Raw genomic sequence first — 62,924 nt, forward strand, 5'->3', positions numbered from 1 at the left:
ACTCAAGACTTTTGCACAATACTATTCATAAGTCTTAGTTACTAGCAACCACTTATATTAATGATGTTATTTTTTCAAGAACATATGGCCTTATTCTGGGTTTTAACTTAGATGTACTGTACTGTACTTAGTCATGATATTCACAGTGAAGACTTACAGGATTCTTATTACTTGCTTTTTCTTTTTTTAACAGAGTTTTAAAACTTTTTGTACAGCATTTTTTAAGCATAAAAAAAGTTTTCAACTCTATTGAGTGTTTGATAAACTTGTCACTGAGTGTGTTTCCACGAGTATAGTGTTTGACATATTCTTGTTTCTGCATTTACATGTAAGTAGTGTTGTCAGCGTTAATCTCGTTAATACAACGTTAACATCATAACCGCTTTAACGCGGCAAATCCCCGTTAGCGAGTTAACGTGGATCGGCCGGGCGCCAACGCATTAGCGCGTTAATGCGTTAGCGCCCGGGCCGATCCACGTTAACTCGCTAACGGGGATTTGCCGCGTTTTGGCGTTTTCACTGAGACACAGAAGATATTACTGACAAACAAAATTAGATATTTAAAACACTCTATATTCACCTTAAGTTTGATTCCAGCCATCCAGATCACCACAGCGTTTCCTGTGATGCCGAGCACAACGGTCACTGTGTAGAGGACAAAGTTGATGTTTCTAATGATGATGTCATCATTGTCCTTAGTGGACAGAGATGCATTGGAAGACATTACGTTGCTGGAAAAAAGAGAATTGAAAAGAAAATTCAAAATATTAATAACCACGTAACTCCTGATCTGACACTGAGCACAAAATCATAGGATTTCCTCATATGTCATTCTATAGTATCATACTTCCTGACTAACAAACAAACAAACAGATAATTGACTGAAGCCTAACAGAAGAGGTAAATCTGAGAGTGCAAGTCATCTTAATAGATTATTATCTTAGAAATAATTTCAGGCAAGGCCAAATCAGTTTATATAAGCAAAAGTTTTCATGAACTTATTTTGCCAAAATCTGTAAGCTAATGCTCCTAATCTCAAGGGATACATTAGCCTGGTGATACTGTTATAATAAGATACTTTTTATTCCTGAACTCTGGAAGAGTAGCTGTGCATGATAACGCAGACCTGTATCTACAGGTCTGAGCCGTGTGGGATACCGGAGCACAACACAAAAAAGAAAAAGAAAAAAAGGAAAGTAAAAATGCCCACACTCCCTGCTGCCAAGGAAAAACGAACGCTGCCACAGGATTACGGTTTACAACAAGCAGGTTTTTATTAAACTCAAAAGGTAGCAAGTGTCAGGGTGGGCATAGCAAAAACAACAAACAAAACACTCTAGAAATGAAACAGAACTGCCTTACCTATAATGAGAATCCCCAAATGTACTAAAAGAAAACGACTTCCTACCCCTACAGCTACCAGATCAACAACAACAAAAAGGTCTATTTAAGCTATTTACAATATATACAACGCAGCCAAGCTCTTCTCAGCCTAGAAACACGTTCACACAGCGCACCGGAAGGCCCAGGGCTAAATGCACAGCTCATTGGAAGCAGGAACTAGGACCGGTCTGGACAGGTCCTCATTCATAGCCAGCCTGACTCAGTCTTCCACCAGCCTCCACCTGGAACTTACATGTTTATCTATTTTTATTTTTACATTTAACTACTGTTGTGCATGGTTGAATTATATTTTAAGGCATCTGAGGAATAGTTAAGTTTAAACAGTGGCAAAGGTCAATGCAATATAACTATGCAAAAAACAAAAAAACCCACACAATTCAACAACATTAGGCAAATACCATCAGCAAAGTCTAAAACTCCAGAAATGGTACCAGGTGGTGTTTATGGTGAGATTTATTCCTCAGACCTAAACCTTTGAAGATATTTGACTTCTGCTTTGACAACAACTTACCAAGGGTTAACAACGTAAGTATTCCAGTTTATATATCTATAATTAGGTAAACAGTAGTCTAGTCGCTGCTATGGAGATTATATTTGGTTAAAAAAGTGTTAAAAAGGTTACGTCATTGGCCTGATCCATTAAATCTAAAAATCAATTCAGAACTTTAGAAATCCACATGAAGATGCTCCTCCGATTGGTAGCACCGCCCATTATTGTTGTTATTGTTTAACATAAACTATAGGATGTAACCATTAAAACCCGTTACAAGAGATTAAAATTATACTTCTCATGTTAAGCAAATAATGTTCCAACCATGCCCTATCATTAGTCGTGCAAAAAGAATCTATAGTGCAAATGAAAAGAAGACAACAACAACTCCTCAAAGGAAAAAGCTGTTCTGCACAAAGGTGGTTTCTTCAGTTTAGAGAAGCAAAGCTGCTGCAGTGAAAGGGGAAATAAACATGGCATGACAGTGACCATAGAATGTTCTTCAACCACATATAGAAACAAAGGGAGAAAAAAAAGTTTGCATCCATGTCTGTCCACAGACAAAAACAAATATAATTTAAACTGAAGACTTTGAAGGAATTTAGTATCTGTGTCACAAAAGGTCACAACTGCTCTTTCTGTTCTTAAGAAATTTGGGTTTTTGCAGAACATTTTGACGTCACAGTAAAGTTGACATCTGTCTTGAAGTTTATAAAATGTTACCATTCCAATTTCATAAATTGGCTGTGTGCAGGTGGAACACTGGATTTCGACCTAAAATGCAGCTATATTCGCTGAATGGGAAAAAAGGTGGTACAAAACTAAACTGGAAAATTAATAACTAATAATGCGAAAAGACACATCAGGAAACACAGCCAAGAGGGAGGACGCGACACAGAACTGAGGGAGACCCGGACATAAATACACTCAAGGAAACGAGGGATGTGGGAGCACACGGGGAACCCAGCTGACACAGATAATGGTAACAAGACAGAGCAGGAGCAAACACAACGTGACGTACACTGACGGGAGACTATCAAAGTAAAACAGGAAGACAGAGACGCAGACACGAGGGGGAGAGAGAACACGGGGAGAGCACAGACCTGACGGGCTGGGGAAACACAAGGAGGGGAAACAAGGCATAAGAACTCACAATAAAATAAACAGACACACAGAGGGAGACAGAGGGCAAAGATGAAAGGGGGAATCTAATAAACTAAACTAAATAGAACAACCTAGGAACCATACAGAATAAAAAAAAAACTGAGAACGCTGGGTCAAGATGATCTAGGACCATAACGATTCCATCATTTTCTCATTTTAATTTCTGTGAAAGAGTATGATAATTCTCATTTCACCTTTGAGGTGACTTAGTTCACTTATTGCCTTCCTGACATCAAACCAATTTGAACCTAAATTGAAGGCACACTAACACAAAAGCACAATCCCTTTGGTGTATCAGTCATCAGTTGTTATTGAACATGACAAGTTAATAGAGGCAAAAATCTATAATTTATATATAGCACTACACTCAGGTACTCAGGGGTAAAATGCCTGAAAATCATCTGGTGAAGCATTTTGGGTGCAGTTCTAGCAACATCTAGCTGCACTACAGAAGAGAAGGGAGCCTAATAGGCAGACATTTTCTAATGCAACATTTCCATTAGCAAAACAAAAATCAACAAAGAGACAAAATGTGTCACAAAGCATGCAATTAAAACCTAATTACAGATACACAGGAGGCAGATGGAGAGAACAAAAGGTGAGCCATTTATTCACACTGATGTACAAAACGTCAAAATCAGGCAAAGGCACACAGACGTACACAACCTGAAACACATAAGGGAAGTTACTGCTTTCTTCAGCATTACATTTATTTGTACTAAATTGCATGCCACAAGTATTAGTAAATCACCCATGCATAATACATTCAGCTTTGATCCTTGTCAAAGGGAAACTCTTGCAAACACATATGCCATGATGCCAGAATTAAAGGTACTTCAGGTATCTGTATGCCATAAAAAGAAAAAAACCCCATCAAACTCTTTTCTTCCTGGGCACTAGGGGAACAATCAGGAAATTTCAGTATGTGTTCGAAAAAAGGAAAATGTTGCAGTGGTATAGTGATACAGCTTTTCAGGAGTGGAGATATGAATATTACTTTCATTTTTAATGCACTAAAGGATAAAAATGCAATGGTAAAGTGCAAACAGCATCCAGTACAGAAACAACCACATTATACTGCTAACACAACCTCAGCTCTTTGCAAGGATCTTTACATACAGCATACTAACGCAAAGCTAGCCAAGAACCAAGAGTGATGATAACACAGTGATGAGCAGTCAGGCTGCAGCCTCCGTGTAGGTTCTTGTTTTTAAAGTGTGAAAATTGTGAAAATCACTTTTAAGTGTCTTTAGGCCAGCTGTCATCTTTACTTTGTGTTGTCTGCTTTGTGCTCATATGTAAACACTAAAAGAAAGATCCTATTTGTGTCCTCATTAGTATAAGTATTTGTGTTGGTGTGCGTGACTGTAGCTTCATGTTCATATTGTTAACTTATGAGACACTGATTTTCATGTCATTTTATTGAGTAATGAGAACGTAATGTAATTAATTATTTTCTCTGGTGAGTAATTAAGTAACATACTGGAACATACAAAGTTACTTTTAAGAAGATTAATGCAGTACATTACATTACATTGCCATTTATTACTGAAAACATAATCAAGGTCATTAAAAAGGAGGTAGGAAAAGGAGATAGGAGGGACTTTAGGAAAGCACCCTTCATTGTGAAACTAGCTGGAGCTCATTTGCATTTAAAGGTGCAGACAATAAAAGAATGAATTTGAAACAGAGAAAAAACTATACAGACACGTTGGAATTAAACTGTGTGATCCTCTGAGAAAAGACACATTCTGAACCTCCATTAATATGGTAAAAGTAGTTTAAAATGGCCTTATTTAAGTTGGTGTTTAAGTGTTGGACACAGTCACCACAAAGAAATGACTCCGCATTAACTGCGCTCTTCTTTCATTATACAGTCAAATTATATAAAGAAAGAAATTGAACATTTTTGATACTTACTATTTGTATCTCTGCTTAATATTTTCTATACTGGGCATAGTTCACGTACATTAGACTGAAATACTGTTTTGTACCACAATTGTGCAAGTGATGCCACACAGTCATCCTCTTTCCCTCAAATACGTGCATGTTGTACAAGATAACGATAATATCCAAAAAGCAAATTTATAAAAACCATAGTAATACGCGTCTCTTGTTAAAGTCACAGTATTTACGATGAAATGTATTAATGAAATTTTCAAAAACATCAAAATTCTTTTGTAGCATCTAATGCATGATCAGATCTTTTTTTGTTAGGTTTTTTTTAGCCTAACTTAGTTGTGCATTTTATCAACACAATCTCTGTAATATGACTTCAGTGAACACTACCAAACTCTATAACCAGCTTATACACTTACATCAATAAGAAAAACTTATGAGGAAAAATCAGTGAGAATCATGCTACCAATATTACATTGAGTATTATGTAAAATTATTGTTAAACAGATCAGCAATCCTGAAAGACACAAACTGTGTAAAATGTACACAACTGTAACTCTTTTAGTCATAAGTGGGAGATATTAAGTAACAATCTTATTTGAGGAACCAAAACTACAAAAAAGTTCAGATTTCTTACTTGCAGAGTTTGAACGCAGCTGATGAGGACTGCTTTAGTCTTAGTAGTCAGAGGCAGAAGTGAAAATGTATCTACTGATGTTTATCTTCGTTACTGTTACATTTGATTATTTAGTTTGTGTCATGTCTGTCTATCTCTCAATCACACACACACACACACGCACACACACACACACACACGCACACACGCACACACACACTCACAGACTTCCTGTCTTTCTTCATGCCATGTGTCTGGCTTTGTCTTTTCTGCATATAGTTGTTGCTCTTTTTCTCACACAGTCACACTAATGTTGCCTCGCTGTTTGTCAAACACCCACATACAGATAAATATAGACAGAAGATGAAAATGTTAATCATACTTCAGACTGGTTGCTTTTCTCCTCAGGCTTGTCTGCCAATCAGATTCATCATGAAGGAGCATTATGTCCCAAGCAGAAGCCTCATGTGAAGTGGTACATGTTCGAGCAGTCTCACCACTTTTCGGCTTTTGCTGATTTCCACCAAAAAAAACTGAGTAGCTCAAATTTTGAGTAGAACTGATGTAGAGTGCACTGCAATGTCTTTTTCTGCCATAAACGGGTCATTTGTGGCTCATAATGGGCATCTACTGCCCTTGGGTTGTCCTCGGCTCAAAGATGGTCCCTATGTGAATGGCAAACAAGTATATGGGAATCCCGAGTATTCAACACAAATGTAACAATACTTCAGTGGTGGTTAAAAGTATGTTGCTGAGAAGAAGGGTTTTAGTAAATGACCACAAGAGGGCGAAAACAATCTCTAACTAAATGAAAACATTTAATAAAATCAGCAAGCTTTTCTCAGACCTTGATAGGCAACTGTTCAGCGTTACCCAGAGTAATGCTGGCATATTTTTAACCTGTTCCTTTAGCTCCCTCTACTGAACTACACATGAAACCCAGATTAGTTGTTTTATGCCCCTGATGCCTAGTGTTTCTGATTTGAAACGCATTTTTTTTGTGAGTTTTTGAGACTTTTTCATCATCAGTGTAACCCCCCCCAAGAGAAAAACAAAACAAAACAAAAGAACTAAATTAGTGCACATTACATTTGAAAGCAATTAAAAAAAAATGATGCAGCAAAAACAAAATTAACATGAAATATGGACATTAAAATTTAGTAAACTTTTCAAACACATGGTTCAATAAACGCTCTCTCTCTCTTTTTTTTAAAAAGAATTTTATGGCAATTATTTCATAGTTCAGACTTTAAGGGGCTAAATTTCTTCAGTTCAGTTTAATTCAATTTGAATCAAATCACCATCAATTCAATCACCACCAAATCACAACAACGGTTGCCTCAAGGGGCTGTATATTGTAAGGTAGACCCTACAATAGTACAACTGTGAAAACCCCCAACAATCAAGTGACCCCCTGATTTCTAGAATCGATTCGATTCCGATTCACAAGGTCCTGCTTGATTCGATTTGAATCGCAGAAATTTTGCCTCAGACAGTCAGAAATATTACAATTCTGATCATTTATCAGCATATATCCATATTTTTATATCTATAAAAAGAAAGCTGACACTTGTGAGACTTCATCAGAGGTGTAAGCATCACAGCAGATGCCTTTGTGTCAAAGTAACTGAGCATAAAACACAGAAAAACATGAAGGAGATTTTTCCTGGCCTGGATTTTTACAACATTTAAAAATTTAAAATATTCTGCAGTAGAACAAAACCTGAAGAAAACCATGAATCAACATATAAACATTACCTGATGCTGAAGCAGAGAAAAGTTACAGAGGTTTAATTAGAGTGACAACTAAGCATTTTGCAATTTGTCATGATTTAAAAAGTTTAAATTTCTTCAGTATTGAACAACAGAAATGAGAATTTGTTGTCGGAAGTCAGTTAAATTTAAAAAGTCACTTAATAAAGAAAAAAAAAAACAGCGGCAGACAGCGCTGTACATAATGGTAGACTGGTGGGGAAGTGTTGAGTGCTTGACTTCTTCCTTCCAGTGGCGCTGTCACTTGAACTGTGTCCCAAAACATAGGCTGCATCCTTCGGAGGACCCGGCCTTCGCGGTCTATGTGGACCGGGTCCTCCAAAGACCGAAAAGGCCGGAGATTCGAGGCTGTGAAATGGGACGGTCTAGCCTTCAGATTTGCGTCACCGCTGTGTTGGTGGAGTTTAATAAACTCAGCCATCTGCTCCTCGCTATCTAAAATATAACAGGACACTGCCGTAAATGTTTGGTATCATTCTTTTCAGCACAACCTCACATCTGAATTTACAGTTATGTTGTCATATTGAGATACTGTCTTAACACAACTGATCTAAAATCAGACAAAAAACATAAAATCCAAGTAGTTATATTTTTTACTGTAACAACCACAAACATATTTATTGAATCATATTTCATAACTTTAAATGCAAATATAAATTGTCAATTTTAAAATCATATGCACAAGTTTTAAGATAAGATAAGATAAGATAAGATAAGATAAGATAAGATAAGATAACCTTTATTAGTCCCACACGTGGGAAATTTGTTTTGTCACAGCAGGAAGTGGACAGTGCAAACAACAAAGTTATTTTACCCATTTTTTAATAACCATTTCAAACTATTAACATGGCAATCAGGTGTTCTGCATTCAATACGATGCCACACAAATTATTTGTGCCACTCCAAAAATAATTTCTGTCCACTATAAAGGAGAACATCACAGCCTGATACCTGCACGTCTGACAGCAGCAGGTGTGTCACTCCTGTTTTCTTCAAGCACCTTAAAGAAGTCCAGATGCTTTTGCTTTTCAACCTCCTTTGACTACGATGACCTAGATGACTGAGAACCTTCACAGACATACTCCTCCTGTTTTCATTCAGCAGTCACCTCATTGTTCTGGCACACAACACAAAACTATCCACAACACTACACACTAACTACACAAAATAACACATTAACTACACACCCCAAACACGCTAAACGTCACAAATCTCTCACATCTCAAAACTCTCTCTCTTTTTCTGCTCTCTCTCTCTCTCTCTCTCTCTCTCTCTCTCTCTCTCCATCACTCCTAAAACGTCCACCTCTTCCTAAACAACCAAATGTCATGTTGCCATATAATTTTTTGATTGGTTGACATGGTGCATTCCTCCACCAACACAAACGGGCTGTTTTTTGTTTGGTCATAAGCAGAGAGTCTTTGCTAGCGTTGTCCTTAGACGGTAAACGTGACGAAACTATTCAGAAAAAAACACAGGAATATATTGTTTATCATGACTCTGGTTTCACGTGGCCTATCAACACAATTTAAAAACTGGTATATATCACCTTGTTGCTTTGTCATCTTAAAGTAGTCATGTGATTGGATTACCACTTTATTCTTCCTCAGTGAAACAACAGCACTCATGTGATTGTTTTGCCACCTAGCTCCAGGTGTTGTGCCAAAAAGTGATGTCTACCAGAGGGTAATTGCCGCCCACGGGAGCATGCACAGCTGCTTAAAGCTGTAGCGCCCAGATTACTTACAGCTACTTCTGTGCAACTGATATAAGATGCGGCAAGCTGAAGACAGCTTCAACCGTCTGTTTGTTGAAAAATAGTAATGCCACCGCACTGCGTTTTCTTGTTAGTAACGGTAACGGCGTTGTAACGATAGGAATTGTAATTAGTTAGATTACTCGTTACTGAAAAAAGTAACGCTGTTATTCTCATCACTGCTGGCTACTGGCTGTAGCTCAGGCGGTAGAGCAGGTCATCTACTGATCGGAAGGTTGGTGGTTCGATTCCTAGCTTCCCCCAGTCTGCATGCCAAATATCCTTGGGCAAGATATTAACCCCAAATTGCTCTCCGATGCATCCATCGGAGTATGAATGTGTGTGAATGTTACTTAGAAAGCACCTAGAACAATGTGCTTGTGCGAATGGGTGTGAATGGGTGAATGCACAAGTTGTGTAAAGCGCTTTGAGTGCTCAGAAGAGTAGAAAAGCGCTATATAAGAACCAGTCCATTTACCATTTACCATTTCTAGGAATATGGACAAATTTATTAAACCCCCCAAAATATGACTATCCAGAGTTGGGACCAGGAAGCACAGTTGCAGTCTTACACACCTCTCTGCAGCTTCTCTCCTACTGGAAGCAGATCAAGGATTATTGGTTAATGATTAACCAATAATCCTTGATCTGCTTTCTCTATTAGTTTTTTTTTTTTTTTTTTTTTTTGTGCCTGTCGCGTTTGGATCTTTAGCCGTCAGAATTGTTGTCTGAAGGCCAAGAAAGATGCCAAGCGGATTTACTTTACCAAGTGGATCATCATGGCCTTGCCATATTGGTCCATTTGATTGACCTTTATTATAATTATGTATTTATTTTATTTTATTTTCGGTTGTTACAGATGGGACAGATATGACTGGGGGATAGGACAGGGAGAAAGAATGAAAGAAAGAGAGGGAGAGAAAGAAAAATAGAGGGGAGATGAGAAAAAAAAGAAAACACACAAAACACCTGGATCAACTGTATGGAGATAAAAAAAAACAGAAGAGAAAACAAACAGGAAAGAGCAACATAACAAATACAACACCATCACAATAAACTAGCTAACAGTAGATGCTAAATATTACATGTTATTGTGCAGCACACAAGATCGGCAGCGCCCAATGTGCTTTGAGATAGCAGCCAAGAAATGTGTAGTTTGTGTCTGTGAACACCGGTGTGTACACCTGTGTGCACACCTGTGTGGATCAGCATGCTTGTATTCAAAAGGTTTCTCCATGTAACAATCTGCTAGGGAGTGTGGGGAGCCATAGCCCCGTCCCCCAGGGCATAAAGCAGGTATGGAGGAGATCCAGGCCCCAGACATTCAGAGGCCCCAGAGTACGAGGAGCCAAGGAGGACCACCACAGGGGCAACCATGCCACCCTCCTGGGAAGAGCTGAGGAAAGCCCCAAACGAGAGGTCACCCAGCAGCCACGGAGCAGAGGCCAGAGGGGGTTGCAGTGACGTGCCCTCGGGCTCTGCCGGCCTGAGGCCTGAGGGCACCCCACCCCCCAGAAGGGGCCCGGTCGGGCCACAGGTGCCAGGCCCTGCTAATCGGCCACCAGGAGTGAGCTGGTGAGCGCCCAGCCCCAGACACCAAGAACCACCAACATACCAACGTCTGAGGGCATCAGCCACCGGCAGGGAGTGTGGTGAGGGGAGATAGGCCTCCATACCTCGGAGAGCCTGAAATGTTCCCAGAGAACTATTAGGTTTAAACCATGAATAATTCTTAACTCTAGGATTCATACTTCTCCAAATGTCTGTAAAATTATTATCACTAGCAAAGTTCTCAATAATATTATTTTGGTTGCCTCCTTCCTAAGCGAGGAGGCCATCTGTCCATCCATTCATCTGCTGTCATGTTCCAACCTCCCCCTATGTAATCTATGGGGTACATAACTTTAAACTCTAAAATAACATTTGTTAAATTTTCCAATAGACTTTTATTTTGAAGCTCATTATTATGTCTATAAAGATTTGTGACAATTAGAAATATACCTTCACTCTTCAAAACTACAGTTTACCAATGGGCCCCTCTGTCAGCTTTGTAAGTTATAATCTCCCCTGGGAATTTATTAAAACAAATCACCACACCTCCAGATCTGTTAGAACCATGGCTGAATCTGGTCTCCCCACTGATTAGCCCAAAAGGTCAGCATCCACCGTGTGAGTTTCTTGTAGAAACAGACAGTGACATTTTTTCCCCTTGCAAAATAAAAAAAAAGTGCCTTTCTCTTAACAATTTCCTTCAAACCCCAAACGTTTAATGAACCAAATTAAATTTTTGAGTGAACCATAACAAGTAAGAGAGCATACTATAAGAATAAATAAATAAATAATAATAAAAAGTATGAGTTTAAATCATAACACTTGTCACCCACTCAATGAGTAATAACCTGTAACTTTCAGTAGAGCTCTGTTGCCCCATTAATAATATTACACTGTATATAGTCTTACATGAAGTCTTTCATTCCATCCTTCGTCTATCCATGAGGACCCCGGAAAAAGGCCCGTTTTCCAGCCCATCTTGCTTGTTCAATTTGGGGCCACAGCCGCCTCCTCTTCTCACTGCTCCCGTGGCAGTACCTCAGCGAAGTGGAAACCGCCGTCCTTACAGACCGCCAAACCTTTGCTTTGACGCTCTTCCTTTACGTCTCAGAGCAAGCAATGATGACATTTCTGACCTTGTTCTCAATCTTCTTCTCAACTCTATGCACCATATCTACAGATTCCTCAACCTTTGATATCATATCAGGTGCGATCTTGCCAAGGATTCCAATAACCAATAATAATAATAATAATAATGTGACATCTTCATCTTTTAACTTTCTTTTTTGCAGGCTTCTTTTAGGTGTAGGAACCAAGTCGTTGCCATGTTCCCTTTTGCTCACCACTGCTACGTCCATTGCTGCGTAGTCATGTTCCATTCCCTGTTTGCCATCTTTCTTTTCACCACATGGCGATGTTGGTTTCTTGTTTTTTGAGGTCGACTTTGAGTTTAGCAGGTTTAACTATACTTGGGGCATTCTTTTCACTATTCTCGAGTGGAAACAATTAAGAACACAATCTAAATTCTGGGATAAATTTATCAAGCTCCTAATTCGTGCGACTGCTCAACTTGCCATCGTGCACCACCCCCAAAAGTCTCAATAAATGCACACGTTTTGGTGGGTATAGCGGCTTCCACGAGTGTGATGCTTATTTTGAGCAACAAAAGATAATAAAATATAATTTTATTTCTATATTTCAAGATCACAATAATCTTCCAATTTAGAACTACAAGTTAAAGAAAAAAAAACTAACACAAATAAAAATAAACTTCAGTTAAATACTTATAATTTTTCCCAAGCCACGCGGAGCTGTTATGAATTGTGTGTTAAAATTGAAATGGTTAAGATCCTTAAGAACAAACATTCCTTTTGATATGTTAATCTCAATGTGATGATTGATAAAATGGGTGGAAGAGAATTTTAAGTTGTGACTTTGATTGCAGTTCATTACCTGTTAAAAATCAGTGTACATGGATGACTGAAGATCCAGAGGGATTTGGGCTGTAGCTGATTTTATGGATGAGAAAGGGGTCTTATTAAAACAGACGTTCTGTGAGAAGTTTGACGTAAGATGCACTGCTAAGAGTTATAAAACACTAACAAAAGCCATCCCAGTCCCTTTGAGATCAATGATTAAATTTCTCCTAGATTGGGACAGCTCTGCATAGCTGGAGACCTTGACTTGTGACAGCAGGTTTACAAACAAAGCGATCAGAAATATTTTGATAAACGAAATCTGTCCCAACCCAGTTAAAAGAAATTATACTCTAAAAGAATTTGAGGCCATCGAGGTTAAGATTTAGCCAACTAATGAATTCCTAAGACTTGTTTTTTCTTTCATTCTTTTGTTATTCCTCTTGCTTTTTTAAATCTCTCTTTTTCTGTTGTTGTAATGCTCAGCCGTATACATTTATATGCATGGATAACTAATATGGTCTCATATTTTTATATTATTGTTGACAAATAAAGTTAATTTAAAAAGAAAAAATGTGCTAACAAGGAGGAGGCAGAGTTTATGACCTATACTGCAGCCAGACACCAGGGGGCGTCAGAGACGTTTTGGCTTCATTTTTGGGGAGCTGTCAGGTCGTCCATGTTTTCTGCAGTCGTTGGTTGTAACAGGACGTGATACTATACTGCAGAGAGAGCCAACACCAAGTGAGAGCACCCAAGAGCACCTGGCTGCAGCCACCCAAAGGAGGAACTGATGCAAATATCCACAAAGTATATACAAACTCACCATCTTTGTTTGTTTATTCATTCAGTACATATTTGATATCCAGTAATTAAGTTGTAGGCAAAGACATTTTCATAATTATTTGATGCAAACAACTACAGCAGTTTCCTGATGAAAATTATTATAAAGGGTTCATTTCTATATGAAAATTGTCTCTAGATGACACCATGGAAAATAATGTATCTATGTTCACAGTATGTTGTTATTTATTGGATCGTCGTCAACCACATCTAGTGGTTGGCAGAATTAGATCTCAGATCTTATCGTCCTACTGATATAAATATAATGCTATAGAAAGAAAAAAAAAACCCTCCTCAACAGAGTAAAACCTGCTATTTCCTGTCAGGCTGCTGATCATTAGCTTGTTTGCTTTTAATAAAACATATTTACAGCCTCGTATTTAAAAAAACGTTGTGTTTACTTAAGCCATTTTTAATGATCATAATAACTGCAAAAAAAGTGGATTTGTTTCCCCTGTAACTCACTCATCTAAACTACACTGACACTTACATTTAGGGGCGTGCCAAATGACAGGCAGATGCTGACATGTTGTGACCACTGAGTCATTTTTCTCAGTTATCTGGATTTCTAAACCATGTTTATGATTTTGTTACTTTTTGACATTAACCTGTCCAGTTAGATTTGATATGTCAGTCCATGGGTAGTTTGGCCAAGAGTATCATGACATACGCTTTTCAAAACATTTAAAGGAACACTTTCAAAACATCTCAACGGTATCAACTCTTATATTCTTCGGGAACTCCCTGCATACTCTCGCACGATGAGGGGCCTTGTTCACTGGGAGGAATCCAGGACCTACTGCATCTGTGTAGGGTCTGCCAGGGTCCATGGATTTCAGCCCGATACCTAATGACAGTCAGGGTGTTGCTGCCTACCCTGTGGAGTGCTGTGCATTCCTCTATGGATATGCCTCCCCAAACCATCATTGACCCACCACCAAACCAATCATACTGAATGTTCTCCATAGCTTCTCCAACCCTTTCATGTCTGTTGTATCTGCTCAGGGTAAACCTGCTTTCATCCATGAAAAGGACAGGGAGCCAGTTGGTGAACCCATCAATTCTGGTATCAACCCCAGGTCTACCATTAGTGACACAGACACTAGCTAAGTGAAAACTAGTAAAAAACTGTCAGAAAAAGATTAAGAAGTGAAAAGTGTCAGTGGCCCCCACCTGCAAAATCATTCCAGTTTTGGAAGTTGTCTAATTGATGCCACTGTAGTGCACCTGCTGTTAATTTTATTATCACTAAAGCAGCTGGAACTGATTAACAATCACTTCTGCTACTTAACTGAACAGATCAATATCCCTAAACTGACCCGATGCTAGCTATGATTAAAGTTTTCCTTTAATTTTTGAGTAGTGAAGACTGCATATACTATGTACTATATATAATATATCATGATGAAATACATCTTGATTTACTGTAGGGATGTCAGAATTTATTAATGTCACCCTTGGCTAACTAAAAGCACAGATGAGGAAGGTTAGGTGGAACCTCACATGCCTGTTTTGTTGAGCTTGAATAAATACTATCAAATACTAGCGTCACGATCACTGGCAGAAACCACACCCACTCTCTCTTTTTTGCCCCCACAACATTAATGTGTTCCAACTTACAACTTAAATCCTAAGAGTGATCAGTGGACTGAGTAGTCTGGCCTTCCATTTCATCTGCCAAAGCTCTTCTATAAACTCTTGTCACACTCTGTTTAAATCCCTCATTCATTTTTAGACCCATGCAAAAATACAACAGTGGGTTCATACAGCTGTTAAAGTAGGCAACACCCTTTGCTACAGGGTACCAGATTTTCACCACTGCTTTTTCATTGTCCACCATCTTCACCAGTAAGAGGCAGTGGTATGGCGCCCAGCACAGGAAAAAGGCAATGACCAAACATGCTATGATACGCAAGGGGCGGGACTTCCCTGACAGGCGGGTGCGTCGGATGCCTACTCCAGCCAGGATGTAACAGACGAGAATCACTATGAAGGGTAATATGAAGCCGCACAGGAAGTGGATGGAGTAGAGAGCTACTTTGGTGCTATTGTACCCCTCTGGATTCTCTATTGGGTCCACAGAACACCAACTCAAGTTTTTTTTTGTCCATGTACATTTGACAATTAATGACATAGGGAATGCTGAAAAGAATCGCCACGATCCAGACGCAGACTGCCACCACCCTCGCTGCCCACATGGTGCGTCGCCGCTTTGTGAAGACGGGCTGCCAGATGCAGAGCACTCGATCCAGACTGATCACAGCCAGCAGGAAGACAGAGCAGAACTTGTTGGTGTATTTGAAGAAGCCATAGAACTTGCAGACGAAGAGGCCAAAAGGCCAGTGGTCAAAGAAGAGCATCTGAGCGAGGGAGAAAACCCATGTGCAGCAGAAGATCAGGTCTGCTATCGCCAGGTTCACCAGCCACACGTTGGTGACTGTCAGCTAAGCAGGACGAAAATAAAACAAGATGGATAAAAAAGAGGAAGAAAGTGAAAGACATTAATTAGGTGGTAAATTTCATTGTAAGCAAACCTGTTATATTGTCAAATATATACAAAATACGAATTGTGATTGAGCGTTATTGAAATGCTACTCTAAAGAGAAAATTAAGTTCAGTTATGGCCGTTGAATAAAAAAAATAAAAAAATAATAAGGATTTGAAGGTCTTTAAAGTCCTATAATGACTTCCAGGTGACGATACAGAGAACAGATGATGAATGTGATGGGTAATCTTGCTGCAGGCCCTGCTGTTAAGTAATCCAATGATTTCTTTTTTTTTTTTTTGCAGCTTTTTTGTTTTTCTCTTTGAAGGCTGTTTTGTCTGCTGTTGTATAGTTTCCATATCAAGATCTTATCCAGTATAATCGAATGTTTGCTACTGAGGAGTGCTTAAAAGTCTTAGTTTTGGAAAAGGGCAGACTTTTCTTAGTGATCTGAGAAAGTAAAGTCTCAGTTGAATCTTTTTTTACTAGTGCCACTCAGTTAACAGTCTATTTAAGATCATCACTGACACATTTCGGAACCTAAAGCTATAAACTCCCATCACTTCCTCTCCTGCTACTTTTAGTGTCTGGGGCTTCCTCTGATGATGTCTGAAATCTATGATAAGCTTTTTGTCTTCTTGATATTTAGTGTTAGATGAAGTCAGTTGTGCACTTTATCCCTATAGGCAGTCTTGTTATCTGCTGATTTAACTATACTTGTGAGGTAATCAGAAGTACATGAATAAGTCTGGAGGTAGTATAATATTGTATATTTAACACAGACTTTAAGCAATCATGGCCATTCAATTGGCTGATAACATTCTATCAGTTTCCATTCATCAATCTTGTAACTAATTAATTTACTTTCCCAAAGCTATTATCAAATCTATCTATACCATCCAAGAAGTCTGTCAAGAGTTGGATTTCCTTGTCTGCTGAAAAGTTTAGAATTTTTTTTTTTTATTTTAAGCTCAGTGACATTTGATAAACATTCAAGCCTTACAAGTTATGTACCCATTGATTTTAGATTTTTTAACCGATTGTGGCTTTCCTGGGTAGATGTTGTGAAAGTATATTTCCTGTTCAAAGAAGCTGCCTTTTAGGGTGTTATAAAATATTGTACAGAAACATTTCAAACTCAGAAGGTATTTGAAACTGATTATGCAATATATCTACCTTAAGTTTGAATCCAGCCACCCAGATCACCACAGAGTTCCCCGTGATGCCGAGTACAACGGTCAGTGTGTACAGGATGCTGCTGAATTTTTTCATCATGGCATCAATATCCACCACAGTTGCCTGGGCCTCCTCAGAAGGCTTGAGTCCCAGGGTGAGCAGAGAGGCATTGGGAAACATTTTTTGTCTGGGAAAGAGAGAACAGAAGAATTTTACGCTATCATGTAACTCCTAACCTAACAGACGGTGATTAAGAAAATGTAAGATTATATCACATGTTGCTCTACGTTATCATACTCCCTAACACTATTTTAAAATGAAATTGTCTAAAACCTAAAAGAAGGGGAAAACTGCAGGTAAACAAAGCAGAAGATTCTTTTTACAGAGATCATTTTAGGGAATCCCAAATACAATTTGTGCAATCAGAAGTTGTTATGAATTTATGTTGTTAAAGTCAGAATAGGATTTTTGCCTCACATCAGCTGCCTTCATGTTGTGCATTTGGGTCCTCCTCACAAAGTTCAGCATAAAACATGGATAAGTGTGAAATGTTTCTTCTTCACCCATTTTTTGTTCAGTCAGTGTGTTTATGCACCACTTTGCATTTAATTATTTATTATTTTTCATCTCTGTCTCTCTCATAGTGTTTTTTTTGTCCTACAATCCTTCCCTCAATCCCAGTTTGTCAGAACTGACTCCCGTCCATGAGCTTGGTGGTGCTGAGGTTTCTCCCTGTTAAAAGGGAGTTTTTTTCTTTCCATTTTTTTTTCTCTGTATTATTGTAGGTTCATCACCTTACATATTAGGTCCCTTGTTGACAGTTGTTGTCATTTGGCAGTAATCAACTTAGGACTTAGCAGCTCACTGTGCACCTGGATATTGGACTTCCCGAGCAACAGACCCAGAACGTCAGGATGGGAGAGCACACTTCTTCCACCTTCTTTCTGAACATCCCACAGGGGTGTGTCCTCAGCCCTTTTTCATGCTCACTTTTCACCCATGACTGTTGTGTAATCCGCACTAGTAACACTATTATAATGTTTGCTGACAACACCACCATCATAGGGCTGATCGACAACATGAATGATTCAGCCTACAGAGAGGAGATTCAGCATCTGAAGCAATGGTGTGAAGACAACAACCTGCAACTGAACACAGCCAAGATCAAGGAGATGGTAAATGACATCAGGAGAACAAAGCAATGGGAGCACTCCACTCTCTACATCGATGGAGAGGAAGTAGAAAGCGTAGAAAGCTTTAGTTCCTTGGCCTTCACATCTCGACCAGCCTTACCTGGTCCACAAACATTTCTCACAAGGTAGGAAAAGCACAATAAAGGATGTACTCCCTCAGGAAGCTGCATCAAGCCCAATTACCCCAGAAACTGCTAATTAACTTCTACAGCTCCATCATTGAGAGCCTTCTAGCCTACTGGTGCAATTGGCATTTCACCAACACCCCTCAGAGACATCTTTACTGGCAGACTTCAGCAGGAAGCCAGTATTATCATCAAAGACCCCTCAATTAGCTTTTTTACAACTATTTTTTCAAGAATTCTTTTAGATAAAAGGAAGGTTGGAGATTGGTTTATAAAGACAGATGGGCCAACTAATGGCTTTTTACATATCGGTTTAATTACTGATACATTGAATGCCTTTGGTGCATAGCTCATTAATAGAGATAGATTTCTCATATCTATGATCAAAACATTAATGGTAGGACCTTCTTGAACAGTCTTTTAGAAATGGGGTCTTATAGACACATTGATGGCTTGGAGGAAATAAATATTGAACTTAACTAAACTCTGATTTTTCAGAGTGAGCATGTAAATAGTATTGAAAATAGCTGTACAAAATGATATGTCTGTGAGATGGTTAAACTATATATAATTTTTTCTCCAGTGAGTGTTTTGTGATGGGAATCATGAAGTTATTAATAGTTACAGTTGAGCTCTGATGGCTCAGCAGAGCTTTGACTCTGTGTCAGCCTGGCTAGAGTGTTGAAAAGAAACCTAAGGTTGTTCTTATTTCCTTTAATTGATGATGAGTAATACAGTATATCCTGTTAGAGAGGGCTTTTTAAATAGTCTTTTTCCAGGTTAAATTACATTCTTCTAAATTAGTGACACATCATTTCCTTTCCAGCTTATCTGTTTATCTGAGACTGTCCTTTTTTAGAGGAGACACACTATCCAGGATAGTGATGACACGAGTCAACATTATTAATAAGATAATAGACCTTTGTGGGTAAGCTTAGGTACCTGTGCTATATTATAGGGGAATATGTCATTGAAGAGTTTTTATTTTATTGTTAAATGTTCAGTTTCTATGCCATACATTAGAACAAGATCCCAAGTGTGATTATAGGGGTGCGGACTTATTTATATTTACATATTTATTTTCTTGTCTGGAAATGTCAAACAAATCATATAAATATGCACTTATATGCTAATAACCCATTGCATTTGCTCATTATCAATGTGGGTGTAAGTTCTTTCAAAGAAGGCTCGTTGAAATTCTCCCTTCTTTCCTTCTAGCACAGAAAGCTACAACTAAGAAATCCCTTCTAATAATCTTTTAGATACTGACCTCTCTCTGCACCAGTGCAGTGTGGATTCAAATGACTACGCTGCTAAGCATTAGTAGTGTGCGGACTGATAGTAAAATATCGACTTCTCCAATGCCAGATGTTTTATGAATCAATTCACATTTCAAATATATCTATATTTTAGTAATTTGGGTCCAAAAAGGTTGATTCTGTTCATCTGGACGCAGAGTTTTCAGTGGGAGAAACGTTTCGTCACTCATCGAAGTGACTTCTTCAGTCTCAGATGACTGCAGGTTTCCTCAACCTTATAAACAGTACATTTGCACAATAATTGAAACCAGCCCACTATATGAACAATGGGCTGTGAGATCAGTTCCTTGATCATTAATCCTTGGGGTGGACCAATTTTTGGCAGAGCGTGTTTTGGGGTTTAAAAGCCACACAGACACAGTTTTAGGAAAAAATTGGTCCACCCCACAAATCGGGTCCCCCGACACAAACAGAATCATATAGTGTACGCTGTTAAGTGCCCGGAGGATGGCCATGGTTTATATATATCGACAAAACCAAACAACCTGTGGCAAAGCGTATGGCACAACACAGAAGAGCTAATTCATCAGGCCAGGACTCCGCAGTCTACTTACACCTACTACACCTTGTTATGTTATAGTTTTAACAAGCGCACGAGAATTCGAGCAAACAGTTTTTACTTAGTCATTAGATGGTATTGTGTGTAAAATTTTGAGGTGCATTTTTTTTAATTCAATCTATTTTGGAATAAGGCTGAAAAATGACAAAATGTGGAACAAATGAAGTGCCATCAATACTTACCGGATGCATGGTACTAGTCTACATTTCTACAGAGTAATCAAATTGCTGCTATGCAGATGATATTCATTATACATGTCTAACACTTGAAAAGTGATAATAATGTCAAGCCGTTGACCAGAAATGTTATAGCTCTGATCCTAATCCATTTGTTCCTGTTGATGTAGAAATCAATTCAGGATTATTTTTCAAACACTTACTTACATAAAAATGTAATTAACCATTCATGGCGAGGTATTGAGATTAGTTTTTTGGTTTTATTACTATTATTAATTTTAAGATGTACACACCTTGTCTCAATATGAAAATGATAACATTCTTCGTGTTACTCCCCATATAATATAACATATAACATGATATGATTTTAAGCACCACACACACATACTTGGAAGTGATTTCGAGATAAAAAAGCTCTGGCTGTGATATTTTAAAGGAGTAAATAATTGTTTAACGATTTTTTTGCTAATTATGAAAAAAGAGTCTATAATGAAAATTAAAAGATCATTACTTCATGATCACATCAAAATGAACTGTGGTGGTAGAAACCTTCACAAAGCTAAAGAAGTTAGAAGTTAGTTAGTGTTCAGGGCGGTGTTATGTCATAAATTGAAAACTGAAGTCTTACCAGTAGAAAGAAATACAGTAGCACTTCAAAAGAAAAGATCCCCAATGACTGAGAAAAAAGGTTTTTTCTGCTGTTGAGAGACGTAAGGCTACTGGAGTCAAATTGCAAATAAACGTGGGAGTGCAGGGACAGTACAGTTTCTTTAGCCACACACAGTAAAAAGAAGAAAACCCCACCACCTTGTGGTTGCATGTCCAACCACTCAAAATAAAGTTTACATCTATGTCCATACAGACATCACTAATATAGATTTAAATATTTACTTTGAAGGAAAAAGGCCCCAAAAAAAGTCTTCCTCTCCGAAGCTCTTAATACAGTTTCTTCCTCCATCTCCATCACCGTGTGACTCATGGATGCATGTTTGTCAGAGATATCTGAGGAAATGGCAAACAACATTAAATTTGTAACCTCCATCCCATGGTGAGCATGTATGAAATGTCCCGAGTGCCAAAATGAGTTAATTAAATAATTAATTAAATGTGTCGTTAATTAAATAAAATTGTAATTAATTAATAATCAAATATATCTATCATTATTTAAATGTCAATTCATTTCATTTAAAACATTTTAGAAGTTATTTCTATTTCCAGTTTTAATTAGTTGACACATTTAACTAATTACTTAATTAAATCTGTGTTTTGTTTTTATTTTAAAATTTACTGCTACTGTCACAAACACACACTCACACACACAGGCATACAAACTACCATTTAGGGTTTTTTTTAGTAGTCAGTGTGTCTGATGATTTTTGGACTAGATATGACAGATCAAAGCTCAAGTATGTTTGGTAAGTATAGATATGGTAGTGATGGCCTTGAAGCTTTCCATCCAACTGGTTAAAAACAGGTTCATTTCCAAAAGCTTCATGTGTACACAGACCCCCCCTGCTGGTCAAAATCTTTCAACTACTTCTTACAGCTTCTTGGTTTTCTTACAACAGTGTCATCATGGGAATAATCATGATGATGTTTGTGTTTGTGGGAGTATTGCAATTTCAATTTCCTGTGTATGACTAGTCTTTGACAACAAAGCTGGTGTTGACTTTGACCAAAACTACAGTAACATGTTTCATTATTTACAGGAATATTACGTATAATAGCTCAAAGTGTTGCCACACAGGAGGAAATGCTTCTCCTTTCAGCAGGCTCCATGAAAACAACCTCCTCATGTCACTGGGAAAACTCCAACATGAACACTAACATGCAGTTTTGGGGGGTAATCCATGGTGCTTATGAATATTCGTGAATCACATCAACACTCAAACCACATTCTGAAACAGCGAGGCTTCACACATCACGACCGATGTCACTCATCCTTAAAGAACCTAGCTATGATATGTACTTGATAAAGGATTTCCTGGATTAAATCCTGGCACAGTGCATCACATCACTAGTGAATAGTCTTTTTCCTTAGAATTTACTATTGTTCTTTTTGCAACAATTTTAGAATGTTCTCATGTCTGATTTGAAAGTTTGCATTTACATTGGCTGTTCTTGTTTGTCCTCCTTCACCCCGTGCAAAGTATAAATGGTTCATTTTCCTTCTACCAACTTTTTCCTTGTTACTGGCTATTTTATAAAAATCAATCAATCAATCAATCATTCAAAGACAATACCAAAGTGCTGTACATAGTACTTTCGAAAATACTTCGTCTTGTCTCCTGAAATGTTGAGTCCTGATCTTCAGTGTTCCAAGAATCGGCCTGTCTGTGTAACGTTTTACACATTTGAATACTACTTATGTACTCTTTAAAATAAATAGATAAATAAATAGACCAATCAGGTTTAACATTATGTATGATACTGCATGATGCTGTGTTGGTGCCAGTTCTGATGTTCATTCCCATTGTTGGTGCTTTCAGTTGCATGGGTCACTATGGGCATCTTGACAGGTCTGTGGCTATGCACTGCCCCATTCACAACAAACTGCGGAGTCTTTGCTCCCCATGTACATGACCCTTGGCCACCCATGACCCTATCATCACTGTCCCTTCTGTTTCTTCCACGTTTGATAGATACTGAACATTGCAGACCAGAACATCCCACAAGAGCTGTGCTTTTGAAGATGTTCTGACCTCGCTGTCTGTCCATCACATTTTGGCCCTTGTTATACACGGGTGCCATGATGAAGAGATAATCATGGTGTGGTGATATTAACCAGAGCCTGCTATGTGCTGTGGCCTGAAGACAGAGCTGTCTTTCTGATGTTGGGTGGGTCCAGCCTTACAGAGTGTCCGGGAGGATAATTGCCAAAACAGATCTCAATGGAAGTTATCTGCTTACTATAAGGGGTAGATAATGTGTGTCACTGCTCGGCCTGGCGTCAGACTGTGTGTTCTGTCTGCTTTGAAAGACTGTGAAGGTTTAAAAAATAATAATATTCAAATAGATGGAGCACCAGAAAAACAAAAGTAATGGAAATTAATTTAAAATCATTTATTTAAAAATACATTTGTATTATAGTTGTAATACAAATAATCTAGTTTAAATTGAATTGATTGCACTGCTATAAGCTGCATTTCATTGTGTACAGAACAGTCTTGTATATGTAATCCAGCGGCCCCAAACTCCCGGGCCACGGACGGGTATCGGTCCATGAGTCGTTTGGTACCAGGCCGTGAGAGTTGAGGCTCGGCTGTGAAATTTATGGTTTTCAGAGTTTTTATTGGTTTTTGACATTATTTTTTCTTTTAAACGGTTTTAGCGTTAACTCTGTGTCCCTGGGTCTTATCCCATGTGTTATAAATAAATCTACTTTTTTTGGTACTGGTTTTATTTTGTTGTATTTATCTGCGACACCTCAAATGCCGGTCCGTAAAAATATTGTTGGACATAATGACAGACATGTCTGCAAAAAAGGGTTGGGGACCGCTGATATAATCTATATTTAATGTACCCAAATGAAATATCACCCATTAAAAGTCCAAAATGTTTGTAAGTAGTTAATGAGTTTACACATTCAGTTCTAATGTGATGTGTATCTTTGCAAAAAAACAACAAAAAACTTGCATATTTAAGAGACATTCACCATTAAAATGATATTTCCACATATAAAATAACTAGATTTAGCTTTTCTCTTTTTTTCAAATCATTGAGAAAATCATTATTTCAGTTACAGTACATTATAGTGTATATAAAATCAAGTACAAACTGGTGATTTAATCTATTTCACATAAAATAATTGTATTTAATAGGTATAAGTGTTAAATGTTGTTATTTACTAAACCATTAACATTACTTTAAAAACAATATCACTCCTTTAATGCAATACTACTGTACTACATTTGAATTAAAAATATTTGCCTATAAAAACACTTTGAATTTTAAAATTTTACTAAATACACACACACACACACACACACACACACACACACACACACACACACACACACACACACACAGACAGACAGACAGACAGACAGACAGACAGACGGAAATAAGTTATAGAATGATGAGATTTAGCTTGGCACTGTTCAGTGAAAGTGCTCTGATGCTAAATGGCTTTTAAAGAGTCACAGAAACAAAATAAAATGACAATTAAAAGCCTCTAGCTTTTAAAACAAGAGAAACCTGGAGCAATCCCCCTGGAGCTGCAGACACTCTAGAAGAAGGGTCACAAAACAGTGTTTCACTCCAGTGTGCCAAATATATATTTTCTTCACTGAGCACAGAATGAAAGAAAACACCTTTTCACAGTCATACCTACTAATTCTTGCTTCACATAAACTGCAATGAAAAGCTACAGATTACAAGTTACATTAAAATAACGACTTTGCTATTGCCATTTCACTGCTATACTAATGGTTTATATAAAGATATGCATTTTTCTTAGCTTTAGGATCATTGGGGGAAAACTTAAACTTTAGCTACACCCACTTATTCCTGCCACTAAAACAGTGTCGTGTTTCAAACCAGAGCTTTAATCCAAAGAGCGATCAGTGGACTGAGTCATCTGACCATCCATTTCATCTGTCAGAGCTCTTTTATAAACTCTCATTACACTCTGCCTGAAACCCTCTCTCGCTTTTAGACCCAAGCAGAAGTACAATAGCGGGTTCACACAGCTGTTAAAGTAAGCAACACCTTTTGCTACAGGGTACCAGATTTTCACTACTGCATTTTCATTGTCCACCATCTTCACCAGTAAGAGGCAGTGGTAAGGTGCCCAGCACAGGAAAAAGGCAATCACCAAACAGGCTAGTATACGCAGAGGGCGGGACTTTCCTGAGAGGCGGGTGCGTCGGATTCCCACCCCAGCCAAGGTGTAGCAGATCAGAATGATTGTGAAGGGAAACATGAAGCCACACAGGAAGCGGATGGAGTAGAGAGCTACTTTGGTGCTGTTGTAGCCCTCTGCCTTCTCTTTCGGGTCCACAGAACATTTAGTCAGGTTGTTGTTGTCCATGTACATTTGGCGATGAATGAAGTAGGGAATGCTGAAGAGGATCGCTGGGATCCAGATGCAGACTGCCACCACCCTCGCTGCCCACAGGGTGCGACGACGCTTTGTGAGGACGGGCTGCCAGATGCAGAGCACTCGATCCAGACTAATCACAGCCAGCAGGAAGACAGAGCAGAACATGTTGGTGTATTTGAAGAAGCCGTTGAACTTGCAGAGAAAGAGGCCAAAAGGCCAGTGGTCGAAGAAGAGCATCTGAATGAGGGAGGAGACTCGTGTGAAGCAGAAGATCAGGTCTGCTATCGCCAGATTCACCAGCCACACGTTGGTGACACTCAGCTTTAAGGAGGAGAAAATAAAACGAGATGGAAAAGAGAAGAATGGAAGAAAAAAATGTATTTATATGAAGCAAGTCACCAGATTGTGATATTATCAGCGATATTAGCAATTTTAAAATATCACTATTTGGCCTGCATCTTAATCTTGTATCAAACTCAGTAGGTTGTTATTATCAGTAGCATCAATAAACATCTAGTGTTTATGTGAAAAAATACATGAGGAGACTCTGTTGGCAAATTGTATCACAAGGCAATTGCTAAGTGAATTAGCAATTCACTTAGCTGTGAATTGTGGGGATTTGTGTTCCTATTTTAACTTGCAAACACACCATCCATTACTACCTCTGAAAGGGTGACCAGCTCTCAGTAGGAGGAAAAGGTGAGACAGATATTGACTGATAATGATCACTCATTGGGCTGATAAGGCCAAAGGCTGATGAGGATGTACTTATTAAATTTAGCCACACTGTGCACATTGAGACCCAACACACTGTTTCAACTTGTACAGTCATAATCAGTGCTTTAACTTATTAAGTCTTAATTGGTCAAAAATAAGTTTAATCACACCAAATCAATGGATATAAGAAGTTTATTAACAGCTGGATTTCCTTATATGCTGATATGACTAGAAACGATGACAGAAGGGGTTCATTAACAAAAGAGAAGAAAAAAGAGGGTTATTTGGAGTTATTTAAGCGCAGGGTTAGTGGGTTTATTTATCAAGAAATCACTCAAGGACATTCACAGAGTGGTATCGAAGCCACTCCTTAGTTATCTTGGCTGTATGTTTAGGGTCTTGTTCTCTTGGAAGATGACCTTTCACTCGTGTCTGAGGTCCAGTCGCTGTTGAGCAGGTTATTAGCAAGCATGTCTCTGTACATCATGATGAGCAGTGCCCGGTTTATTACAGACATGAGGCTTGGCATTCAGCCCAGTGAGTTCAATCTTTCTTTTCAGAGAACCTGATCATTTTGTGTTTCATGGTCTGAGACTCCTTCAGATACTTTGGGGGAAACTTCAGGTCGGGTATAATTCCCTGGACTTCCTGTCTTGGTTTGCGCTCTGACATGCACTGTCAGTCTGGGGCTTAAATCTGACAGCTGATCAGTGGAAACAGGATGCACCTGACCTCAAAGGCTGTAAATATTTATGCACATGTTATATTTTTGCTTCTTATCTTTAATAAAGTATTAAGATTTTCAGACAAACTCAAATATCTGTACTTCTACTTAAGTGATGAATGTATGTTCTTTTGCCACCTCTGCATTTTGGCACGCAAAAGGAAATATTTCACTAAGAGGTGAATGATAAATCTACCATTGAGTATTTTGTAATCAGTATACTGGTTGCATTCATGCACTGATATGTAACATTAAAAAAACCCCAAAAAACACATTTACTGAAGCTGTCTCAAAAACTCTTGCCTATAAAATATTGTACAAACTAAATATGAGAATTTCACAGAGATACTTAAAACCTCAGAAGGTATTTGAAATACATGTTTCACTTTATATCTACCTTAAGTTTGAATCCAGCCACCCAGATCACTATAGAGTTCCCTGTGATGCCGAGCACAACGGTCAGTGCATATAAGATAATGGTGACATATTCCGTTATGGCATTGATGCCCATCATAGTTGTCTGGTTCTCCTTTGAAAACTTGAGCATCTGATTGGGCAGAGAGACATTGGAAAACATTGTGTGGCTGTAAAAGAGAGAACAGAAAAAGAACAAAATATTACTCATCATGTAACTCCTGATCTTCCAGACAGTGAATAGGAAGTCATAAGATTACCTCACACGCTGCTGTATATTATCATACTCACTGACTCCCTAGATGATTTTTCTTTGGCCAGCTAAGGCATTTGCTTTGATTCACATTGGCTGCTATCTTCATCTATTTAGGTCTTTGTCACGCTGCTCACAATGAGATATATATTACTTTTACAGCCATTGTAAAGAAAATTATGTTGCTTTATATATCAAGTTACAATAGAAATAACCAGTGGGTCTTCAAATGGGTGAACAGCTCAAATGAACAAAAAAAATGACATCATTATTTATCTAACAAAAACCAAGATGCAGAAGCAGTGAGTCAGAGACTGAGTGTTAGTCTTACTGCTTCCATAGGAGGACATACACAGCAGTGATCTCAGAGAAGCAATTGTTTCTGCCGATTAGTCTGTGAAATGGTTACAAGGCAATTTTAAAACAACTTGACTTGTTTTGGCTGTGTATGGTTCTTCCACATGCTACTAAGGCTGCTGTTTCTTAAATGAATAAGCTGTTACATTTCCACTATGTTTTATTTCATTAGACTTCAATAATCCAATCCAATAAACACGACTCAATGACAGAATAAGCTGTTTGGCAAAAAAGATTTGACAAGTTTTTTATGGTCGCAGCCGACACACTCAGCTCTACTGCTCAACCCATAAATGCATTATCCTTACAAATGTGCAAATGTGGCACCACTTATGGGGGTAATAAACAGGTTTTGCAGTGGTAAGAAATATTCATCCAAACATACAAAATATAGTATATATAAGTGTGTATAAATTGTATATGCATATATGTATGCATAGGGGTGTAATTCTTGACCAACTGTTGGCTGAAGGTTTTGTTGTATTTTAAAGTGTGTGTGAAATGGTTAAACTTATCGAAACAGGAAGTATGTTATGAAAATGGATCAGGTCTGAAAAAAGATTATGACATTAAGCAAATTTCATCATCTGATAAAGCTCATGTTACAGAGTCAAAAGCTTAAAAACAAGTAACAAGTGGTATTTGTGATGAGATCATTTCCTTAGACCTTAATCTTTGAATACATGTGACTCTGGCAACAATTCACTAAGGTCTAACAGCTTAAATATACTAGTTTATATAACTTAACAATAATCTAATTTCTGCTATGCAGAAGATATTAGATTAAAAGCTGCTAATAACATATTAAACTGTCACCCTGATCTGTAAAGAGGCCTGATCTTGTTCTTGTTCATTAATCAGTGCAGATACATAATAGAATCCTGTCATGATCCTGGGTCGTTTGACCTAATGTTTTGGAGTTTTGGTTTATTCTGATGTTTATGGTATGTTTAACTTATTTAGGTTATCTAAGTTCATTTGCTTATTAGTTTCCCTTTGTGTTTTCAACCCCTGTTAAGTCTCCCTTGCCCTTCATGTGTTTCATGTCTGTGTGTCTTATGTTGTCAAGTTCATGTTCTCATGTCTGCGTCTCATTATTTTTCCTGTTTTATTTTGAAAGGGGTCCTGTGTTCCTATGTTCAGTGTTTTTAGTTTTACTCTCCCCTTGTGACATCGTTATGTTCATGTGTGTCAGCTGTTTTCCCCATGTGTTCCCACTTCCCTCATTAGCCTTCTGTGTGTATTTAGTCCGTGTGTTTTCAGTCATTCCTTCTCAGGTCTGCCTCAGCCAGACTGTGACAAATCTAGCCTGTACTCACACTTGTAACACAAGCTATCCCCTGCTTTTAGGAAAAAAATTGATTTTTCAATTCCTCCACAGGTTAGTGGCAACTACTTTCACTCTGTTGAGGCGTCAGGACATATGGTGACATATGGTTTTCTTTAACACTATATTTTTGCCTGTTGCCAAAAAATGTATCAGGCTATAACTTAATGTGCTGTTTTGGGTATTTTGACCCTGAAGTTTTAACCCATAATGTAGTTGAACATGAAAGATTTGAGCGAGATGAACAAATTTTGAACACTAACTACAAAGAAATTCATTATATATGGAAAACTGTCTGGGTTTTAGTATTTGTTAGTTTGGTAAAAAGTTGTTATTACAGTTGGCCCCATCATGCTTTGATGCACATGTTTATTTACACTTTAGATGCCTACAAGACCACAGGTCAGCTGCTTTAGAAGAAATTCTAGTTTCATTTCTTTATCCATGTTAAGGTTACTAAAACTTTCCTTTGGAAAGGCAAATTAAATTCTCACAAAGACATCCTGTTTGTTTAGGTTAATAACTTTCATTTCCATCAAATAATGTAGCATTCATTTGAATGAATGTGTTCATTCCTAACACATTACCTAGTCGATATCAGTATAGATATTGAGTTGGATTTTCTCCCATTGTGGGAGATCTGATGTGGTTTCTAAATATTTCTTGATTTCGTTTTTTTAAAAAACTGCATGTAAACAATTTAATTCATCATAAGCTCTTTTCCAATCAACTATACATAACCAAAGCTCTCTATTAAGCAGAAAAACCTAATATTACATTTAAACAGGCAGGAAAAACAAAAATGCAAAAACACGAATTAAAAAAATAAGAATTTAAGTATCATCTGAGAGATCTAACCAAGAAAGAAAAATTGAATTTCTTACCTAAAATATTGAGCTAAAGTGAGCAGCTTCACTCTTAGTAGTCAGAGGCAGAAGTGAGGATGTATTTGTTTGTCTGTCCTGTAGTTACTTCAAGTTTGGCTGTTACATAGTTTGTGTCATGGCTCTCACACATGTGAATACACACTCCCAGACACAGTAACACACCCTCCATTTCCTCTTTTTTCACGTCATGTGTCTGGCTTTATCTTCCATTCTGAATATAGTTGTTTTTTTTTCCCTCACACAACCATACCCACATTTCCCTCCCATTTTTTCTCAGACATAGATTCACACACCAATTGAGCATAAGTCCAGAAGTGTGAATAAGTTATTTAAATCCAATTGCAGAATTGTTTTCTGTTATAAACTGTTCACAGCTGTTTCCAAGAAACAAGGCCTTAATTGGCATCCAGCAATGGAAAGTTGATTCATCCATCCATCCATCCGCCCATTTTCATCCGCTCTGTTGAAGAGTGAGATTTTTGTAGGTAAAATCTCAGGACTGAGTGGCCTACTTACAGATGGAAGGGATGGAAGGGGTTCTGTTTAGGCAGAAGGCTCAATAGGGAATGTCATCAGTATGTGCATAGAAAATAATCATATTTTAAGCAGAAACTAAAGTCCTGGGAGGTGACTGACTCCAGCAGTGCCTTCAGCAACTAGACTATGCTGAAGGCACTAGAAACTTCTGCAAACATCTGCCTTCTTTCTGTTAGCTAAATAAAACTCTAAAACCATTTTTGCATATAGTCTTTCTTATAGTCTTGCTTAATATATCAAAACAAGGAAAACCAAAATGAGAGTAGAAAAATGTTCTTACCCATTTAAACCCATGCCTTAATAGTTGTTAATAACCTCTGGCTCTCTTCCACAGCATGTCTTTTGTCCCATTTTCCACACCTTATCTCTAACTGGTCGTGGCAGATGGCCGCCTCTCCCTGAGTCTGGTTCTGCCAGAAGTTTCTTCCTGTTAAAAGAGAGTTTTATTCCTGCCCACTGTCACAAAATGCTTGCTCATAGTGGGGTTTATCTGATTATTGGGACTTTCTCTGTATCAGTGTAGGGTAACTGCCTAATAATATAAAGCACCTTAAGGCAGCTGGAGTTGGCACTATACTCACCATACACACACAGCAGAACATCCAGTTAAATTGGGGTGAAATGAGTCCAATGTTTTGTTGTTGTTGTTTCTTTCTGTCTGATTGCCATGGTGAATTGTGTGTGTGTGTGTGTGTGTGTGAGCTTCACTGATGATGTCATTTTTTCTCTACTCATGCATGTGCTTCACCCAGGGTGAACAGGACGGAACAAACTCTGATCAGTTCTGGAGCTGATAATTCGGAGTTACTTATTTTGGAGTTGAAGTACGTTGATTATGCTTCCTGGAACAGACTCCTGTCCCAGGTGTGCATGCAGAGGATAATAATGGGGAATCCTACAAAAAGGAAGTATAGTTTCCCTATTGTTAATGCCTCAAGCACCAAAATGCATACAATATATCCAGTCTAACCCTGACTTTCACTGTCAGGTAAAGCTGTTAAAATGTATTTTCAGGCACTCAAGGGAGAGTTAAGCATTGATCCAGGAGAGTTGTATCCGTTAACAGTCTAAATATATTTTATTTTATTCTTTACTCTATTTAATTTGTAAAATATGTGTACACACACACACACACACACACACACACACACACACACACACACACACGTAGAAAAACATTTAGTATATACATCCAGAAATGCATATACTATTATATATTGTACATATATTTATTAGTTTCAGATGTAGCCATTCTTTTATTTTGCTTGTTTACATTATTGTATTTTGCACAACTCTGTTGCTTGTGAAGCTCGCACACAAGAATTTCACTCACATGTACTGTACCAATGTACCTGCACATGTGATGTGACAATAAAAGTGATTTGATTTGATTTAATGGTGTAGACTGTTATTAATTTGTGTTATTAATATTTAGACAAAGAATTTGTATGCACTCATTGCATTTATAAATTGTAGTCCCTACTTCATACACAGGCAGTATGTGCATTCGACAAAAAACAAAGTAACGTCACACACACACACACACACACACACACACACACACACACACACACACATATATAAAAATCTGTTTTTTGTTACAGTAACTATATATAAGATCAAGTATATTAATCTTAGTGTAAAGCATTTTCATTTTAATTGCATTACAATGGTTTGCGTTGAGAAATCACAACAGATTGATCAAAACATGGAAATTTATTCTTCTGAGCTTTAGGATAAATCAGAGAAACACACAGATTAGCTACACCCACTGCTGTCAGACTCTTTTTTTTGGCACAGCAACAGTGCTGTTTCAACCCAGAGCTTCAGTCCAAAGAATGTTCAGTGCACTGAGTAATTTGGACATCCATATCATCTGACAGAGCCCTTCTATAAATTTTCATTAGACCTTGTCTAAATCCCTCACTCATTTTTAGACCCATGCAAAAGTACAGCAGCGGGTTTACACAGCTGTTAAAGTAGGCAATGCCCATTGCTACAGGGTACAAGATTTTCAACAGTGCAATATTATTGTCCACCATCTTCACCATTAAGAGGCAGTGATAAGGTGCCCAGCACAGGAAGAAGGCAATGACCAAACATGCTATTACACGCAGAGGGCGGGACTTCCCTGACAGACGGGTGCGTCGGATTCCCACCCCAGCCAAGGTATAACAGATTAGAATGACCATAAAAGGAAATATGAAGCCACACAGGAAGCGGATGGAGTAGAGAGCAACTTTGGTGCTGTTGTACCCCTCTGCCTTCTCAATCGAGTCCACAGAACATTTAGTCAGGTTGTTGTTGTCTATGTAAGTTTGTCGATGGATGAAGTAGGGAATGCTGAAAAGGATGGCTGCAATCCAGACGCAGACTGCCACCACCCTCGCTGCCGACAGGGTGCGTCGGCACCTTGTGAAGACTGGCCACCAGATGCAGACCATTCGATCCAGACTGATCACAGCCAGCAGGAACACAGAGCAGAACATGTTGGTGTATTTGAAGAAGCCGGTGAACTTACAGAGGAAGAGGCCAAAAGGCCAGTGGTCTGACAAGAACAGCCGAGTGAGAGAGAAGATTCGTGTGAAGCAGAAGATCAGGTCTGCTATTGCCAGATTCACCAACCACACATTGGTGACCGTCAGCTGTTGAGGAAGAAGAAAAAAAATACTATGGAAAAGAGACAAGAGGAAGACAAGCAGAAGCTCACATTTGCTAGATGCAAGTAACCAGACTGGGATGTTATCTGTGGAGATTTCTTTATGTTAAAAGCCATTGAAAACATTAAAAACACATAAACACACAATCTTTAAGTTCTCCAGAGGCCTGGTAATGAACTAATCATTTGATTCAGGTGTTTTGAAACAGGGTGACATCTAAAAGCTGCAGGACAGTGGCCCTCGAGGCCTGGAGTTTCTCACTGCTTTAAACTCTGGCTCTCTCTCATGCTATCCTATCTCCTTCCTCCCTTCACTTCTCTTTCCCCTCATCCCCAATTATAGTCTTTGTGTCCAGACATCTGATTGTCAGGGTTTTCTCTCTATTATTGTACGGTCTTTACCGTACAATTTATCAGGGGTCGGCAACCTTTCTGATGATGAGTGCCAACTAAAATTTCCTCAGAAGTTAATGTGCCATATGATTGCATTAGCAATAAATGTAATAATGGTCTATATTAACAGTTAAACACTATATAGAACAACTTTAAATAATAATATTTGTTCGCAGATGTTGGCAGCTATAAGCAAATAGTTATCAGCTATTTGGAAACAAAAAAACAAAACTTTTTATCCATAACAAGAACTGTACAACAGAACATGCAAATGCAAATTTAAGGTCTCCTCATACCAATGAAAAATACTGTCAATAAGGCATCCGCAATGTTCTGAAGACAGTTAAACTTGTCAGGTAGTGATGTCCAGCAGGTGAAAATGCAGCTCCATGAACACGCACAGCTATGGATTCCAGCTGCGTTCATAGTTCTGCAAACTTTGACCCTCACAGAGTCAAGCTTTTCAGTTCAATCAGCTGCATTTTGATATCCTCTGTGTGCAGCCAGTTAATGCCAGACAAATCCAGCTGCTCATTAAACCTTTCTGGTTTGATCAGAAAAGAAAACATTGGTCCATAGACCTGAAAGTCCTGAAAGTGCATTGTGAATTCTGTCTCGAGTCTATGGATGTAGGCATGTACTTCCGCGGTGCTGAGCGCACAGTTCCTGAATATATTTTTTATTGCACCCTCTCAGATTAATTCACTGCATGCCGTGCCAAGGGTTGGACTGGGACAGAAAATCGGCCCAGGCATTTTGACTAGAGACCAGCCCACCAGGTATTATAGGAAAAACCAGAAAGCCTTTGAATGAAAATGAACGCTGTTGTGACAGTCATGTACACTGTCTTGTTGGTATATGTATGATTTCTATACATTTTACATCAGATAAAAACGTTGGTCGTAAGATTCAGATAATTATCTATTAAAAACTAGACATTTTAAATGAGAATAAGAAAGAAAAGTATTTCTTTGTGCCCCCCTCTCCCAGTTAATGCCCTACCTGGCCCCCTGGCAAAACTTTGCTAGACCCACCCCTGCACAGTTACCAGCTGTCAGCTACTTAGAAAAGGGTCCTGGGGTTATTTGTCTCTCAGAAACAGTTCATAACTTCCCTTCAACTCATTCATGTGACCTAAAAGGTAAACCTGTTTCTCCATCACCTGTTCAGCTCTGATGGTTCAGTAAGGACATCTCCTGGTTTCATCTTCATGTTTCCCTCTCACCACATATCCAAACCGACATCATGACCAGCAGCTTTACAGCTGTGGCTCCAGCAAACATCAGCTGATACTAGAAATTAATATTAAATAAATTCTAACAACAGTTGATCAAGCTTAAACGTGCTGCTGTTGTTTGGCGCGACATCCGCCGGTTTCCTGTTTCTGACGCAAAGTGGGCGATAAACAAACAAGAGAGAAAAGCCGATCAGCTGATCATTGATCAGTTTCATGATTGAAGTAGAAACAGGAGAGAGAGGGGGAGAGAATGAGAGAAGAAGAGGCAGCTGTGCACCGTAAAGACAGGATGACTCCAGCTTTGTGTCTTTTTTTCCATTGTAGCTTAAGTACAAACTGTGTTTCTTTTCTGCTCAATACAAAACGTTTAATATTTTCTCTGAATACGGGACGATTCTGTTTTTTACATGACGGTTGGCAACTCTACTAATGAACCTTATGAATAAAATAAAGTTCACTATCAGTAACATCATAGCACCCACCCAGCTGTATAGAAACTCCGTCATGCTAGCTTCACAGTACGAGTTATTGTAACTGACTGTAAAAAGTCAGCACAACAAAAATAAACTCCACCTAAACTTGGTTTATATCTGACCCAGATAGACTGCAGGTCATAACTTCTTACCTGAAGTTCAGTTCACCTGACACTAGGACCGGCGGCCGCCTCGGGTCTCTCCTCCTCCTGCCTCCCCTTTCCCTCATCCACCTGCTGGCCTCTGTGGAAGCTCCGCCGTAGCCACCACCAAACAACTGAGTTATTTTAATACAGTTACAGCCCCCCCCCCTAAACAAAAAAAAAACAAAAACATACAAAACAAAAACCATAGGCCCGTAAAAATTAAAAATCACCATTGGCCCATGCCCGATGGCACTACCAGTCCAGCTATGGCCGTGCCATCGGTTAACCCTTTGTGTGCCAGCTGTGGCACACGTGCCCTGGGTTGCCAACCCCAGCCCTATCCGGTTGTTCAGTGATGACGCGACGAATCCTACTTCCGGGTCTAAAGTAGTCTGTGTTTAATATGGCTTTTGTGTTGTTAACATGTTTAATGTTACGTATTTTCTTCTATTTGATCTCAAAAAGCTCCTAAAACAGTCAGTGATCACTGTTGACCTCCCTCGGCTTTTATTACCGCTAATCATTTATTTAAGCTCAGTTTTTAAAACCTTAGGATGTAACTACAGCCCAGCCCATGCAGCAGTATATGAATGACTAACCTCGTATTGTGGATGGATTATCTCAGTTGTTCTCCTGGCTGAAGTTTGGTCCTTTTACAGCATCCTGCCATGCGATTACATTTGTTCCTGACCACCGAGAACACTCACGTTAACTTTTATCGAGTGGAAAATAAGTTAGCTTGTTTATATTATGCTAACATAGCTGTGTCGCTAGCTGTCACGTAGCACATCATTATATACCAGCTAGCCCAACTTCAGTAACCCTACAAACGTCACTGCTGTTTAGTTTTCTGTCTTCATTTATGCTGGAAGTGATAGCAGAGCTGTACCTTTTAATTTGTTTCCAAAACCCCGCAGTCAGGACATGCTATATTGTATTTAGATAGAAGCTAGCGAGCTAACTCCCTGCTAACTTCTAACTCCGTTAAATGTCATAAATTCCGTTTTCATGGATGCCTGGATGTTAAACTCAATTGTTACACCTGGTAGAGCAGAACGCCGATCATTTTATTAAAGATGAAAGACTTTAGACAGTTTTTCAACTCTCAGTAATGCCATAGTGATCGTTTGATATATGGACCTGCAGCGGAGTTTAGACCCAGACACGGCTAGTGACGTCAGACTGAACAACCGGATATTACAAAGCAGTGTTCCCCAACCACTGTGATGTGACACATAGGTGTGCCCTAAGAAATGATCAGGTGTGCCATGGAAGATTATCTGGTTCCACCTGATTAGTACTCTAAGCATTTGGTGTGAGTAATGGGCAGAACAATTACATTCTTTTCCACTAGAGGGCAGTAAAAGTATATACTCTAATTAAACGGGTTGCCAACTGCCAGTAAAACAGAAGATGACAAAGAAGGAATTACATTCACATGCTGTGAAACGACCAGCGCATAGTAGCAATAGATAAATATTTGAAAAGAAAAGCAGTCAATCTATCCTGGCTCCTGGAGAAAATTCCAATCCAGATGAAGGCCCTAGCATGAGTAGTGAAGAAGAAAGCAAAAAAGGTATATTGGGGACAAACTGAGCCAATTCTGCTATTCATGGTACACAGGGAAATATTATCAATATGCTTTTCGTGACGTTTTTGTTTAATGGTGTGCCGTGTGATGTTTCCAATGTGAAATATGTGCGTGGCTCAAAAAGGTTGGCAAATATTGATATAAAGTATCCTGGTTACAGTTTTTCTGCACATGTAACAAAAATCGTGGCTGTCACCTTTACTTGACTGAAGGTCACAGTTTGCTACTGCAGAGTATATTTACTGTCTTTGCTGAAGCTGCTTTGTGGGGAGTTGTAAAATGGGGTGCAGAATAAATCAGATTTTTTTCCAGTGAGCATTTGTTAAACAGATTACTGACGATCTCAGAAGGTATTTCAAACATATTCTACACTTTATATCTACCTTAAGCTTGAATCCAGCAACCCAGATCACTATGGAGTTTCCTGTGATGCCAAGCACAACAGTGAGCGTGTACAGGATGATGCTGACATTGACCAAGCCAGCACTCACCACCTTAGTTTCCTGGTCATCCTTAGAAAAGGTGAGTATGTGCGTGGGAAGAGAGGCATTGGGAAACATTGTGTGGCTGAAAACGACAGAACAGAAGAAAAACCAGTTACTCAGCATGTCTCTCATGACTTAACAGGAAGCACCCAGCAGTTTTTGTGACTTTTTGCATTTTAAAGATGGATTAAGTTCCAATTTTACAGTCAGAAACATAGAACCAACTTAACTGGAGGCAAAGTTTTCTTGTATGCCTAGTTTATGTTTTATTGTGTTAATTTCCCCTTCTTTCTCTATCATCCCTGTGAGAGTCTGTCTTGTCCTTTGTTTATGTGTCCTCAGTCATGTTTGTGCCTTACTTCACATCTCTTGCCCCCTCCCTCTGTATCTCGTCTTCCTTTTCTGTTCCCATCCTTGTGTTTCACACCATGGTAAATTGACTGATTCTCATATAGCACTTTTCTACTCTCCCGGAGTACTCAAAGCGCTGTATACAACATGCCTCATTCACACCCACTCATACGAGCACTTCTAAACTCAAGTGCAAACTAATCTACATTCACACACATTCACACTCTGATGAATGCATCAGAGAGCAACTTGGGGTTAGTATCTTGCCCAAGGATATTTGGCATGCAGACTGGGGAAGCCAAGGATCAAACCACCAACCTTCCAATCAGTAGCTGATCTGCTCTACCATCTGAGCCACAGCCACCCACTACCATGTCTCTCCTGTCTGTCATGTGCATCCATGTGTTTTCTCCCCAGCCCATCTTGTTCTCTCACCCTCTCCATCTTCTCAGTCTGTTTGTCCTCATGTTTGTTCTCCCCCAGGTCCCAGTGTCAAACCTGTGTGTTTTAGTCTTCCTCCCAGTATATTACATGTTTTATTTTGACAGTCTTTCATCCCATGCTCAGTGTGTTCTGTGTTACTTTGCGATGTCATTATGTCTACTGTCCCAGCTGTGCTCCCATGTGTTCCCTCGTGCGAGTTTCCCTGTGTTTGTCCGGCACAGTTTTCTATGTGTCTCCATGCCTCCAAGTATTTCAGATTCCATGCATTTAGTTCTTCCCAGTTTAAGTTTTTATGTTAGTTCTCATCTAGCTGGTTTACTCATTTCATTTATGTTTCTCATCAGCCACAATAAAGGCTCACTTTTTGCTAAGTTCAGTCCCACCTTCGTTGTCTGCATTCGTCCACACCTCACACCAGCCAGCTGTCTGTGACCGGCTTCTACTTTGCTTCATATGAGGGGACTTCTTGCCCTACATATGGGTGCTCCTTACACTGCTCACAATTGCACATCGATTACTTGTAAGCATTGTAAAAAAAAAAAGTACAGCCTCTTTCAAGGTTCAACCCTGACTGATGGATTATTTGTAGTTGAAAACATTCTTCTCCAGTCTTCATAGGAGTTGGAAATTAAATATCAGTCCTTTCAGCTACTAAAGTTTCCAAAGATTTAGGAATTCTTTTTTCATGACACTTCCTACATGTTTGGAGGTTAATGCAAGATTTTTTTTAAAAAAAAACTCTTGCTGTGAGAGCTTAAAGGAGTAAATAATGTTCTACAGTAGTCCTAAATGACATAAAATTCCCCCAAAGAGCCAAAAAGATAACATAAAGATGTTAACAACACTGATGTTGGTAAAAACAAGATTTGTTCAGAAAGTTAATATGTTATAAACAAAAACAGTAGCAGCTCAAAGGAAAAGAGCTGTTAAGTTAAAATGTGGTTTCTGCAATCAAAGAGGGAATCCTTTGTAAGTTCTGTGAAAATATTTTGTTATTCGCATTCCGGTGTAGTGGACAAAACCATGAATGGCACAAAAATCAAATCCCATCACCTGACCACAGTCCAAATATCAAACAACAATCTGATAAGAGAAATCTAACACAGAATTATTTTCTTACCTGAAATATTAAACTGCTCTCACAGAGCTGTGGTGAGCTGCTTCAGTCTTAGTGATAAGAGGAAGAAGTGAAAATGCAATCTAACGATGTCTGTCATGGGAACTATAGCTTTATTACCGTTAGTTTCTGTTATGTCACTCACACGCACACAGCTTCCTTTTTTCACTGTCTCTGACTTTGTCCTGGTTTTTGCATTCGTTGTGTCACTTTAGTTTACACAGAAACACATTTATATCACTTGCCCGTTTGTCACTCACACACATAGATGGCTGTTAGATCCTGCAGGATTAGCTCAAGTCACAAGAATAATATAAAGATGAAAATGTTGAACACAGACAATGGGGACGTGGCACATTTGAACATAAATCTCTTTACCAGAGATTTTACGAGTGGAGGTAAAAACAGTAGCATTTCAAAAGAAAAGAGCTGTTGAGTAAAAGTGTGGTTTCTGCAATCAAACAGGAAATGATGTCCTCAGTCACATAAATCCGTCATTTCTGAGAAAATATATTGGGCATTGGGTACATCATTCACCATCTTACAATGCTGTGATTGTAGCGATTCCCCAACTCTGTGTGAATGGTGCTCATGGCCATTGATCAGTGATGACTATCCAGCACATCCACACTTGTAGCTGCAACAGGTTGCTGCCCCATAGCTGTTGGATTCAACAGAGTTCTGATGGTATCTGCTGAGGCTTAGGCCTTAGCACTTATCTGCATTTTGAAATATGCTAGTTTGTCTTTGGTCACTGTCCTGTTCACCTGAAACGCCTTGGTTTTCAGTAGTGTGTGTGGAAACGTTTCAGTAGTAACGGCCCCAAATAACATAAAAACTGCATGTCAGGCGTCAGATGGTTATGAGACAAACTTTGAAACCACACACACAGAGACACGAATATATACATATACATAATTTATTTGATTTTTAGATATTGTTTGAGTAAATTGTTCCAACAGTCATAGAGATTACAAGTTGCATTGATGGACAATAGATATCAAAGAATAATACTCTTTCATAAATTTGAAGGCATTTAAAAAATGGTCTACTATGTTAAAGAAAAAAATCAAGATCTATAACATATTATAGATCTTGATTTAAAATGTACATATTACATATGTACATTTTTTGAGCAACATTTACGATCTTGGTGCCTTCTTCACAATACAATGAAAGTAATAAAAATAATAATAATTTGATTTCCTGTGTAGTAACAGACAGATCAAAGTGTCTGCACTCCAGTTTACATTTGTTAAAAACTAAAAAATGGACACGTAATCTTCCGAGCATCACAATTACTCAAAAAAAAACTTTGCACCCACTGCTGTCAAACTCCTTTCTGCTTTTACAAGATTGTTGTAAACACAGAGCTTCAATCCAAAGACTGATCAGTGCACGGAGTAATTTGGCCACCTGTATAATCTGTCAGAGCCCTCGTATAAACTCCCATCAGACCGTTTTTAAACCGATCCCTCAATTTTAGCCCCATGCAAAAGTACAGCAGTGGGTTCACACAGCTGTTAAAGTAGGCAATGCTCTGTGCTACAGTAAACCAGATTTTCATCACATCATTATCACCATTGATCATTCTCACAAGTTGGAGGCAGTGATAAGGTGCCCAGCACAGGAAGAAGGCAATGACCAAACATGCTATTACACACAGAGGGCGGGACTTCCCTGACAGACGGGTGCGTCGGATTCCCACCCCAGCCAAGGTATAACAGATTAGAATGACCATAAAAGGAAATATGAAGCCACACAGGAAGCGGATGGAGTAGAGAGCAACTTTGGTGCTGTTGTGAGCCTCTTCCATCTTTTTTGGGTTCATAGAACATTTAGTCAGGTTGTTGTTGTCTATGTAAGTTTGTCGATGGATGAAGTAGGGAATGCTGAAGAGGATCGCTGCAATCCAGACACAGACTGCCACCACCCTCGCTGCCGACAGGGTGCGTCGGCGCTTTGTGAAGACTGGCCACCAGATGCAGACCATTCGATCCAGACTGATCACAGCCAGCAGGAAGACAGAGCAGAACATATTGGCATATTTGAAGAAGCCATTGAACTTACAGAGGAAGAGGCCAAAAGGCCAGTGGTCTGACAAGAACAGCCGAGTGAGAGAGAAGATTCGTGTGAAGCAGAAGATCAGGTCTGCTATCGCCAAATTCACCAGCCACACATTGGTGACCGTCAGCTGTTGAGGCAGAAGAAAATAAAAGATGGAAAAGAGATAAGAGGAAGAAAAAATAGAAAAAATGGAAGAACCAAGTAACCAGACTGGGATGTTATCTATGCCAATTTATTTATGTCAAAAGCAGTGTGTTAAAAAAGATATAACCACAAGCAGATAAGATAATTTTACAGGTTTAGGTATTATTACCACATATGAAGTTACATTTGGTGTGTGTCAGTTCAAATATCTGCGCATTTAGAACTCAACCACAAAGAAGCCATTGCACACCAGAGCGTCACTTTGCGAAGGCTACAGCAGATTCATGCTCTGCGAACACGATTCCACTCAGAGGGATGAGAGGGGTTTTCATCCACCCCACACATGCATCCATGTAGTTCTCCAAAATCCTGACTACATGTCACTGAAAGTGGATGACGTAAGCAAGCACATGAGGACAGTGGGATGGAAAAACTCCCGTTTAACAGGAAGAAATCTCTGACAGAAGTAAACTAAGGGAGGTGTGGCCATTTGCCAAGACCAGTTGCAGGTGATGTGAGGAAGATAGGACAGCCAGACTAAGCGTGGAGGCTTCCTGTGAAGCAAAGGAGGATCCAGAGTAACCTGATCAAGTTCTGATATAAGCCAATCTCGAAAATAGAGATTATACAAGATTTGATGATTATTCAAGATCTTGTATTCAAGAAGAAGGATTTTATACCAGGTTCTTGATTTAACAGGGAGCCAATGAAGTGAAGTCTGTATGGGACAAATGTGCTCTCTCTTTCTAGTCCCTGTCGGTACTTGTTGCAGCACCTCTAAAAGCTGTTTCTTTTATAAGCTTCTCGGATGAGACAGGAAACATCTTCAACTTAGTTAATGAAGATCATCCTAAGTTAGTCAACTTGTTAATTTGTACTGCAAAAGGATGTATTTTGGTCCATTCTTAGCCCTAAACAAGTACTTTTGATACATAAACCTGAAAGATAAGGGCAGGCTTGGATCAAAAAGTAGGAGGTTTGATCCCTGGCTGCTCCAGTCTGCATGCCAAATCTCTTTAGCCAAGATATTAACCTCAAGTTGTTGTTGTTGTTGTTTTCACAGAGCTTTTGTTAAAAAGATAAATGGCAAGCTCAGAAGGTATTTGAAACATATTATATACTTTATATCCACCTTAAGTTTGAAGCCAGCCACCCAGATCACCATGGAGTTCCCTGTGATTCCGAGCACAACGGTGAGCATTAAGAGGACGATGGTGATATTGTGCACTATGGAATTGATGCCCACCGTAGTTGCCTGGTCATCCTCAGGTTTGAGAGTGTCGGTGAGCAGCGAGGCATTGGGACACATTGTGTGCCTGAGAAGGAAAAAAACAGAAACAGAACAGAAAAAATTAAAAATGGCACCTTTAAGACAGACACAAAAAAAAACTATGCACAAAAGAAACATGCAACTTTGCTGCGTTGCTTGAGTGCCTCTCTCTGCATTGATCATATCTTTAAACCACAGTGAAGAAAACCTCTAACAGCCTTTCCTGTGCCTAACAGGAAGACAGATGTGTGCAGCTCTTTTAGGTTAGCCAATAGGCTGGATCCTATGGGCTAAGAGAGATAGAGAAACATCCTCAAACCCCCATCCCAGGGCTTGAGCCTGGGGTGGGACAGGGTTAACTGCCCAGAACCAGTTAACCCAAGTGACCAGTTAAGCAGAGTAAACTGTTGCAGTGATGTCTCTGATGTCATAGGGTTTGTGTTTTTTAAGTTGTTTTTTTTTCAGTGACTCTTTGTCTGACCCCTCATCCATGACTAATTTGCCTTGGGAGACCCTATAGCAGGGGTTTCCAAACTACGGCCCATATTTAATAGGCCCACAAGAAATTTTATAAAATAGAATATGGCCCCCACTTCAGCTTTTGCTTGAGTGTATTGCATTTCCTAGTTTTAACACCAGGGGGAGCTACTGTTGATCAAGGCAGTTGCTCCATCAAAAAGGACAATCACAGAAGAAATTTACCTCAAGTTACTAAACATGGCAGAACCAAAGAAGCGAAAGGTAGAAAGTGAGTGCAGAAAATTTCAGACATGGTAGGAGAGTGAATATTTCTTCAAAGAATTCAAGGGGAAGTGTGTCTGTTTGATCTGCACTGAAACTGTGGCGGTTATGAAAAGTGTATAATGTACGACGTCATTATGAAATCAAACATCAGGCCTATGCATCCTACACTGGTGCTGAGCAAGAGCAGAAAGTAAAGCAAATGGTAGCTATCCTGCAGGGTCAGCAACAGTTTTTTTTTTTCGTGCTCAAAGGTCCAGGAAAAGGCTACAATAGCCAGCATTGAAGTCGCCCAACTCATCGCAAGACATGGCAAGCCTTTTTGAGATGGAGACCTCATAAAATACTGCCACATTAAAGTTGCCTAAATAATGTGTCCGGAAAAAGTGCAGGATTTTTACTCCATTGCATGTGATGAGAGCACTGATGCCACAGACATCGGACAGCTGCTAATTTTTTTGTGGGGAGTGGATGAGAACTTTGGAGTTTCAGAGGAGCTGCTCGATCTTAAGAGTCTAAAAGGCACAACAACGGGTATGGATATTTTTGAAGCTGTCAGACTCAATTCACAAAGTGGGACTTAAATGATGCCACTCAAAAAAAAAAATATCAGTCTATTTGGCTCAACATACATATGTGAGCAAAGAACCAAAATGAGCGATCTCCAAGAGGTCCTTCGCATCTCAACCACTAAGTTTACTCCAGACCAACCAGCCATCCTTCGGTCCACAGCGCAGCATCAGTGCTCCAACTGAGTGCAATGCCGTTCCCACTTTAGGTGAGTAAAAAATATATTCCACAGTACCTGTGGGTTAATAAGCATGCATGTGCAGGTACACATGCTTTAAATATCAATCACGCGCATCAATTCTGTCACTACCCTGCTTTTTGTGCACCACTTTCTTATATGCGTTTTTTTGTTAACACACAGACTACACACCGCTGTGCACAGCGCACACACAAAGTCAGTTGATGTCATCTGATGCAGATTTGCTCTTTGATCAAGTGACATTCTTCCTATTTGTGGCACAAGTGGCATCGGATCAGCACCGCAGCTGGATGCCCCGATTTACATACCCAGTGCAGATGACACTCACCAGAATAATTTACTAAAATTATATGCACTCCTGTTATTAAGTCCAGTTCAGTCTGTTAATGTTGATAACTGTTTCAAATGAACGTTAATAGGTGTGTTGCTAAGCCTAATAACTTAAATATTGTTGAATATATTTAAAGTTTTGTCTTTAATTATATTCAACAATATAACATATTTGACCACTTTTAATTGATTTTTCTAACTTTAATACACTAAAGTTTAGACTATATACCTAATTTCTAGTAAGTGGCCCAGCCCCTCCTATATTTTTATGTATGTGGCCCTCGGTGAAAAAAGTTTGGACACCCCTGCCCTAAAGGGACCCAACTGGGCCTGAGAACATAGCTCCTGGATCCTTATGATACACAAACCCCTCTACCACACTTTGCCAAAAATATTAGTTCAATCTTATAAAGTCCAGTAACACGCTTCTCGTGTTCTTTGGCAAACTGATGACATTTTCTCAGTTGTCATTTTCCATGGATTTTGTTACAGTTTTGAGGAAGGAAAGATGTAGTGTCCACAAATATTTTTCAGTGAATAAATTATTTTTGGACATCTATCCTCAATGTAACAATATATTAGTGACTGAGCGAATGTACCGACAAAGTGTTTTTTTTTCTTCCCTCAAAATCTTCTAGCAGAGACTTGTGGTCTCCGTTAAACTACAGTGAAAATTTTCATATCTTTCTATTTTTTCTTTTTAACTTACTGTCAATTAAATGTGTACCGGACTTCAATCAAAGAAACAAAACACAATGCCTTCTTTGGTTAGTTTAGGCTCACGGTGAGCATCATTGTTCTGATATACCATAGAGAGGAAGATTATTTTGAACAGGTGAACAAGGCAGGAAAACTCACTGTTTATAAACCCTACAGTAACGGTAGCAAGTATTTGTCTTAATGGAGGAATAAAAATTGAGAAATCTGACCAAGACAAAGTTTCGTACCTGAAATGTTGAACTGATGTTAGAGCTGAGGCGTTGGTTAAGTCTTAGTGAACAGAGGCAGAAGTGGAGATGCTCATGTTCATCTGTGCTGTGGTTACATCAAGTTTGGCTGTTATCTACTTTCTGTCAAATTTGTGTACTATACACACGAACACCACTTCCTCTTTTTCTTATCATGTGTTTTTCTTTATCGTCCTTTAAAGACATGAACACATAAAAGACCTTTCTTTCTGCATGCATAGCATTTTTGTTTTATTTTATTGTTTCCTGTTTACAACCACATTCATGCCACCTCCCTGATTGTCAGACACACAGCTGCCCAAGCATAGATAATGTCAGAGGTTGCAGAATTAAGACCCAAATGCAGAAAAATAATAATTGAGGGGTATTGAGTAATTGAGGGGTCATTTCCGCGATGCACGTATCGAGGCTTGCTTCATTTATGGGAGGAGCTGAAAATGACGTCCGAAGCCTCGTTGCCCGGCTGTACCACGTGACTGGTTCAGGAAGTGGTTCGAACTTTACCGAACCTTTGACAGCAATATAAACCCCTCAGACTTCATTCAAAATGTGGGTGTTTGATGGAGAGTTGCAGTTAGTGAGTTTGGAGACAGTTTGGAGGTTTATGAGAGTGAGGAGAGAAAGTCAGGAGAGAATGGAGCCAGCTAAGAAGAGGAGGATGTCCTCCCCTGTGTGGGAACATTTTGATCTTATATCTCCCAACAAGGTATGTAAATTTCTACAGAAGATGTATTTTCATAATACTGATGGTGCAATACAATTTATGTTAAGCGCCTTTACTTTTGTACAAGGTGAAGTGTTTGCTATGTGCCAGGGAGCTGGGATATAACAACAACACCTCATCCATGCTTAGGCACTACAGAGCTTTGCATGAGAATAAGGGGAACACCGATTGTGGAGCAAGACCAGGTGAGCCATCAAATGATAATATAGCATGCAGTAATGTAACTAAATGATATAACAATATTATACAACTGTAATAAGTTACGTGTGTGATATTTATATTAGCGCTTTGTTTTTGTTGTCTTTCCTCAGGAGAACAATCTCAAATAGATCAAAACCTGGTTGGCAAGGTGATCGAGGACTCCCAGCCATTTAGCATTGTGGAGGACAAAGGATTTAAAAGATTTGATAAATCATTAAATCCTAGCTATGTTCTCCCCACTAAAAAGGTCATAAAAGCAGTGAAAATTTAGTTTTTACAGAATAAAATGTGGGCAGGATTGAGGCTCAAAGCCTCAGTCTGTAGCTGTACATACCTCAACGTTACAAAAGCACAACCACTGTCCACACCACAACCACACCTCACAGTAAATGATCATTTCCATTTTAAGCATTTCCAAATGATCATTTTCCATACTGCCAGTATAAATATACACAGTATACTGCCATCACTACGATATACATGTTTTACACACTCCTTTTGTTGTTGACATTTACAGGCTGTGTGCGAAAGGCCACACCCGTCAAATTCATGCCAACTAATATTTTTACGTCCTGTAGATGTCCTACTAGAGCAAATGAAGCTTCAAGACGCTTTGCGCTGGGGTGAACCAATTGGATGAAAAGCTTCAGTGCTTCAGGAAGCTTCATCTGCCCATCACTAGTTGCCGGAGCAAGCCGTGTGGATTTAACAAAGGACCCAAGATGCAGATATGCAGTGAAGTGAGAGGGCTTTATTGACACAGAACCCGAGTGATAACAAACAAAAGGCGAAAAACCAAAGTTAAAAATACACCACACTGGGAAAACTAAAACCTAAACAACAAACCTGAACACGAGAGAAAGCAACTTGCAGGGAGAATTCACAGGATGCCAGCGGGAGATTCACAGACAAGAAAACACCAAATAACACAGACGAACCAGCAACTAACAGAGGCAGACACGAGGTTTAAATACACAGAAGGATAACGAGGGAATGAGACACAAAAGGAGGGCACAGCTGGGAGTAATCAGACCTGACGAACCAGGGGAAAGTAAACTGAACACACTGAGATCAGACACGGACCTTCAATGTAAAACAGGAAACACACACACACACACGGACACAGACTCAGAGACGCAGACTAACACAGAGACCTTACAACACAAAAGGGGATACACAGGCAAGGATGACACCAAACAGGGAACACAACTAAACCCAGGGAAACCAAAACACCCCATATGGAAAAGATATATATAAATCTTATAAAGTTTGTATCTGTCTTGTGTGAAACTTGTATGAAAAGCATACAAGACTGAAAACATATATAAGATCCCTTGAAAAATTATATAATGAAACTTGTATGTTTTGGATACTTACTAAAACAATATATGAAAGTAATAAGAAAGTGGCCACTTTCATGAGTAATCACATATAAGTTTTTACTATTTCTTTTCCATATGGGACCACAGTCACAATACATAAAACTATCAAAAGTAAAAGTACCAGGACCATGACAAAAACAAAATGAAACTAATGGCTCATGTTGAAATCTATAAACCAAGATCTCTAAATATTAAAACTCAGGTTATAGTCTAAGGATGGTCTTACATCCCACCCCAAGTGAACGCAGGTACCACCTCTGAAAACTGAGGAAGTTCAGGGTCTCTCCAGGGATGCTCAGGACTTTCTATACAGGTGCTGTGGAAAGCATCTTCACGCAGAACATCATGTCCTGGTATGGAAACAGCTGTTTCCCAGATCACTTGTAAGGCATTTTAAAAAAGTACAGCCTCTTTCAAGGTTCAACCCTGATTCATGGATTATTTGTAGCTGAAAACATTCTTCTCCAGTCTTCATAGGGGTTGGAAATTAAATATCAGTCCTTTCAGCTACTACAGTTTCCAAAGATTTAGGAATTCTTTTTTCTTTTTTTAATGCAAGATTTAAAAAAAGAAAAACTCTTGCTGTGAGAGCTTAATGGAGTAAATAATGTTCTACAGTAGTCCTAAATTACATAACTTTCCCCAAAAGAGCCACAAAGATAAGATAAAGATGTTAACAATGCTGTTGTTGGTAAAACAAGATATGTTCAGAAAGTTAACATGTTATAAAGTAAAAGAGATTTTACCAGGGAAGCAAAAACAGTAGCACTTTAAAGGAAAAGAGCTGTTAAGTAAAAATCTGGTTTCTGCAATCATAGAGAAAAACCTTCATAAGTCCTTTGCCTAACTAGAGGGAACATGACCAAACAGAAAAAGAGGAAACATTTTACTGTGCAAATGAAGGATTAGGATTTCGTGCATGGTTAAACAAAAACTTTTTATAACGTACAGAACTGATAAGATCAGGTGCTGCGCAGTGGAGGGTAAACACTGTAATCTGTATGAGGAAATAAGTGAGTACGCTGTTAGAGTGATTTCATGAAATGTTGTTATTGTTGTGCTTTAGGTTGTAAGCCTTGTCTTAAAGAGTATGTTCAGATATTCTTTTGTTCTCCTCCCCAGCCTTTAAATTGTGGGGAGGCCGTAATGTTTAACTACAGGCACATTACATGCGAGATCCTGGTTTCCTTATCTTCCGAGGAATGGTCACTCCCGGCCACTTAGTGGCTCGCCTATGCTTGTATATGGTGAACCGTTAAAGTTGAGCCATATACTGGAGGAGCATAGATGACCCTTTTGTAATCAGCAGGAAGTCACACAGAAATACACACACACACACACACACACACACACAGACTGATGTTGTTTAGATATGCCTGCTTAGGCATGTCACATGTATTTGTAAAATGCATATGTGGCAGGATGAATGTTATCCCTCGGTCCAACCCACTTTCAGCCTGGCCCATTAGGGGGCGCTGGTATAAATAGTGGCCATTTGAGTGTCTCTGCATTGCTTGCCTGTGATCTCCTTTTTGGTCACCTGACTTCCTCGGTGTGGTAGAGATCGTTTGTGGGTTACTCTAAAGTCTCCATCGCGGCTGGTCGTAGCTATAGAAGCCTCCTCTGAGCTATTCTGCTTACATTCTATGACCCGGCTTACTTGGTACGTAATCAACTTTTGTTACGCTCTCTGCCTTCTATTGTTCTTTTATAGTAATTATTTATTATGTTTCGCAGGAAGTGTGGACCTTAGTTTTGCGCCAAGCTACGCGAACTGAAGTGCTGCTGTTTTGCCTTGCTGTGCTTTTACCGTCTGTTCCCGTTGTGAGAATTCCTTCCCTGCTGCTGTCAGCTTTTACAGTGGACGTCGGCGAGGACAACGGCCATATGCATGCCGGTTATCGGAGTCAGCTGGCGTGCATATTGATTGACTGTTAACTTATCGTCGTGTGGACGGCAAGTTGGAGCAGTACGGCGATTCCGTTTGCTCCAGATTTTAGAGTTTTATTCAGATTGTATGTTGTTTTATTGCTTTTTGATTTGTAGTTTGGATTTTCTGTTACACCACTGGTGGGAGGCCCTTTTTCTAGCTGTAGATCACCAGTGTGGTCCTGCAGTTGGGTTATCCCCCGGTGCTACACATTAGTTTGTTGTAATATATTAAAATTTTCTTTGTTTCTTTTATTCAGATGCGGAGTGCCGACGTGGAGGAGACTAGGGTGCCTTGGTGGTGGGATCCCTTGAGTGTACACACCTGCCTTGTTTAGTTTATTAGTGTGAGTGTGTGTGATAGTGTGTTGCACTTGTGTTTTGGGTGTGTTTTCTTTCTTTAGTTTGTGTGTGGCATCCCTGCCCCTCCACTGGTAAGCCTCAGCTCTGAATACCTTTTTAAGCATATTTGTATTTGAATATTTATGATTGTGCTTTTATATGGTGTTTTAAATAATTATTAATAAATTGTGAATTTGTTGATCATTGAACCTCGTCTCTGGACTGAGTATAGCGAACCTAAGTGCCTTTCTGGTGATTTAGTGTTACTTTCAATATTCTCTGGGTGAAATTCCCAGGGTGGCGTTGTCTTTTTAAAACTGCAAAGAGTATTTACTTTATACCCCATCCTCGTCTCGCCACAAACTTGGCGTTGTTGTCGACAGGATATACTCTTTAAAACAGAGACGTGTGTTCTTCTTTTTTGTTTGGTGTAACGTAAATTGTTTTTTTTATATTTTGTACAGAATAAAGGCAAAGCAGCAGCTACTTTGGTGTGGGATTTCACAGCTGTGTTACAGAGATGGAGGAAGAGTTACAGGAACTCAGGGACTTGATCGCGCAGCTGAAAGCAGACAATGAGAGGCTGCGTCAGGAGAGGGCTGTTGGGTCAGGTACTAGTGCTACACCTTCTACTTCAACTGCATCATCTGTTAACCCCCCAACGGCTGGTGTCTCTGTAGCAGAGAGACTAGTTTTTGTGCCCCGTGACAGAAAGTGCCCTATGTTTAGAGGAAAATCAGGTATAGGGTTGAATGAATGGTTGGAGGAAATAGAAGGTTGTGCTAGAGCACGTCATTTGTCTTTGGCTGATAAAGCATTTTTCCTGTTTGACCACCTAGAAGGAGAAGCACGTGAGGAGATCAAATATCGCTCTAGTGCAGAGAGGACTGATCCTGCTAAGATAATTACTATATTGCAAGAACTTTATGGCTGTTCAGACTCCTATGTAGCATTGCAGGAAGCTTTCTTCTCCAGAAAACAGCAGGAAAGTGAGACACTGCAAGAGTTTTCCCTCGCTCTCTTGGGTCTTATGGAAAAAGTTAAATCGAGTGCCCCCAATGGCATGCCCAATGCTGACGTTTTATTAAGAGATCAATTTGTTGAACAGGTCTTAGATAGTACCTTGCGGCGGGAGTTAAAGCAGCTAGTAAGGAGGCAGCCAACACTGACATTGCTGGAGATTAGAGGGGAAGCTATTAGGTGGGAACGTGAAGGGTTGCCTAGTGGCGTTAGGCATAGAAGCAGTTCTGTCCCTTCTGTTTATGGCATTCAGTATGGGGTCCATAGCGGTCCTTCAGGAATAGCCCAGTCTACCCATTTGTCTGAGATGAGCGAGATGAAGGAATTGTTAAAGTGCCAGCAGGAGCAACTTAATCAGCTCACTCAGAGCATTGCTCGATTGCAGGGCCCCCATCGAATGCCTCGCTCAGGACGGGGCGATTCCATTATATGCCGTCGTTGTCAGCAACCTGGACATTTTGCTCGGGAGTGTGATGGGGAACGAGTCCCTCGTTCCCGGCCTCCTTCGCAGGCCCCTCTGCATAATCGCAGGCACTCTCCTTTAAATACGGCTTCGGAAAACTAGCACCCTCCGTATTGCCGAGCCACAGTTCGGGTGGGGTGTCTATTGGCTCAAGGGTTGTTTCTAATGGTCCAGAGGCAGTCTCGAAATTAATTTCATCCTGTCCTCATATAGATGTGGACATGGGCGGTATAAAAGTACCTTGTTTGGTTGATACGGGGTCCATGGTCTCTACCATTACTGAAAGTTTTTTCCGCCAGCATTTTGAGTCCTGGGGTCAAGAGCGTCTCCAAGCTTGTCATTGGTTGCAGCTTAAAGCGGCTAATGGGTTGTCCATTCCTTACCTTGGCTATATCGAGCTAAGTGTAGAGCTCTGTGACAAGTTTCTTCCACAGTGTGGCGTGTTGGTCGTTAAAGATCCTCCAGGTGCAGGACCTTCCACGGTTCCGGGTGTATTGGGGATGAATGTCATTCGGAAGTGTTACCACGAGCTTTTTGGGCAACACGGTGAAGCATTGTTTAGTTTGGGCTTTGTCACAGAGGCCCCTAAACCCCTTGTGCAGGCGCTGCAAAAGTGCCATGACGTTAGTATAAGAGCCCCACTGGATTTGTCTGGCCATGTGAGAGTGAGGGGTAAGCGAGCATGTTGCATTCCGGGTGGTGTAATGAAAGTAGTGGCCGCCACCTGTTCTGAGCAATATTCAGGTGCCACTGTGTTATTTGAACCTACTGATGTTAACTTGCCTGCTGGACTTTTAGCGTCCCCTGCATTGGTTCGAGTGGTTAGAGGTACTGCATACATACCAGTTGTTAATGTAGGGACTACGGCGGTCTTGCTTTACCCTAGGACCGTTATAGGGACCCTGGAAGATGTTCATGTGGTCAGTTTGCCCGCTGGTGTGACAGAAGTACTCCCTAACGTAGCCACAATGGCATCTCACACCGCCACTCCTACTGTGCAGGATCAGATGGAAGGGATTGATTTGTCTAAACTGTCAGCAGAGGAACAGGGACAGGTGAGGTCTCTCCTTAAGAAATACAGCTCTGTCTTTTCTGCTCATGACACTGATTTGGGTTGCACTAACTTGATCTCCCATGACATTCCAGTCTTAGACGATATCCCCGTGCGGCAGCGTTATAGGCGCATCCCCCCTTCAGAGTACGAGGTTGTGAAAGAGCATATTAACCAGTTGTTAGGGGCCGAGGTGATTAGAGAGAGTAGCAGCCCCTATGCTTCTCCCATTGTGCTCGTTAAGAAGAAGGATGGCAGCCCGCGCATGTGTGTTGATTATCGGCAACTGAACAACAAGACAAGGAAAGATGCATTCCCCCTGCCACGCATTGAAGAATCCTTAGATGCGCTGACTGGTGCCCGTTGGTTTTCCACCATGGATTTAGCAAGTGGCTATAATCAGGTCCCAGTTACGGAAGAGGATAGGCCCAAGACTGCCTTCTGTACTCCTTTCGGCCTATTTGAATGGAACCGAATGCCATTTGGGCTCTGTAATGCCCCTAGCACCTTCCAGAGACTAATGCAACGCCTTTTCGGTGATCAACAGTGCCAGTCTCTGCTTCTCTATCTTGATGACATTGTAATCTTTTCATCAACAGTATCGCAACATCTTGAGCGGCTGGATGTGGTGCTAGGTCGGCTTCAGCAGGAAGGTTTAAAAGCCAAGCTTGCCAAATGTGCCTTTTTCCAGCGGGAGGTTCGCTACCTAGGCCATGTCATCTCCGATCAAGGTGTCTCTACGGACCCTAGCAAGGTGGAAGTGGTGGCTAACTGGCAGCCTCCTAAGACTGTTTCGGAACTACGCTCCTTCCTTGGGTTTGCCAGCTATTATTGCCGTTTTGTGGAGGGTTTTGCCAAGTTGGCGGCACCTCTGCATAGACTGGTGGCAGAGTGGGGAGGCAGAAAATCAAAGAAGAGGTCAGAGCATGGTGTCGCGGAGAACTGGACTGCAGAGTGTGCTCAAAGTTTTGAGGCATTAAAGACTAAGCTGACGACAGCACCAGTGCTGGCTTATGCAGATTTCTCTTTGCCTTTTATTTTAGAAGTGGATGCCAGCCATGCCGGCCTAGGGGCAGTGCTTTCCCAGGAGCAGGGAGGTAAAGTGAGGCCAATAGCCTATGCCAGTCGGGGTTTGAGGCCCCCTGAGCGCAATATGCTAAATTATAGCTCAATGAAGCTGGAGTTTTTGGCACTTAAGTGGGCCATGACTGAGAAATTTAGAGAGTACTTGTTGGGCCATAAGTGTATTGTTTACACCGACAACAATCCTCTTAGTCACTTGTCTTCTGCTAAACTTGGGGCTACTGAACAGCGCTGGGCAGCTCAGCTCGCTTCGTTTGACTTTGACTTAAAGTATAGGTCAGGAAGGAGTAATAAGAATGCAGACGCTTTATCTCGCCAGCATCCACCTGATCCTCAGGAGATTAAAGCCATGGTTCCTGGTACAGCCTTGCCTGGACCTCTTCAACAAGCCTTGCGGCTGGGACCAGCTGAGGTATCACAAGCTGCCATTACAGTTTTGCCCCATCTCACTACTCCTGATCTTCATACCCTCCAACAGGTCGACTCAGTGATAAAAGAGATCTTGGTGTTCTGGAGGCGGAAGCAGCGACCCAGCTTTGAGGAGCGGCAGCAGCTTGCTCCACCTGCTCTAGTGCTGCTACGACAATGGGATCGTCTGATTGAAAGGGAAGGAGTTCTGTATCGTCAGGTTCATCGCCCTGACGGTGCCGAAGTGATACTTCAGCTTTTGCTGCCTAGTGCACTGATTGAGCAGGTGTTGACTCATGTTCATCAGGACCATGGCCATCAAGGGGTGGAAAGGACCCTAGCGCTTCTCCGCTCACGGTGCTATTGGCCAGGTATGTCTGCTGAGGTAGCTCGTTGGTGTCAGAGATGCGAACGTTGCCAAGTTGCAAAAGACACCCAACCAGCAGCTCAAAGTTTCATGGGACATTTGTTGGCTTCTCGACCAAATGAAATCTTGGCCATTGATTACACCTTGCTCGAACCTTCCCGGAATGGGCTGGAGAACGTTTTGGTGATGACTGATGTTTTCAGCAAGTATACATTGGCTGTCCCCACTCGTGACCAATGTGCTGCTACAGTGGCCCAGGTTCTCGTGACTGAGTGGTTTTCGAAGTTTGGTGTACCAGCGCGTATCCATTCCGATCAGGGTCGTAACTTTGAAAGCTCCCTGATCCAGCAGCTCTGCAGGTTTTATGGTATCGAGAAGTCCCACACTACTCCTTATCATCCGGCTGGAAATGGTCAGTGTGAACGTTTTAATAGGACTTTGCACAATTTGTTGCGGACCCTGCCAGTATCCAGAAAAAGAGACTGGAATGTATGTTTGCCCCAGTTACTCTACTGTTATAATACCACTCCCCATCAGGCTACTGGGGAAACCCCATTCTTATTGATGTTTGGGCAAGAACCCAGGTTGCCAGTGGACTTTCTGTTGGGCAGAGTACCGGACCCCATCAGTGGAGATGTGCACGAGTGGATTCAGGAGCATCAAGCCCGGCTACAGGTTGTACATGAAGGAGCCAAGGAACGATTGCAATTGGCTGCCGACCGCAGAAAGAGGCACCATGATAAAAAGGTGAAAGAGGCACCATTGAACAATGGCCAGTTGGTGTTCCTGCGCGATCTGAGTGGAAGAGGGAGATGTAAAATCCAAGATCGATGGAAACCCGTGGTATATAGAATCCTGAAGGCACCTAAAGGAGGTGGGGCAGTATATACCATTGCACCTGCAGATGATCCCAGCAGTGTGAAGCATGTTCATCGTACCTTGTTGAAGGCTGTGATAACGGCAGCCACACCATCAGAAGGGCCTGCTCCAAGCAGTAGCCCACGTGGCCCAGAAATATCCTCCCCAGAACCAGGACATGACTCATCAAGTGACAGTGACCTGTTATTCCTGAGCGTAGGAGCTCCTCAAGTAAATGTTTCACCATCTTACAGCCCAGTGGCAGTGATTCCAAGTAGCCCTGAGTTGTTGCTCCGGCCAGAAGACCGAACTTCCGATGTCCCAGCCACTTGTACAGTTACTCCGAGTGTAGCACCAGTTCCATCTAGCTCTCTTCCTGCTCCCTCTACGAGTTCTGATACAAGAAATGTGGTGGTGCGAAAAACAACCCGGTCCACAGCTGGCCAGCATTCAAACATCCATCATCTCCCAAGACCAACAGGGGAGGTGGCACAAGGGGCTGCTAACTCTATTTCTGAGCCTAGGGTACATGCTGTCTCTGCATTTTTTAGGCCTTGGGACTAATCTGGGTGTCTTTGTAATTCATCGTCGGGGCGACGATGCAAGAAGGAGGGGTAGAATGTGGCAGGATGAATGTTATCCCTCGGTCCAACCCACTTTCAGCCTGGCCCATTAGGGGGCGCTGGTATAAATAGTGGCCATTTGAGTGTCTCTGCATTGCTTGCCTGTGATCTCCTTTTTGGTCACCTGACTTCCTCGGTGTGGTAGAGATCGTTTGTGGGTTACTCTAAAGTCTCCATCGCGGCTGGTCGTAGCTATAGAAGCCTCCTCTGAGCTATTCTGCTTACATTCTATGACCCGGCTTACTTGGTACGTAATCAACTTTTGTTACGCTCTCTGCCTTCTATTGTTCTTTTATAGTAATTATTTATTATGTTTCGCAGGAAGTGTGGACCTTAGTTTTGCGCCAAGCTACGCGAACTGAAGTGCTGCTGTTTTGCCTTGCTGTGCTTTTACCGTCTGTTCCCGTTGTGAGAATTCCTTCCCTGCTGCTGTCAGCTTTTACAGTGGACGTCGGCGAGGACAACGGCCATATGCATGCCGGTTATCGGAGTCAGCTGGCGTGCATATTGATTGACTGTTAACTTATCGTCGTGTGGACGGCAAGTTGGAGCAGTACGGCGATTCCGTTTGCTCCAGATTTTAGAGTTTTATTCAGATTGTATGTTGTTTTATTGCTTTTTGATTTGTAGTTTGGATTTTCTGTTACACCACTGGTGGGAGGCCCTTTTTCTAGCTGTAGATCACCAGTGTGGTCCTGCAGTTGGGTTATCCCCCCGGTGCTACACATTAGTTTGTTGTAATATATTAAAATTTTCTTTGTTTCTTTTATTCAGATGCGGAGTGCCGACGTGGAGGAGACTAGGGTGCCTTGGTGGTGGGATCCCTTGAGTGTACACACCTGCCTTGTTTAGTTTATTAGTGTGAGTGTGTGTGTGATAGTGTGTTGCACTTGTGTTTTGGGTGTGTTTTCTTTCTTTAGTTTGTGTGTGGCATCCCTGCCCCTCCACTGGTAAGCCTCAGCTCTGAATACCTTTTTAAGCATATTTGTATTTGAATATTTATGATTGTGCTTTTATATGGTGTTTTAAATAATTATTAATAAATTGTGAATTTGTTGATCATTGAACCTCGTCTCTGGACTGAGTATAGCGAACCTAAGTGCCTTTCTGGTGATTTAGTGTTACTTTCAATATTCTCTGGGTGAAATTCCCAGGGTGGCGTTGTCTTTTTAAAACTGCAAAGAGTATTTACTTTATACCCCATCCTCGTCTCGCCACACATATTCATGAGGCTAACCAATGAAAGCAGCTTGCAGAGGGAAGGTAGTTGAAGTAGTTCGGAGGCAGCTACTTCCTTTTCAGCAAATGCAATAAAGAGTGCTGTGCTATCTCGTTCTTGAGTGAGTGTCTGCTTATCCAGCAGTTTCAGGTATATATCCCTGATAGGGATGGGTGCCATGATGGCACCGGTTCGGACATAAACGGCAGTAACCAGACCGAAAAGCAGCGCACATTTCGGTGCTTTTTTTTCCTGAGATGTCATACACTTTGAATTATCACCAATCATTTTACGTTTACGAGGATAGTGGGCGGGTCCAGGTACGTACATTCTTTTAGAGCAGAGCTACAGATTAAAAATGCCCAAGGTGAAGCAGTCAAAGTCTTGTTGTACTTCACAGCAAAAGATGCAAACTCAGCAGCCTGCAACAAGTGCTTTAAGCTGATACTGTGAAGCAAAGGAGGTCACACCTCAAATCCAATGAAACACCTGGCAACGCATAGCGGTTTTTTTAAAAGCCGAAAAATGCGTCGTATTTGATAGCTTGCTGCGAGACCTCACACCGAGCGCATCTACTGCGGGTGTGGTGCCTGTTATCGGACCCGGAGTTAGCAACATCCCCCAGAAACCCGAAGAGGAGAGTCCTGGCCCCTAGCCCTGCCAGTGTAGCAGAAATGATGAGGATGATGATGCAGCAGCAGCCGTTCTTCTCTGCGTAGCTTAATGTTGTTCGTGTGTAATTTACGTTGAGTAGGCTAACCACGTTATTACATTAATGCATGTAAGGTGAACTAGCAAACATCATCATAGCTACATGCGGCTGCCTTATTGTTTGATGGCAGATACTCCCTTCACCCTGGCCAAAAAGGCTAAAATGACCAAAGACAAAGTGGAAAACAGCTAAACATGAGAGGTTTTTGGACAAAGTTTGTGTTTTTTCCATTGTTTAAGCACTGCTTCCAGCCAAGAGTGATACCATATATGCCCCATAGCTGCAGAAAAGGCTAACATTGTTATCTTTTCACAAAAAAACAGCTGAACATGAGAGGTTTTTGGACAAAGTTTGTGTTTTTTCCATTGTTTAAGCACTGCTTCCAGCCAAGAGTGATACCATATATGCCCTATAGCTGCAGAAAAGGCTAACATTGTTATCTTTTTACAAAAAAACAGCTGAACATGAGAGGTTTTTGGACAAAGTTTGTGTTTTTTCCATTGTTTAAGCACTGCTTCCAGCCAAGAGTGATACCATATATGCCCTATAGCTGCAGAAAAGGCTAACATTGTTATCTTTTTACAAAAAAACAGCTGAACATGAGAAGTTTTTGGACCAATTTTGGGTTCTCCATTCTTTAAGCAGCGGTTCAAGCACCGTTTAAGCACCGGCACCGTTTCAAAAGTACCGGTTTGGCACCGGTATCGGATAAAACCTAAACGATACCCATCCCTAATCCCTGATATTTAATTGGTCCTTCGAGGCGGATGTGGGATCTTAGTTCGCCGAGGAGGGGAACGACGGGCCGAAGCCTGACATCAGCCAGGACCTTAGGTGGCCTGTAGAGAAGTTCCAGGACGTAAGGTTTGTTGCTGGGCCAGTTGTATAGTGTCTGTCTCCCCCTCGACGGGCACGGATCCACACTTCCAAAGCAGATCTCATCTGGGAACAACTTTGTATGACTATACTTTCAGTTTCGTATATACGGAGTGTAGTTGGGAACTACTTAAGTCTCTCGGGGAGAGCCATGATCGGGGATCGTGAGGCCCAGTGTCGGGCACACATAGAGAAGGGGCCCATCACCGAGGGTGACATAAAAGCCTTTACCAACGTGCAGGGTAAAGCTACATTCAAGGACTGTGTGGAGCCTCGTGTCAGGACACGCGAAGGGAGGCTCGTTATTGACGTCAGAATGGGCCTGTGTGTGTGCACGGGTGTGAGTGAGTCTGATTGTTGTTTTGCATGCAGTCACTTCTAAGCTGATGAGCAAGCTACACATTTTCAGAGCAGGAGCTGCTTGAGAACGCATCAGAGGGAGGGAAACAGAGCTATGATTACTCGAGCATGCAGCTATCTGTGAGTTCAATTTCTTCCACACACGTTCGATATAAAAAAATTTATCGTTTCATTTTACGCTATCGTTTGTTTAGTGGTGTCACAAAATAAACGTTTGCAGAAATACTTTTTCACTGTTTTGATGGTCACTGTAGTGGCTATATTAATTTCTTACAGTTCTCTCTTTCTCTTATATTTAATATAACCACACTTTTTATTTTTGTTACTTTCACAGTGCACTGAAATTTTAGTTTGATAATCTCGCCATCATTTAAGCAGATCTGAACAATTTGGACTGAAAGAGTCCCTGAAAGTAGGGCTGTTCGATATAAGGATATATATCGGATGACGATATAAAAACGTCTATCGTTTCATTTTACGCTATCGTTTGTTTCATGGTGTCGCAAAATAAACTTTTTACAGCAATATTTTTTCATCGTTTTGATGGTCACTGTAGTGGCTATATTAATTTCTTGAAGTTCTCTCTTTCTCTTATATTTAATATAACCACACTACGGACGTTGTCGTTAGCAACAACGACGGTAACACCATCGCGTGTCCGCTTGTTTATGTTCCACATAAACCTTTCACAATAAAGGTCAAGATCCTGTTGAGACTTTTCAAAATAAACTGAATCACGTGAAAGAGCAGATTATTTACGGATGAGAAGTAAAAAAGAGCCGACAGGTGATAAAAAATAAACCTTAGACTGAAACGTTAGAACAGGCTTTTCCCCGCAGCACGCCGTGTAATAAATACTCACAAAGAAAACGGTGGCCATTCCAACTTATGTCTAAAAATGTATAGTTTCATGCATCGGTTGCATTTGTTTACCTTTTAGCTAAACCACTTGTTCAGCTAACTGTTCAGTCAGGGGTCTCTGCACCTTCTGACCCTGCATCTGTTCCTACTGGAGCCTCAGGAGAGGCCATCCAGTACGCTCCCACGCCGCCATCTGTCTCCGCTGGCAGTTCAGGAGAACTGTTCCAGCTATCTGTCTCATCTTCGCCAGAGGTCCCTACACATGCTGGTCCTTTGTCTGTTCCCGCTGGGGGTTCTGGAGAACTGCGCCAGCTGTCTGTTTCCCCTGGGGGTTCGAGGGGCCCGTCCAGCCGCATGTCTCCGTTGGAGCGTCTGAGGAGCCGCTCCAGCCATCTTCCGTCTCCGTTGGAGGCTCCGGGGAGTCCATGCAGCCAGCCCTGGGTCAGCTTCCTGAACTGCCTGTGTGGATTCGGTTTTGGTTCTGCTCCAAAAAACATTTGGCAGAGGTGGAGAAAGCTCTTGGTGTTACTCATCTGTGAAGCATTTTACCATCCAGCATTGCAGGGCATTGTAAAAAATGCTAATCGAACTTTCAAGAGTAAAATAGCCAAAACAATATTTGTATATAAGAAAAGACATGGCCGATTTGTCACATCCAAAATGGATTTATGTAATAGCAAGAACTCGTCCACGGGACTGTTTTTTTTTTTTCCTTGAAGGTAGTCAATCAGTAAAAAGTAGAATACAACTAGTAAGGGCATATGTTATTGATGTCGCAAAAAAGAAAGACAAAATTTAACTCATTGAGTTTAACCCTGATAGATCCAATTATAATGTACCATTATACCCAGAAGATCGAGAGGAATTTAAATGTATACTAGCTTTGCATAGTCAACACATGACTGATAACTGTTCTGTCCTGAGCTTTTGTTTCCTATAGCACCCGACTTGACCACACCATCAGTTTTCATACCAAACGAGGGTAATTATACATGTCTGACACGGAGGAATCTTACCAAAGTGTGAGAGATAAGCCCTGACTGGGGTAACAACACAATGAATGTGACTTTATGGTCAAATTCCTCAAGATTTTGATATCATGGGTAGATTTGTTTTGATATTGTGGAGGGAAAAGGCTGTTAAATTTCCTCCCTAGTATCTGGTTAGGTACCAGTTGGGACTGCCAGTAACAGTTATAGGACATAGGCAAAAGGTACAGCAGTCCAGAAATCTAAGTAGACAGTCTATATTAGACAATTTTGATCTTACACAAAATTCTCCAACATGTATGGATGCAATGGGAATACCGAGAGGAGTTCCAGATGAATATAAACTGGCAAACCCAATAGTTAACAAGTTTGAATCCACAGTACTTTGGTTAACACCCAATAAGATTTCTTGATGCATGCGCAATCATCCAGCTAAGTAGATTCCAAAAGGTTGATCCTGTACATCTGTTTTCAGTGGGAGAAACGTTTCAGCACTTATCCAAGTGATTTCTTCAGTCTCAGCTGACTGCAGGTTTCCCCAACCTCATAAACAGTACATTTGCACAATAACTGAAACAAGCCCACTGAAAGAACAATGGACTGTGAGGTCAATTCCTTGATCAAGGAAATTTTGCTTCTGGTGTCCAGGTGCCGAGGCATTGCTGAGCTTGATAAAACAGTGCACATTTCCTCTTCAGTGACTGATGCTACTGATATGGGCAAGCTGCTATGCGGATGTGAGGAAAAGATAGATTCTAAGTGACTATCTGTCACGGACCCGGTGCCGGGGACTCGGGGTTCGTGAACAGTGTGGACCTTTATTGTTATTAGTGTATTGGATGTATGTTTGCTGCACTGTGCTCTTGTGTTCCATGCTGGTGTGTGTGTGTGTGTGTGAGGCTGGAGGATGAAGGACAGCCACCTGCAGGCCTGATGGGTGTGGCCCTGCCAGCTGCTGGTCACGCCTAGCTTACCACACACCTGCTTCTGATCAGGATCGTCGGGGGAGCTACTTAACAGAGCGATGGAGCTTCCTCCGGCGCAGGATCGTTGAGTTAGACTCCATGTCAGTGTTTCTAGTGTTGTTAAAGTGTATGCCTGCCGGAGTTGGTGCCATAACGGCTGTGTCTGTGTTTTTCCCCAGGAGGACAGCGGAACACAGGACTGCAAGACACACGGGGTGTGTGAAGGCACAGGGGCAGAGAGCACGGGATACCAGCACTTGGGAGAAGACACGTCACGGGAGTCGAGGGAGCACTTTTGGAGATTTAATGTGTGGTGTACATTTACCTCACTGTAAATAAACCCACTGTTCATTCCATTAAGTCTGCGTTTTGGGTCCTTTCTCCTACATCCCCCACGGTCTGCCCTCCAGACCGTGACACTATCCAGCGCATCCACACTTTTACTTGCAACAGGATTTTGTCCACAATTGTTGCATTTAACAGAATTTAGGTAAAAAAAAGTGTTCAAAGACAAACTTTGAAAGAGATCCACAAGCACAAATATGTACATATACAGAATTTATTTGATGTTTATATATTATTTGAGTAAAATGTTGCAATA

The 62,924-nt window shown here is 40.4% G+C and overlaps 4 protein-coding genes and 1 pseudogene across 10 annotated transcripts in view; all 5 read right to left on the minus strand.

Annotated features, from left to right (window-relative positions):
* LOC309698281 (formyl peptide receptor 2-like) overlaps positions 1–1,975 on the minus strand; it is a 4,584-nt gene extending 2,609 nt beyond the window's left edge. Inside the window, exons 1-2 of the mRNA XM_082520625.1 lie at positions 1,363–1,975; positions 581–731 (exon numbers count right to left, since the gene is read on the minus strand). Coding sequence (XP_082376751.1) covers positions 581–724 — 144 coding nt within the window. The 5' untranslated portion in view covers positions 725–731; positions 1,363–1,975. The remainder of the gene's footprint in view (positions 1–580; positions 732–1,362) is intronic.
* Positions 1,976–14,863: 12,888 nt separating this feature from the next.
* Positions 14,864–18,683, minus strand: LOC309699079 (formyl peptide receptor 2-like; annotated as a pseudogene). The gene is made up of 3 exons: positions 17,074–18,683; positions 15,033–15,856; positions 14,864–14,877 (listed from the first exon to the last, which is right to left on the minus strand). The product of its transcript is annotated as a formyl peptide receptor 2-like (transcript).
* A 6,021-nt stretch (positions 18,684–24,704) lies between these two features.
* LOC309698102 (fMet-Leu-Phe receptor-like) lies at positions 24,705–31,424 on the minus strand. Of its 4 annotated transcripts, XM_082520394.1 has the most exons (4): positions 30,166–30,593; positions 27,605–27,726; positions 27,328–27,514; positions 24,705–25,810 (listed from the first exon to the last, which is right to left on the minus strand). In XM_082520394.1, the coding sequence occupies exons 3-4, from the start codon at positions 27,505–27,507 to the stop codon at positions 24,992–24,994; spliced, it is 999 nt and encodes a 332-aa protein (XP_082376520.1). In that variant the 5' UTR covers positions 27,508–27,514; positions 27,605–27,726; positions 30,166–30,593; the 3' UTR covers positions 24,705–24,991. The 4 variants fall into 4 exon arrangements, with proteins under 4 accessions (XP_082376520.1, XP_082376518.1, XP_082376519.1 ...); XM_082520392.1 differs by lacking the exons at positions 27,605–27,726; positions 30,166–30,593 and adding an exon at positions 30,986–31,424; XM_082520393.1 differs by lacking the exon at positions 27,605–27,726.
* A 978-nt stretch (positions 31,425–32,402) lies between these two features.
* On the minus strand, positions 32,403–39,677 carry LOC309698103 (C3a anaphylatoxin chemotactic receptor-like). Of its 2 annotated transcripts, XM_082520395.1 has the most exons (3): positions 39,605–39,677; positions 37,588–37,771; positions 32,403–33,350 (listed from the first exon to the last, which is right to left on the minus strand). In XM_082520395.1, the coding sequence occupies exons 2-3, from the start codon at positions 37,762–37,764 to the stop codon at positions 32,532–32,534; spliced, it is 996 nt and encodes a 331-aa protein (XP_082376521.1). In that variant the 5' UTR covers positions 37,765–37,771; positions 39,605–39,677; the 3' UTR covers positions 32,403–32,531. The 2 variants fall into 2 exon arrangements, 1 of the variants encoding a protein (XP_082376521.1); XR_014274009.1 differs by lacking the exons at positions 37,588–37,771; positions 39,605–39,677 and adding an exon at positions 35,620–35,772 and having other exon boundaries at positions 33,261–33,350.
* Positions 39,678–40,733: 1,056 nt separating this feature from the next.
* On the minus strand, positions 40,734–48,039 carry LOC309699232 (formyl peptide receptor 2-like). 2 transcript variants are annotated; one of them, XM_082522180.1, is made up of 3 exons: positions 47,662–48,039; positions 42,945–43,128; positions 40,734–41,795 (listed from the first exon to the last, which is right to left on the minus strand). In XM_082522180.1, the coding sequence occupies exons 2-3, from the start codon at positions 43,119–43,121 to the stop codon at positions 40,977–40,979; spliced, it is 996 nt and encodes a 331-aa protein (XP_082378306.1). In that variant the 5' UTR covers positions 43,122–43,128; positions 47,662–48,039; the 3' UTR covers positions 40,734–40,976. The 2 variants fall into 2 exon arrangements, with proteins under 2 accessions (XP_082378306.1, XP_082378305.1); XM_082522179.1 differs by lacking the exon at positions 47,662–48,039 and adding an exon at positions 45,870–45,974.
* Between the last annotated feature and the right edge of the window lie 14,885 nt (positions 48,040–62,924).

This window comes from Aulonocara stuartgranti (assembly GCF_965226115.1).
Source record: "Aulonocara stuartgranti genome assembly, chromosome: 22".
Classification (NCBI taxonomy): domain Eukaryota; kingdom Metazoa; phylum Chordata; class Actinopteri; order Cichliformes; family Cichlidae; genus Aulonocara; species Aulonocara stuartgranti.

What these genes read in the sequence shown, in the direction of transcription:
- LOC309698102 (XM_082520391.1), bottom strand. Translation starts at nt 27,558, where the DNA reads ATGATGAGTAATATTTTGTTCTTTTTCTGTTCTCTCTTTTACAGCCAC. An exon ending in TGGCTGGATTCAAACTTAAG is followed by an intron (nt 25,811 to 27,327) that starts GTAGATATAAAG and finishes TCCTCCTTAAAG; the next exon opens with CTGAGTGTCACCAACGTGTG.
- LOC309698103 (XM_082520395.1), bottom strand. Translation starts at nt 37,764, where the DNA reads ATGTTTCCCAATGCCTCTCTTCCCACGCACATACTCACCTTTTCTAAG. An exon ending in TTGCTGGATTCAAGCTTAAG is followed by an intron (nt 33,351 to 37,587) that starts GTAGATATAAAG and finishes CTTCCTCAACAG; the next exon opens with CTGACGGTCACCAATGTGTG.
- LOC309699232 (XM_082522180.1), bottom strand. Translation starts at nt 43,121, where the DNA reads ATGTGTCCCAATGCCTCGCTGCTCACCGACACTCTCAAACCTGAGGAT. An exon ending in TGGCTGGCTTCAAACTTAAG is followed by an intron (nt 41,796 to 42,944) that starts GTGGATATAAAG and finishes CTGCCTCAACAG; the next exon opens with CTGACGGTCACCAATGTGTG.